Consider the following 69703-nt stretch of genomic DNA (forward strand, 5'->3'; position numbering starts at 1 on the left):
AAACTTTACCACACACTTTCGACAACTCGGACACAGCTCCTCCTTTCTCATCCTGTTGTTCCAGACCTCTATCTTGGATACAACTTCGGGTACAGGCGGGGGAAACATATCCTCAACCGCTATCTCAGGATCACACTCCAAGACGCTAGCTAGGCGGAGAATGTGTTCTTGAGGTACTATTGGAATAAGGGGTCCTGGAGCACTTCGTCTGGAGCTTGAACCCTGCGATAGGGAGGGCTTTGCTCCACGCTCTAGCTCGAAGGCTGAGGAGGGTCTTCTGAATGAAGATTCTGGTGGTGGGGATACAAATCGCCCAGTTGGGGTCTGACTCCTTACCGTTCTCGAAGCTCGAAGAATTGGAGTTGGGGTACTTCCCCTACTGCCTGGGGAGATCACAGACTTTGAACACGACTGTGTCGATCGCGGGGTTGTTTGCCGTTTCTTCTCAGGGGTGGTTGGACGTGGCGGTCGTCGAGTCACCCACTTGAGTTTGGAAGCGATTGTCGGAGTTCTAGGGCCGTCAGAGAGTTCACGAACCCGAACCTTTGGTGCCTGGACGCGCGCCGGGAGCTCGCTCTGCTTCTTCATCAGAAAGGGCTTTCTTTCCGTTGTCGGGCTTTGGTAAATATTTTTCCGCGGTTTGTAATCTGAGATTTGCTCTAACTTCGATCTCATCTTCTCCACCGCATTCTCTTCCACCCTTCGCACCTCCACCTCGGCGCTATCTTCTGTTGGCTCCCCTGGTCTTTTTGGCTTCTGTGCCTCCTTTTGTTCCTCTTGATCTTTCGGCCCCTGTTCACCCTCTGGCTCTTCCGCATCCTTTGGGTGCTCCAAATCGCATGCCTCGCCCAACTTCTGGGTATCTTTCTCAGCCAACAGCACCCCCTTTCGAGTCTTTGTTTCGATCGATGCATCTGACAGCTCCTTCCTCATAGGTAGCTCAGCGGTTATCTTGAGCTCTCCCGAACCAAACCCGCTTTCACTGCCTTCCTCCCCATCACTCTCTTCACCATCACCCCTTGGCCCGAAACAAGGCACTCCAAACCTCATAATCTCAATCTCCTTCGGCGCCTCGAGCTTCAAAGTCATAACCTGAGACGGCAGAAGTGGCTCTGGGGTCGGCTTCCAAGCGCCTCTTCCGCGCACAGGGACCTTCGGACTCTCGCTTCTCTGATCCTCGTCGGCGCTTTCCGAATCATCGTAGTTTCTTTTAGCATCTTGTGAAGTGTTGTTAAGTGCCATCTTTTTCTTTTTGACGTTTGGTGTGGGGGGGTAGGTAATATGTGTGAAGTTGGAAATTGGTTGGTAGGCTGCGGGAAAATAGCTTGGTTTTATGGACCTTCTTCCGGGCTGTAAGGTATTCAAGAGGGACCCTATCAAATTTTTAAACTTGGCCCGAACCCTGGTTTTCAACCCTAGAATATTGGAACCTCTAAGGCTAGGTATTTGCCCTTCGAGTGATTCTCTATGGTATTTTCCTATCAAAAAGAGTGTTTCACAGGCTATAGGGCGTGGAGAGGTTTTGGAGCTGGATTTGAAGATTTGGGTGCTATCGTACCATAGTCTAAGCTTTAGTTTCGTGGGGTCTCAGGTGCCCTCTGTAGATCTAGATCTTGAAAATGGCCGGCATGACAATCCCGGTGAAACCTGATAGGGACTTAGGCCTAGGCGCACGGTAAGCTTGAGATGCTGTAGCAGAACTCACAAAAGAATTATTCCGAGAGCAAACAGGGGGTAATGAAGATCCGGATTGTCGTGGGCTCATACTAGTGAACCGGAGTTTGTGCACGCGATATTGTAGAGGCGACCTCGGGATCAAGTGAGAGAATGTTTAACGTGGCGCACTCTGACCAAGGCTTTTGGGATAAAGTATTGACAGCGGGCTTGTTGTCTCAGCCTTAAATCTCTGTGTAAATATCAGCGCTGAAGCGTCCACTGCAAGAGTTCTGATTCAAGACGTCCATAGTACGCACCAGGGCAATTTCGACATGGGACCCCCCGGCACCAAATGTGGGAGAACCTATTCCCATTTCCTAATTGCACAATACAAGTATGATAGTTTCCATAATAATTACCGAACCACAGTTTTATGGCAAGGTATAGTATGATATGGGAAAGAACAAAAACGACAAAGCAGTAGTGTACTATGTAGATCATGGGTTGTCTCGTTCTTCTGCAATTGTTCTATGTTATCAGTAGTCTGCTTTCATCTTTTATTCTGAAGAATAATCATGAGATAAATTGGCTCCGACCATTTTGCACTATCAAGTGTGACTTGAGAATGATGAAAAAAGCCATGCACAGTTGTGGGAATTGGACATAGACTTTTTTTTTCTTCGGAATTTGTAACTGAATGCCGAGTGTCCCCCACCACAATCCCCTTGGAGCACACTATAGGCGTCTTGAACCGTATCATACTTGAATATTTTTGGGTGGGAAGTGTTGTCATAGATTCTCACTCGGTTCAATATTTAGTTTGCGCTTTGGACTTTTTAGCACTGGCATGGGGTTTCTGGAGGCTTGGGCCCTAAGGGCTTGATGAGTATGATTTGGCATATATCGTACATATGCAGTGCGCGATTGAAAGCTAGGTGTGGCGAACGAGGAGATCTAATCAGATCTGTTGTAATCCTTTCATTCTTCTGCAATATACCCTCCTACCAATAAGGAAGCATATCATATCATATCATACCTGGAAGGCTGGGCACGGGATGGGCGGAAGTGAGAGGGAAAAAACGAAGAGAGCGGAACCGGATACCTCTGACTTGGTGGGGAAGTCCTGGAGAAAGGATTCTACGGGGTCTCCAAATCTCCTGGATATGGATGATACTGGGCCAGTTACAAATGGAGCAAATAGTTTCCAACCCCCCCGAGGTCTCGAGGAACCTCAGGTAATGTTACCGTACTGCACATTGGCTTCGCTGCTGCTGCTGCTGGACAGCGCTCGCGAGATAAGGACGCACGCTCCTCCCGTACCTCGCGAGACACCTAACCAGGAGCCCCAATGCTGCTAATCTCACATTACTATAGCCTGGCCAGCAGCAGTATCACTACAAGCCATCTATTATGCAAGACCGGGCACCACCGAAAAACGCATAGCGCATCAAGCAGCCCTCCGCAAGTCGAGATCCTTCGAGAGACTCTTAGGGAGGATCACTTGGTACGGTAGAGGATGGTGTGATCGGGCCAGGTTCTGTGTCGCTGTAATCGCCTCCTATGGTAAGGTTTGGTGCTCTCTTGCTTTTCTATGACTCTCAGAGGGCTAAGCAGCTCCAGAGTAGGGAATTTTCGAGCACACATGAACAAGTTTTATCCATGGGTACACCCGTGCAGGAGCGAGCGATTCGAGTGGATAAACCCACGGATAGGCTATCCTGTGTAGTGCCAAGTGTCCCAGCATATATGGAGTGCCCTTATCCGGCAAATTTAAAAATCTGGTGACGAAATAATACCTCTCCTCTACTCGAGCAGTATTGGCTTAGTACTAATATTCCTGGCAGTGATGCAGGGAATTCGGCACCTATCACCACCATTGGAGATAAGTTGTTGGCCTCTTATTCAAATTGGTGTTAAATGGTATATCTTGTCACGAGAAATCGATTTAATACATGCAAAAATAAGTTGAAAGCACAATAGAGAGGAGAAATAAGGGAGAAAAGCAAAACAAATCCTCCCACTTAGCAGTAACCTACGTAGTTTATCTACCCGGATATCTATGGAATGCGGTCCTGGGATGTGGTTCAGTTTGGATTATGTAAACAGGCTTGGGGACTCGCTATTGGCCAATTTTCCGGCCGTGGTCGCAGTTCCAAACGACATTTAAAAGTTACCGTACGTATAGACGACTTCGTCGCGCCAAACAACCGCCCCTGTTCTCCCAACTTTCAACACAATGACACCATTACCAAAATGCTATATATCTGTGCACAAACCACCAGAGAAGACCACCTTACCACATCCTTTCAATCACCTTGTTGACCTCTTACTTCCTACCGATCTTTACCAACTTATATCTAACGACTTGGAATCGTCACCCACGCTATCTAAACCGCTACTATGTCATCGAATGTCGATACCTCTATCGGCGATAGTAGAGGCTGAATTTCTTACGAAGTATATAAAGACAGGTTTGTGCTTTGCTAGCAAAACACCCTCCTTTGCTGATAGAATGATAGGCAATGTTATAATGCTCTCTAGAGGCCGAATCGACATTGACAATGTCTTCTCGCTTAACGACGGGATACTTCGCCTTTCACTCACGAAAGAAGCATACGAAAAAACGGGCTTAACTGGGCAGCCCACACGCTTCGGGAATACAGGCCCTAGAAAAAAGCATAACCGACATCGTGAGACACCCCGGTCCATCTGTTACCCACCGTGTGCTAACATGTCTAGTGGTTGAAATAAACCTCCGTGACCCAGCTATGCTCCATGGAAAGAAAGGCTTTGACCGCGTAGTCTGGAGTTTCCAGAATAAACTCAATATGAAAGTCGATTTCTTGTTTTGCGATTTAGACCAACAGAAAAATCCTATAGATTGCCCAATACTCGCAGCGTTGGGAGCTGCTCCCCGACAGGTTCAAGTCCCGGAGGTAACTTCGTCAAGCCCGGTTAAAGTGCCTTCTTTCGATCCTCCGCCCGGGTCGGTGCCACAGGGCGGGGGGACAAGTCTCGGGGCGGAATATAATCGGGAGGTATGGAGGGATTGGGCGATGCATGTCTATGAGTGGCTAGCGCTGGCGAATTGGGGTCCTGCCGATCGGGTCATTGAAGGCGATAATATTGACTCCTATCTATCCACTTATGCCGTCGATCAGGGCGAGTTTGAAGGAGAGGCAGGTGCAGGTCTAACCAGGGTACGGTTTCGGGGGATGATCCCGGCGGGTTGGATTCTGGGCGTTTGGAAGGCTGTTGAGTGAGTTGTATCCGAGTCTCTCGTCTTCTATGTTTGTTTGAGTTCTGATGGGCCTTGGATAGGAAACTGGCATCGTCTGTTTCTGTTGGGAATAGGAAGGGATGGTTTTCATTGACTGTTCATGGGCTTGAGAATTCATCGATAAGTTGGGGTAAATCTGCCCATGGCTCAATGGTGGGTGGCGAGAATGGATACACCCTTCTTAGCATACCACAGAAAAACGAGAGTAGTGCAGAATATGTGGAAGTATTAACTTTTGAAGTCGTTGGGAGTCAAGATGAGCATTCATGATCTAAGCACAATATTTTAGCTTTAAAAAACTCTATATGTTGATTGATTTTGCGGTATTCTCTCTGCGTGAACTCCGAATTTATTATGGCTTGCATTCCTGGTCTTGGCCAGGGGAGGATCGGCGCGACAGCGTTTATTGGAAAAAAATCATTTAAGCGCGAAGAAGCGGATCAGTTATCGCCTATGCGGCTCTATTCATGACACGCGGCTTCAGTCAGACCAAGCTTGAAACCAAACCTCAAAAGTTTCCCACTCTCCATCCATACACTTACCGTTAACTTACCTCAGAGACGACCAGCCGACCGTTTAATAACCAGCCACAAACCTCACCCAACTGCATTCCCCTAGCACATCGCGATGGCTAACAACGGATACGACGTCGTGGTGGATGTTGACGATGAGGGCGATCTCGGACACACAGACCTTGCGGACCTAGAGTTCCACCCTTCCAGTAAGAAACCCCAATAGCTCTGGGAGCTTCAGCGTAGCTAAATTTCTAGACTACAATCAGGATCAAGCCAGCGGGAAGATACCTACCAGCGCTTCGAGTTCGTTCCCTTTATCCAGCACTCATTCTGCCATTAGCTAACTCTGATAGATACGGGCGGTTTCTTCGGTGGCTCCTCCGGTTCTCGCGGGAATGACCCGAACAGCAAGAGGTTCCTCTGGAGCATGGACTTTTATGCCCAGTTCTTTGACGTCGATACGAACGAGGTTCTGAAGAGGTGCTGGGCAGCATTATTCCCCCGAGCGAACTTTTTAGATGTGTTGGACGATAATCCGGATCTTTACGGTATGGCCACAAAGTATCTAGCGGTGGTGGACAGTTAGCTAATGGTTGGGTTGGAGGATAGGCCCGTTCTGGATTACCACTACGGTGGTTTTGATCTTGTTCCTCAGCTCAACGATTGCGCAGTACTTTGCTAGGGCGAAAGATGAGCCTTATGTGTACGACTTTGGCTTGCTCTCTGGTATGTCTGGATTCAGCGATCTTGTTTGGAGGCTGTGCTGATGATTACTACAGGTGCTGCTGGACTTATGTATGGCTACACGGGTATGTCTAGAACCTGTTTTACTGAACTGGGCTCCGGAGATTGATGAACTTAGGCGTTATTCCTGTGGCACTATGGGGCGTTTTGAAATGGTATGGGAGCGAATCTGCGAACCTTTTAGAGTTTCTTGCACTCTACGGATACGCCAATCTGATTTGGGTTCCGGTCGCTATCGCTTCCGCGTCTCCGATTACTGGTAAGTCCTCAGAGCTTCAACGCAGTAGCTTGCCTCACTTAGTACTAATATATATGTAGTCTTGAACTACTTGTTTGTGGGCATCGGATTCGGAGTTTCGGCCTCATTCTTGTTCCGCAACATGTGGGTTCTCTCGTTTTGCTTGCTTCCTGGCATAAGTACTAAATATTGGAAAATAGGCGCCCAGTGGTTAGCGCAACTGATGCGAACTCCAGGATCCTTCTTCTTGCTATGATTATTGCACTGCATGCAGGGTTGGCATTGGCAATTAAGATCTTGTTCTTCGCGTATGCTCCCCACGGTTCTTCCGAAAGCATCATACTTAATAGCTAACGATTAAACAGCCACGGTAGCCCTGTTGCCAAGAAGCCAGAAGCACAAACAGGTGATGCGGGCAGATCAAGGTCTTTCTAAGGATGAGAAAAAGAGTGAGTGCCTTTGGGGGAGAGAAGTATGTATATCAGGTAGCGGCACTATGAACAGGATTTCATTTCTCTCCCCTTTCATTGCCTTTTTATCCATGGGTTTTATGTATATGTAAATTTCAAAATGCGGAACGAATAATCATGATTGCCCCCCAAGTGCAGAGGGTAAAAACCTCGTCTGCTAGTCTAATGTTTATCATATCATACGATGTGGTTTGGATGGACCCGACAATCCCGAACGCACCGTTCTGGGATCCATATGCACAGTGACATTAGCCAAGAACCTTTCTTCTTCGGCTGCGCGACCGAATGTATGATACTATGGTAGGGGTGGGGGAAATAAAGACGGTCCCTGTGCCCGAAACTCAGATCCCCCTTTGGGGGTTTTGGACGTGTTCTGTCCCAAAGAAGGCGAACCCTTTGACCTCACCTACGCTCTAAAAGTAGGCAGTTTTCTCAAGACACTTTATAGTCACAATTCAGTCGAGAAAAATCACACAAAAATTGCAGAAAACTCTCAGAAATTAATATCAAGTGAGGCTTTTTTTTTTTACTATCATACAGTCTTAAGCCTCTTTTTCTAGTAATCGGGTAGAGGGTATGCGGTCTAACACCTGAGGGGCATCAGCCGAGACATCTCTTGGACAGAAAACATCAAAACGCCCGATGGGGGGGTCTGGGTTTCGGGTAAAGGGGACCGTCTTTATTTTCTCCGCGCTTAGCTAGTCTACTGATGGTATTATATGCCATGGTATGATACTCGTACTTGTATAATATTAAATAAATGCCCCTGTAATCCGTGGTATTCTGAACCCTTTCTCATGTGCCGGTACTCGAGTACCTTTACTCGAATACCGTACGCATTACAGTCGCACCTCGCTATAATGGACCTCTTTGTATGAGAAACCTCGCCATTACGAATGAATCGTACGGGAATCAAGACCCCTGCTCCCATACAAACAGTACTCGCTATAAGGAATTCACCCTAAAACCTCGTTATAACGAACAAACCTCCCCCCAACTCTTGGCGTTCTTTATAATGAGGTGCGACTGTACAACCACCGCCCGGAAGATCTTGGCACTCCACTCGAAGTTGAGGTGACAACGTTAGGGACCTTGATGATTCAGTAGACCACAAATCACCATGTCATCATCACGTCTTCCAAAAAAGTACCTAGATCCGGAGAGGAGGTTCCATATTATTTGCTTATGGTTACAACAAAAGTCTTGGACCCAGATTGCTACTGAGACGGGCAAAAACAAAAGTACTATTCGAAATGTGGTGAGCCACTTTCTGCAGCATAGAACCTATTACGATCTACCAAAGCCGGGCTTTAGGCAAAAATTGGACGAGCATGGACTACAGCAATTGGGACGAGCTGTGCTCAAGAATCCTGCAGCCTCAATTCAAGATCTTGCACAGGAGGCAACCCTAGACACAGGAAAAAGAGCGGTGGAAAGAGCTCTTGAGGACTTGAAGTTTGCTGTTTTTCGTGTGAAGCGGAAGTTTTGGTTAAGCAAGGAGGCGATAGAGAGGAGGAGAAGGTGGTGCCTGAAAAGAAAAGAGTGGGGACTGGAAGAATGGAGAAAGATTATTTGGTGTGATGAGGTATAGGTGGAGGTAGGACTGAAGTATGGGCTACTAAGAGTATGTCGGCAATGGGGAACAGCCCTTTGGCCACAATATCTCGTATCAACCTTTCACTCCGGACATTTTGAAGTGAGCTTCTGGGCTGCCTACATACATGGAAGTCGTACAGAACTGATATTCCTTTGCTGTCGAACTCCAGATGAGTACAAAAGAAAAAATAACCACAGTGGTCTAAATGCATAGCAATATCGTGATGAGGTTCTACATCCTCATCTCATTCCCTTTTAGGAGCATTTATAAGGTGGACTACAGGGTTTGCATTTCATGCAAGATAGTTCTGGGCCACACAGGGCTCAGAAAATACAGTACTTTCTTGCAGAAAGTAATATCCAGATTCTTTCTTGGCCAGCTGCATCTCCCGACCTCAACCCTATTGAGAATGCATGGCATGCTCTGAAACAAAAACTACAAAAGCACTTCCATCAATGGGCTGCTCATCCTCAGACCGAAGCAGAACTCATGCACGTGGCTCAAGAGGAGTGGAACCAAATTCTTCAGAAGGTTCTTGATCGTTGGGTGGACTTGATGCCTGATCGCATTACAGAGGTTTTAAAGGCCAAAAGGGTGCATACGAAGTGGTGATGGAATTACTGCTTTTCCAGTTTCTATTTATGTATTTCTTAAAGTTTCATCTTCTTTGCAGCATTCTATTTTGATTGTTTTTCATACTTGTACCCTTGGTCTCAGTGGAGGGGGTGCCAAGACCTTCTGGGCGGTGGTTGTACAGTCGTGTCCATTTAATAATAATACTCCTGCAAGGTAATCACAACCACAACACTTAATGAATTCAATCATACAAAAAATCAAGATACAAAGCCAATTAAGGAATAGATAAAAGTACATGACCTAAGCTTTAAAGAAATCCAATTACTATTTTGTATGACCTCCATCTGCATCCAAAACAGCCTGAATTCTGTCAGGCACTCTTTCTATCCAAGCATCCAATGTCTCTTAGGGAATCAAATTCTACTCCTCCTTTGCTGCCTAAAATAATTCAGCAGCACTATGGGGCCTTCTTCCCAATCTGGAGAATCGCTTTCTGAGGGCTCTTTTGAGTAGTGCCCAGGTATTCTCAATAGGATTGAGTTCTAGAGAACTGTGTGGCCAAGAGAGTTTTTTGTAACTACAGTCTGCCTGTAATTTTCGATTGTCCTCACCACTATACCAGGAAGCATTGTCTGCAGCTAGGTAGATGTTGTCAGATGGTCTATCCAGATCTTCTATAAAAGGGATAAGGTATGGCTGGTGGATCTCAGTTGCATATTGGTAGGAATTAAGGCCAAGTCTGTCTCTTTTACTAGTCCTTTCCTCCTCCCTCCTCTTTCTCATAAGAATTAACTTAGTTCTCCCACCCTTCATTATTACAGTATAGACACCAATGCTAGTTCTTCCTAATATAAAGGTAGGCTTCAAGTTTTTTTCTTCCAGCTCTTCACCAACTCTTATCCTGATCTTTCTTCCAACACGATTTGGATCATAGATGATAGTGGCTTCATCAACAAAAACCACCCAATTCTATACTCCTCTCCAGTTTTTCCTTCTCCTAGAAAACTCCTTTCTCTTCTCCATCTGTCCTTTCCTCTAAAAAGACTTTTTTCTTGGTATTAGAAGCTTAAAACCAGCTTCTGAATTAATTTTATCAAAAGTGGTCTTGCCAAGATCAATATTTGCCTTCTGAGTAATTTCGCGTAGTGCTAAATGAGGCTCAGCATCAATAATAGCCTCTACTGCTCTTCTTCTGGCATTGGTAATCTTGGTGGGTTGGCCTTGCTTAGAAGCAAAATGGGTATCTCCACCTCTTGTCTTGGTTCTAGTGACTACTTTTTGAACAGTAGCCTTGCAGATTCCAATAGCCTTTTGTTAGGAATACCGAGATCTGATACCTAGGAACCACCCTAGGTAGGGTAACCTCTCCCGAAATCGAAATATCAGGTCTCCAACACCCCCCTCCGGTCCCCTTACGGGGCCCGCGCGTCATCATACATATCGATCTAAGTTGCGTCCTGTGAGTATTATACCACAGAATCGAAGGTGTTAGAATAATACCATATACGTCACCTCCATCCGTCCGACCGGATCCTGTTCGCAGGATATATAAGAGGGGACCTTCGGCTAGGTCTGAGAAGTATAACGGAGTAAATCCGTCAACTACCTAGAAAGTTACTAGGCTTCAAGAACGAGATATCTTTGGCATAGGCCGCAAGTAACAGGACGTTTTCGCGCAAAGAGATGATGATGAATAGTAAAGGATCTTAATGAAAGACCAATACATTCACATCCACCCTACGATAACCAGAAGAGTCTAGAACTCCTGAGAATACTACTATCGAACCCAATGGAGTTCGAGGAGTGTTACAACTAGGTTCCGGTACATACTGCAACTGAGGGGGTGACTCCCAAACCGGTGACAGTAACCAGAATCCTATTACCCACGGCAACCATGGGTTACCGACCGAGGGGTTATCTACCAACCCTATGGAAAGGCTTCCTGCAGGTAAGTAGGAAGTCCTCCGGAAAAGATCTATCGGTTGGGTATGGAGTTATGAAGAGTTGAAGTTAGATGACCTAGAAAGTTGGTAATAACAACTATCTTCGCAGATGCAACCCGCAGACAAAACTGATCATTTCGTCGACAAGGGAGACGATTGGAGCCAACACAGTTCGACTTGAGAATTGGGCCATTTGTCTAAAAAGACTCTCACCATCGGATAATTGCTATTGGAAACAGCATGACTTCCAAATAGTCATATTATAATTATCAAAGAGGGTGTGATGATTTTCAGGGTCTCCAGGTGTTCGCACCTTGGAAGAAAACCCGACGTTGCGAGTTATATTTGAAAAAGGTACATGGTTGTATGTTAGTTAGATGTAGTCCGCGAACACTCAGACGTGGAATATAAATATTGAAGTGCCTCCCAAGCTTTAGACATTATCAAGCAACGGAGAAGAGACCTTAACAATATAATATTGTTCTTACGATTTTACTTTACCTTACCCTACTTTACTTCGCTCTTAGTAGTCATAAATGAAACGAGTGAAGTCCGAGCCTTCCTAGACAATCTCCATCTATAAAAACGAATCTCGATCGGCCTAGACAACTCTGAAGTCTATCAGGTTGTCTCCGCCTAACACCTTTACTATTTTATTATACCCTATATCTGTATACTTATACAGAACAAAAAGTTCCTTATTCCAATCTTCTTTTACTCGGGTAGAGTAAGGATGAGCTATAGTTACCAGTAGGAAGAGGTATGATAGTGTTGTATAGTTGCCGGGTAGGGGTTCAATTATTAAACAGATACGACTGGACCTGGAATGAGAGCACATTATTATACCAGTAAATTATGGCATTGCATCAGTTTCACCCAACTGCAATCCCAACAAGAGTGATTCCAAGATGCTTGTGAATTGGCCACTGGGTGAGCTCTTGAAAGGGAAGAGTTTAAGAAGCAGGGAGTTTGTAGAAAATTTGATCCCTTCATTTGTATCGACGTAACCACAGTTGAGGCTGCCTTCAGTCTCCCATTGAAGCAATTACCCTACAGATTCTCGGGTCAGAGGAGTTCATTGGCTGTGTCAGTATCAGAAGATCTTATCTATACCCCTCTATTGGAAATTATGTTATTTCTTTCCTATCCGGTGATGGGACTGTATTGGTCATGTGATACAGCCACATGACTGAGTATATATGCTATTATATTCTAGCATCTTCTAGAAATTTCCTTGGTATGGGGCAGTGCTCATGTAATCATAAAGGAGTATAAAAAGGGCAGGTTTAGCCCAGTTCTTAGAGAGAGAGTACAAGCTTGGAGTAAACTTTAAGTCTTCAGATTTTCATTGTGGTTATCATTGTTACTTTGTTATCACAACAGTTAGTTCAATAGATATAAATATTTTCAGGTTATGAGCTCAAGTTTGTAAGATACTTCTGTATTCATACCATAAACCAGAAGACCTTTGAAGTACTCTCAGCGAACGCATTACCGTCTCACACCCTCAACCAATTATCAATTACATTATGGCGAAAGATTTCTTTTACGATGTACATGAGTACCTACTTACTCTCTCTAAATACAACCTTTACCATTTCAAAGGCTGCAATCACATCCGACTACTAAACTTTGATAATTTGTTTCCTGTGTGCTGTGAACGTTATTATGAAAATATCCAAGGTTACATACTAGATTATCTCAAGAATATCAATTAATACAAATGACTTCCTGACACAAGATCAAAGAACTAAATGGTCTACATTACGATGTCATTTGAAAGCGATACAAAATCTGGTTTTAGCATTTCTGTCAAGGACTACTCCAAACTCCATGGTCAAGAAAATTATCAAATCTGGGTTGATGCCTGGGAGATAGCTTTTAAGGTCCTGGATTTGTGGGATGTAGTATCAAGCCAATCTGTGAAACCAGAACTTCCTTCTGAAGGTAGCGCAATAACTTATACTATGTGAGTCAAGAAATAAACAAGGAAAGATAAAAGAGCAAAGTTCTTCCTATACCAAGCCATTAACGCTACCTTCTATGTCAACATCTCTGCTAATACAACCCCAAAGGTATTTGGCAAGCCTTCAAAGAAAGATTCTACAAAGAAACCCCTGCAACCAATATGATCTTACTGGAATCTATTTAGAAGATCAAACTCACCTCTGGATAATCAACCCCTGACTATACAAACAAGTTTGAAACCACTTAGAATTGATTAGCCTAACAATGTATCAATAATAGAGATAGTAAAGGCAATATTGATGAATTCCATACCGTAATGAGAACGTAGACCCAATCTGAGTCAGTAAAAGAAACAGTGTTCATGCTCTCTATAAACGACCTACATCCTAACATATAGGACATGTTTTCAGCATGGAAAACTATTTACTATGTGGATGTCAGAAACTACTTTATTAGAAGAGCTACCGAGAAGTCAGAAGGAAAAGAAGAAGAAAAGGTACTGAGTGTACTTAGAGGTAAGAAAAAAAAAGCTGCAGTTATTGTACAAAGAGAGAGAAAACAAGTGACAACTACATGATCACTAAACATCGAAGTCTACAAGGAAAAAAAAGAGAAAAGAAAAAGAAAAACAAACTCAAACAGCCATGACAATAGATGTGAATGTTACGGTATTAATGGCTGGAAATATGCCATTAAATTCGGAGATGGTAGAAGGTAAACACTCTACGAATTAGTTATATGACTCAGGTACTACAAATCACTTTTCGCCAAACTCAGGTAATTTCCTCAATCTCACCGCTTCCTCCAAAACTCTAGTAACTACCGATGGAAGAATTCATCAAGTAACTGCATCTGGAAATGCAAGAATCAATGTGCACCTATTGGATAGACGTCAATATAGAGTCATCCTTAAACAGACACTGTATGTTCTTTTTTTTCGATACTCATTGGTATTAGAATCTCAAATGAATGATATTGGAATAAGAATAGTAATGGAAAAGAAGAAGAAATTGTTTGAGAAGGAAGGGAAAATATTTATTCTAGTTTATAAGAAAGAAGGACTATGGTATATAAGAATGAAAAAAGAAAGCATTATGATTTACTCCTACGAAGAAAGGTATCAGACTCTTGGGCATTCAAAAGTGATTAAAGATTGTTTCAAGGATACTTCCCCATCAACACACCTTAATACTTTGATTGCGATACCTACAATAAGTATTAATCAACTTATAACGTACCAAAAACTATCGAAATAAGCACGAAATTACTATTCGAAAAAGTGCATTCCGGTTTTAGTGGACATATGTCAGTACCTACTTTTAGCAAGAACGAGTACTACATGAAATTTGTTAACAATTACACTAGGTACTGTTTGATATACTTATTGAAGTCTAAGGATGGGGCAGCTACAGCAATACAGATCTTTTAGGAACTGATAAATACACAATTTAGTTAAAGAATTAAATGGCTACAGTGACCAGAGCACCGAATATGTCAACCAAAATGTTACACAATTCTTCGAATCAAAAGGAATCATTTATACTACCTCTTCTACTTATAACCCTGAATGGAACGGAGTCACAGAAAGGATAAACTGAACTCTTATAACAATGGTACAGTTTATAATACCAGGAGATTAAAAGTCTTTATAGGGGGAAGCCTACTTCACTGCTGCCTACCTATACAACAGACGCTAATATTCAAAAATAAAAACAATACTTTTTAAGCGACTATATGGAATGAAACTCACGATTAGTCACTTATATCTATAGTTCACGAATATTTTGGTATACATTCCAGCTGAGAAACACAGAAAATTTGACCAATCATCTGAAGAAGATTACCTAGTTGTATACACTTTTAATCTAATAATATACTGCATCTACATACTAAAATTGCATACAGTAATTGAAGGAAGAGACATAAAATTCACTAAAATGAAAGAGGTATTATTCGAATATTATCAACTACCAGCGAATAAAACAACAGAATCAGAGGATAAATATATATCCGGAAACACTCCTCAGAACCCAGAATCTCTCTCACTAACCACGACCTTGCCTGACGAGTTTCAGTAATCACCTGAACAAGAAAAATCATCAAAAACACTTCAGCAACTATCAAGGTCAAGACAATCATCAAGAGTTCGCAAACTTACTGAAAAAGCTAAAGCCAATACACAGTAAAGACTGCAAAAGCTAAGCAATAGAAGTGACAAGTTTAAGAAAGCAATTCTAGAAGTTGAAGAAGAACTTGAACTTAGCGATGTTGACGATGACAAACTACAAATTGTCCAAGATCAACACAAAAGACTGATAGAAGAATGAGAACATCTTAAAAGAGAATAGCAAGCAAATGAGTTCGTGAGAGTGATGTACTACATACTAAATCCTAATACATACAGACTAGGAATAAGTTCACCAGAAAAAGAAGAATGGAAAAAGGCAATGAATGAGGAGATGGAAGTTCTGAAGAAACGAGGAGTCTGAGAAGTAGTAGAGAAACCTAGTGGAAGACGAGTGATATCGAGATGATGGGTCTATAAGACTAAGGTAAAAAAATGACAGAACTATTAAAAGACAGAAAGCAAGATACTGTACAAGAGGATTCAACTAGGTATCAGGAGAAGATTTCAAAGAAGTCTACACTCTAGTAGCTCGCCTTAAATCACTCCGAATACTTCTAAGTATATCAGTACAATATGGATACAAACCCCATCAACTAGATATAAAAAGTACATTCCTTTACAGCGATATTGACTATGAAAACTACCTGGAACTTCTGGAAGGATATTAAACACCAGGGAAAGTATAGAAGCTGAAAAAGGCCATATACAGTTTGAAACAATTACCTTGCCTATAGTACTAATTCCTGATGAATGTCCTCGAAACCCTAAATCTTAAAGTTACAGATTTTGACTCCTGTATACTCATGTCAAAATACTTATTCTGCTATAAATCTGTTGATAATATTCTGATAACCGGAAAGCCTAAGCTACTGAAAGAATGTATTTACAAGCTCCAATCCTAGTTCCTGTGTACCGACTCGGGATAAGTATCACTAGTACTTGGCATGCAAATTGAAACAACAACTGATTGTATTAAGATCTACCAAGAATGATATATGAGTGAGTTACTAGAACGTTTCAACATGACCGAAGCTAAACCATATACAATACTGATCGAACCACACACAACACTGATGAAGGCCTCCGATAACGATGAATTGTGTGAACAGCGGACATACCAATCCATAATAGGATCCTTGATGTACACCACTGTTGCAACACAATTAGACATCGTACATGTCACCACCTTCCTAAATCAGTTCTCTTCAAAACCTACCTCAAAGTTGCCAAAAGAGTACTACAATATCTTAAGGGAACAAAAACCAAAGGTCTACAATATGTCCATGATACAAGCAATATACCACTTCAGCCATATAGCAATGCGTCATTTGCCTCAAACCTCGAAGACAGAAAATTATTTACTAGATTAATTATTCAAATGTATAGTCATACAGTAATCTGGTGTTCAAACAAAAAACTATTGCCACCTCAACTACAAATGCCAAATATGTTGCACTCGTCTTTGCAGTAAGATAAAGGGTATGGTTAAGAAGAGGGATGTCACATATGGGAATCAACACTATACCAACTATCCATTACGACAATACAGCCACTATAAAGTTAACTGAAAATGGTAGTGTATCTGATCAAACAAAACATATTGATATACAATATCACTATATGAGGGAGTTGAGGGAAAAGGGAGAAACTGAGGTAAAAACAGTTGATACAGAGAACAACTTGGTGGATATATGTACGAAAGAATTGGTTAGGGTATTATTCAAAAGTTTTCTGATTAGGTTAGGAATAGAAACATAGGAGAAGTGTTGGAAATTACATTATTCCTTTCCTATCCGGTAATGGGGCTGTATTGGTCATGTGACACAGCCACATGACTGAGTATATATGCTATTATACTCTAGCATCTTCTAGAAATTTCCTTGGTATAGGGCAGTGCTCGTGTAATAATAAAGGGGTATATAAAGGGCAGGTTCAGCCCTGTTCTTAGAGAGAGAGCACAAGCTTGGATTAAACTTTAAGTCTTCAGATTTTCATTGTGGTTATCATTGTTACTTCGTTATCATAACAGTTAGTACAATAGATACAAATATTTTCACCCTTCAAGCCAAGTATCCCTCCCGCTTTCGGGTGAAATTCGGTGACACACGAACGAAGGGATGGGCCTGGAGCCCTTGATGTGAGTGACAACCTCTGGCAACACTTATCGGTAGCTCCCACCAGGGTTAGACTGCGCAAGCCCTTCTTCCAACTGACCGTATTGCCGTGAGAACTCGGGTGTAGTATCATAGTTGGGGTCCCGCATTTCCGTAAGTAGGAGGTTGGAGTGCCCTTGCTGGTAAGGTCTAGCACTTTTTATTCTTGTCTTAAGCTCGAGGGGGAGATCAGTTTTCGCTGTGTTATGGCCCCCCATCCGAGAGGGGGTCGTTCAGCCCCTCTGAAAGAGGTAGAAAACATGAGAATATCAGGCCTTGCTAGGGGAACGATGTAGACTACCGGTACTCAAGTGCAGCATATGGTTCAATCGTCTGGGATTCCATAGTAACTTAGACTACCACAAACACGTTCAGATATATCGTACCGGTAGACAATCCATTATTAGAATAGGCACAACTGGGAAAGTTGACAAAATTACGAACACCAGATATTAAGGAGGTCCGGGTAGCTCAGCTCGTTCAACCCATACTGGTGGGTCAGGTGAACTACAAGTACTATCCCCTTCTCGAGGGTGTTTTGTCTTTGGCTGCAGAGATTAGAGGCTTGCAGGAGATGGAGGATTTTCTGAGTTTCTATGGTACGAGTACTTGTACCAGTAGTCTATCGTCCTTGGCTGCACCGAGGGCTTGGCGAGTTTTTGGGGTGCCGGTGGATTTATTCCGTTGGCTTAAGATACTCGAGTATGGTGGAGTGGACTCTCGGCGAATGCCGTTAACGGGATGGTAAACGGTGGTGAAGCTGGGGTTTCCTCTCTACAGTACTCGAGTAGACTACTCAAGTACTGTACTCGTACCGGTTTCTCCTCCATGGACACCCATGCCAAGTGGCTACAATGCTGTGTCACCATACCGCATCTGAGTATTGTTCGTTGGGGAATTCTCGATGAGACAAACGTTCCAACGTGCAGACAATTGGGTGCTATTTTGGGCCCCGAAAAGCGCTGATGCCGGGATTGCAGTTATCTACCGTATCGAGTTCCTACTTGTTTCCGGGTCGCAGAGCCAGCTTCCTCAAATGCCTACTCTTCCTACTTGATGGGATACCGGTACCGCGTACCGGTGGTCCCTCTGTAAATTAAATTTACCTAGATGGGAGAAGAAGGGTTGATCGCCTTCCCTTGCCAAGCTCGCTTACAAAAAAGAGGCATAACCGGTGGTACAGTAATCGAGTTACCGGTATCTTGTACGAGTAAATCGATAACGGTGAACATGAGTGCGTCATGTCTCAACTGCAACCTGGCATAGCGCAACAAAACTGATGAAAAGCATGGCACTGGCACTCTCGGCATCGAACTCAGCCAATAGCATGGTTTGGGGCTTGTTGTATGAGTGCAAGGATTGAACTGGCCTATGATATGAAGCTGTTTGTCCTGGCCGGGTGAAAAAGCCCCCACCACAATTACTGTACCCTACCTATCTCAGCTGGTCCCTCTTTCACTCGTCCTGCGATACTCCTACTCAATTTTGCTTTCTTCCCTCCTCTCCCTCCTCTCCCTTCTCCCCCTTCTCATATCCCCCCCCCTTCTTCCTTGCTCACCATCTGTTGTTTCTTTCACCAAAAGTCCAATTGCTCCCGGATTGGGCCATCATGGTGAATTTCCGTTCATTGCTGGGCACCGGTAATGGTGCTGGGCGGGGTGCCACTGAGGATTTGAGGGAGCATTTATTGCCTACGCATCGGGGGGACCATTTTCACGCATTGGTACCGGCAAAAAGGTTGGCTGTCCAGCTTTGTTTTTGTTTTGCTCCCCCCCCCTGAGAGTGAACAAACTAACTGGAAGTTCCAACCCAGGGTTACCAAAGCTGCATTGAGACTTAAATTCCTGTTTGTTTCCCCTCTCAGCACAGCAATCCTAAAAAAAAAAAGCTTGTTCTAATCATCTCTCAGCATCGAAGCCGCGGTTCCTTGTGAACTAAAAGAAACGCACATCACGCGCCCTCACTCGCAGATCATAACCAAGCAAGTGGTTCTTCTTGCTCAGGAGGCTGCTGGCGATGAGGACAGAGCATGTATTGTTTACTGTCTCCTTGTCTGTCTCCGCTGGTTCAAGCGACAAGCTCGGTTGGAGATGTACGATGCGGGCTTGTACTTGCTGAGAGCCGAGGCTTGTCAGGTCATTGCCAAGCGTATTATCGAGGACATTTCGGAGAATGAGTACTTGTTCCAGGAGGTGCTGCTTAAGAGGTACAGCATTTTGAGAAACGGGCAGGAGAGTACGCCTGCTAACGGTCTGTGGAACCTTTCGTTCGTGGTGGGGATTGCGCTAATTTATTGCATGTAGCTGTTGAGCGAGCGGTGGACCTCCATGCTACGAGAGTGATTGGGTCTTCAGGTTACCAGAAGGTAGGTATATCCTAGTTGCGGGTGATCCAGCTTGACTGACAGTTACAGTGCATCAACTATCTTTGGAGAGGTTGGGTTGCCCAGGATCTAAACGATCCAACTCAATTCTGTGCCTACAAAAACATTGCTGAAAGGGGTTTTTGGATCCATTTCGACCATGACCGTCTCCGAACTCCTAAATACCAAAATGCCTTTCAAGTGCTCATCTCGGTGATTTACTTGATCTTATACACTGTTGCTATCAATACCGTTAACCCCACTGGCGACATCGATGTCGAAGAAGCTTGTCTTTACCTTTTTACTGCGGCCTTCATAGCAGACGAAATGACCAAGTTCTGGAAGGTTGGAAGGTTTTACCTTACCTTCTGGAATACCTTCAATTTAACTCTCTACTCGGCCCTCATCGTATCCTTTGCGCTCAGGATGGTTGCTATGTCTAAGCCTGTGGGCAGTGATGAACGAGGGCATTGGGATCTCATGTCCTACAATTGGCTGGCCTTTGTGGCACCGATGTTTTGGGCACGGATGCTACTATTCTTGGATACAATCAAGTTCTTTGGAGCTATGCTGGTCGTCTTAAAGGTCATGATGATGGAAAGTTTGATGTAAGTTTTCTCGTCATGGGTTTCTGGGAGGGTGGGCTAACATTATAGCTTCTTTGCACTTCTCGTGGTCATTATTACTGGGTTCCTCCAGGGGTTCATTGGCCTGGATAACGCGGATAATAAGAAGGATGCTTCCTTTTTTATTCTCAAGTCTATGACAAAGGCCATCTTGCAGAGCCCCGAGTTTGAAGGGTTTGACAACTTTGCGCGTAAGTAAATTGGGTTTTCTGTGTTTTTGTGCCTGAATTAACCTGGGACCCCTCTAGACCCATTTGGAATTGTTCTCTATTATCTATTCACTTTCGTGGTGATGGTCATTCTCCTAAACGTCCTTATCGCGTTGTACAACCAAGCGTACACAGACATCACCGAGAATGCCGTTGATGAATACTTGGCGCTGGTAGGTCTCTTCTACTACCACCTAAGTGCGAGATTCCTAACTATTGCGATAGTTTGCGGGCAAAACTCTACAATTCGTTCGTGCACCGGATGAGAACGTGTTCCTTCCTCGTAAGTTGCCTTTTGCTGTTTTCCTCTTTGGATTTGCGGTCTGACGATTACATGGCACAGCGTTCAATTTGATCGAGATATTCTTCCTGGTTATACCTTTTGAGTGGTGGATGGAAAGGAGAAAGTACCAAAAACTCAATGACTACGTTATGACGGTCTTGTACAGTCCTTTTATGCTCCTTATTGCATTCCTTGAATCAAGAGAAGCTCGCCGTGTTTCCAGGAACAGGGCAAGAGGGGAGCAAGACGATGACGCTATCGAAGAATGGGAAGAGATGCTGGAGGATGATATCCTGGGTGGAGGATGGTCCGAAAAGGTTGAAAAAACGGTTCCTAACATCGAGGAAAATCCAACTATTCTCGAGATTAAGGACTTGAGGTCTCATCTCGATGAAGTGACTTCTGGTCTGGGGACACGCGATGTTAGTGGTAGCGCTGATGAATCTCCCTGATATATAGTAGAGGCGGGGCATGAGAAAGCTTGATATAGTATGGGTCATATGTTCACAACTTTCCTTATCCTTTCTTGAGCAAAGCAATGTCTGGGATTTTCATATTCTCTTATTTCTTTAAATTTCCTCATGGAGATGTAACAATGTGTCACTGTGTCCTCCATGAAGGTTGGTGGAAACGATCACTCTCCTACTTTAAGAAGCGAAAATACAGGTAGGAACAAGGCCAGCGATTCCGCGTGATATTCTAAATTGATGTGCGTAGTTTAAAATCCAATTCTCGGAAACCAACAAACCAAGACGTCGATCCCCTCCCCCCACCGTTGCCCCATCCCTGCTTGCTTCCCCCCAATAATCAGTCGGGTCCAAGCTCCGATCCAGGGCCCGCCGATCCCCAGCCCAGACGTAAATCCCACGTGCACGGTACGCTGCGCCCACATCTCATGCCGCAACGCGGTAGCAGTACAGTACATCCACCGTTTGATATTTTTTTGAATAAATGAAAGAAAAAAAACTAAAAAAAACTTAGCCCTCATCGATTAAACCACTGTACCAAATTCGGCGCTGTTGTCAATCGATCGATCATTCTAACCCCACGCTTTTCAAGATTTAAGCGGAGTGGAAAGGGGGAGTATATCATAGTTGATAGCGAGGAAAGGGTCGGTAAAAGAGTAGCGAAGAGGAAGAGAAGAAAAAGAAATATGGATGGAACACGGGAAATGGAAATACGGTAAGGGACTCGGGACACGGATTTATGTACAAGTAAAGTAATGTAGGATCGTAAGATAGAAATATCCGCTTTTGGTGTATTCCCGGTTCGTGAACGCGTGAGGGTGGGTGAAGGTTAGGTAGGTATCGTAGGTAGGTAGGAGGGTAGGTAGGAAGGTATGTATGTGAGTTTACCGGGTGGGTAATGTAGATGATGAGCCAGAGCAAGTAGTAGAACCCTCCCCTCTCGGAGAGCAAGTCGGAGTACCCTCCTAAAAGAAAAAAGGTGAAAGTGACATCCTCTCCGATCAACCAACTAACCAGCAAACATATCCTACACAACCTGAGCTAAACAAAACAAACTTTTGCCTCCCCCCACCCGCAAACGGCTTATGCACTGACCCCCTCCTTAAGCTTATAAGTTCTCTTATCCGTCGACACACTAAGTCTGCGGAGACTGGAGACAAGCCCCTTCTTAACTTCCTCGTTCCGGACGCGGTTCTTAAACTTGTCGGCGATGAATTTTAGTGTTACACCTTCGGGATTGGAGGATAGGACTGTGCGGATTTCGGCGTCTGTTATGAAGTCTGTTTGTCCCGTGTCAACTATTTGTTATTCTTCCTGTAACAGGGGGGAAGGGATGGAGGTAAGGGTGTACCTGGAGGCCCAGGGGTGCCCCTCGCCGCCGGAGCACTAGTATTGCCAGCGCCGGCAGCAGCAGCGGGGGAGCCTGCGCGTGATGCCCCGGGAGTGCCCTGTCTTGAAGCTGCTGCCGCTGCAGCAGGTGAGAGTGACCGCCCGCCAGTGGTGATCTTGATCCTTTGCTTCTTACTCCCTGGCCCGTCTGACATCTCGCCGGAGCGCTCGTCACCACTACGTGCTCCGGCGCTCACATCTGCTTTGCGCTTCTTGTTGCCAGCTCCAACGCCTGGCGGTGGCGGGGAAGGAGATGGAGTTGAAGAAGCGATCTGGGAAAGACTCTCGCTGGCAACTTTTAACTTGACGATGTTCTTCTTATCCGTGCCGCCGAGGATGGGGAGAGTTGTTGATTTCCCAGTGGTGCTGTTGGTGGCGGCGTTGTTCTTTTTTGGCTTCTTGCGCGACTCGGTGCCCGACTCTGGGTGCGGTGGTGTGCCTGCACGTTTGAGCTGTGGTTTTTTATCACTGAGTGGGAGAGGCGTACCGGCTGGGTGTTTGTCTTTCTTGTTGGCTGCATTGGGGTGTGGCGCTCCGGTTGTGCCTCCTGTGGCCTTAGATTTTGGCTGTGAGGGGGCGGGGGCGGCGACGGCGGAGGGAGTTGAAGTGGAAGCGGGAGTAGCAACGGGGGGAGTTTTGGACTTGCGGGGATCGGCCTTTTCCTTCTCGGCTGCTGCTTCAGCTTTCTTACGCTCCTCTTCCTTTTTCTTTTCCTCTTCTTTGCGCGCGGTTTCTTCTTCGTCTTCGGAATCCTCGTCGCCCTGGTGTTTTTGATAATGTTTAGTTTGGGGAAAGAAGTGAAACAGTGGAATGGAGGGTAGCTCACACTTGTCCCGTACGGATTGGCGTCCGAGTCGGACTCATATGTGAAGTTACCCTCGCGGTTCATCAACGCTTTCTTCACCCTCTTACCGTGCTTCCGGCGGACCTCTTCGAGCTTTTTCCTCTCGAGTTCCTCCTTCTCCCAGTCACGTTCATCACGGGCGTCGAAGAAGTTGGCGGAGAGTTGCTCCTTTTTGATACGTTTCTATAGAGCGCCACATTAGTAATGCGTAGAAGCGTGTAGAGTTCATCAAGTAACCTCGATCTCCTTGTTTTCCTGCTCCTCCCCTTCCATGATGGGGGCCTCCTCGTCATCAGCAAATTGATCGTCTTCGAAATCCAAGTCATCGTTGTCCGCCTCTCCCTTCAACCTATCCCCTTTCCTAGTGAAGAGGGTTTTGTTGGCTCGGGCATTCTCCTCCAACTCCCTCTGTTTGCTCTCCTTCTCCTCAGTGCGCTTCATCAACCACCTTGGCGGTCGGGCATTCTTCTTCATCTCGAGTTCGGCCTCTTCAGACGTCATGGTGGGAAACCTGTTCTTTTCCTGAAACTTGTACCATTTCTCGATCGGAACCATCCTGAAAGCACCTTCCTCCAACACGAACATAGCGAAGACACCCTTACTCAACGAGCTCTCGAGCTGCCCCTGCCAAGTGTTCTTGTTGTCAAAGTCCTCAATGAACCAAGGGAAAAACTCCTCATACCGCAGCTTCTTCTCAGCGTCATTGCTCTTGAAAACCTGCTGAGTCTTCTTATGGAAGACTTTCTGCTTCTGCTTTTGTGCGCCGCCAAACGGCGCAATCTTGTCCAGATTCGCTTGCTTCTCCGCGTCCTTCTTCGCCTGCTCAACTTCATCCTTCGCTTTCTCCCCGGCCTCCGCAGCCTTGTTCGCCGCAGCCAACTGATTCGCCGCTGCTTCCTCCTTTGCACCTTGAAGCGGCGCTCTAGGATCTCGACGGTGAAGCCTAACCGGACGGGTAAACTGGGTAGGATCGGTAGGGTCGATTTCGCGCTTCGATTGCATCCTCATAACGTGGTGTCTCAGCCCCTTTAACAGTGAAGCTTTAGTAGTCGTGAGCTTGAATTCGTGCCACTCTCCTTCGTCGTCAACAGCGATTGCGCTACCAGTTCCCGAGACCGACGAAGCGGTGCTTGACACAGTTTTAGCGGGGGCTGCCGCTATTGGAGGAGGGGGTGGTGGTGCCGCTAGTTTTTGTCGATTCACTACTGGAGCACGAGGTCGCTTCTGTCGTTGGACTAGCGGGTTGGAATTCGCTTCCCTTCTGCGTGCGACCATGCGGGGGACGGGGCTACCGGTGGTAGGAGCGGAACTAGGAGCGGGAGAAGCCATGGTTGATGAGATGGTGATGGTGGTAAGTGCTGGGCGGGTAGAGACTGTGTTGGTAGGAGTGGTTTAAGGCCACGGAGGCTCAAGAAAACGAGCCAAGTGTCAATCTGCGTTTAAAGGCGACGAGCGGCCTCTCGCACGGTTTGCTTGGTCCCGATTGTGCCTTTGATTTTCTGTTGGGGGGTTTTGGTCCTTAAATGGCAAGTTGTAGGTGTTGTTATGATTGAGAGAGGTGTGTTGAAAGAGGTTGTGGTAGTGGTTGATGGTACGAAGGTGAGCGGTTGATGAGAGAACAAGGGAGAGGGGAGGACGCGGTTCAACTAGGCTCGTTCGGGCCCAATGCCAAGATCACGTGATGGATGACTTGCGTGAAGGTCTTGCAAGGCTGAGGAGCCTCCAACGACGACCCTGAAACGGCTCATATCATATCATACAAGTGTCATAGAGTGGCGGTAGGGCACGGGCAGCGGATTTCATCAATAGAATGTTCACTCTTTAGCATACTGCTATGATAAGGCAGGCAGGGCTCAATGGCACAAAGGCATTCAAGCAAAATGGGCCGTGTGGTGACTGGAGTGGGAAAAAGTGACGGCCTTGTGAGAAGTGCTTCTGGGGCCCGGGTGGGAGGTTATGGGTTCTTTCTTCAAGCCTTGCAGTGCAGTGTCTGGGCTACCGGGGGTTTCTCGAATGCAAAGCTATTGCAAGTTGGCAAGGTCGAATGCTAAGGTTTACCCGCAATTAAGTCAGTCCTAGCAGGTGCCTCTACGGGTTTAAGCATCTACAGGTTAACTCATATTAACTTTCTGATGGACATATATATACAGTATACATTCCTTTAAGCATGATGATTATGATACCAAACGGCGCGGATCTATAAGCTACTGTGAACAAGGGTATTTTGCGGAAGCTGTCCTGTCTGGCTCTCGATGTCTCAACTTATGACCCATTCTCAGCTGTCAGATCCCTGACCCGCTTATCACGGACGGCTTCAGGATGCCAACGTAGTGGCAGAGCCTCAACGACAACCACCGCTTTCGACTCCTCACCCAACAGCAAACCATTACACAGTCACATCCAACACTAAATGGCTCCCCACTCGACCACCATCGACACTGCCCACATCAAAGCCACCGCTCAAAGAGACCTTCTAGACCTTCTTGTTGCTGTAAGTTCGAGGTCAATCTTGGTCTCTATGAAACCTCGCTAACTATCTATTCAGGTACGCGGGAAGAAGACACTCATCCTAGATAAATCGTTAAGCGGGCCTGTTGGCTTGTTTTGCAAGTTTTCTGCTTTGCAAGTACGTTGCTTCATCGCTTGCGTTGGGGGCGAGGGTACTGATTTGGTCGAACAGGATCATGGTGTCGACAAGATATTTTGGTTAGACGAGAATGTTGTTGCCGATCTCACGCAGAAGAATATCGTATTCCTCGTACGGTGCACGGTCAAAAATGCCCTCAAGATAGCTGGTACGTTACCGGGACTACATGGAGAAGTCTCATTTTTTTACCCCGCCCTTATCACCTCGGATGGGACATAAAGTAGGTTGTACAACGCTCTCTCACATTGTACTGCCAGTCTTGCTCCCAAGATTTATTATGTCTTGATATGTTAGCAATATATCATTCCTGCTTGAACGTTACCATTTACGTTACAGGTAGAGAACGATCGACTGACAAGTTCACAGCACATGTCAAGAATAACGCGAAAATTCCGGGCCAGCAATTCGAATATAATGTCATGTTTGTTCCTCGGCGGACACTCGTTTGCGAGAAGATCTTGGAAGACGAAGGTGTTCTAGGGGACTTGACGATCGGGGAGTTTCCGCTTCACTTTATACCCCTTGAGTCAGACCTCCTCTCCTTGGAGCTTGAAGATGCCTTCGAAGAACTATACCTCGTACGTCTCCCGCGAGCCTCTATTAAGACCCCTGCCTGACCAATTTTTATTGAGGCACCACTAGCGCAAGGATCACACATCCATCTTCTACTCTGCTCGCGCACTTATGAACATACAACGTCGGTATGGGCTTTTTCCGCGAATAATTGGCAAGGGGGACTGTGCAAGACGCCTTGCAGATGCTCTGATACGAATGCGCGGCGAGGAGGACGCTTTAGATTCTAGTTCTAGCCCGTTCGCTTTAGCGCCAAGCAGTGTTCTTGGTGAATTGATTGTGGTGGATAGGGAATCAGACTTTATGACCCCCCTACTGACACAGCTGACTTACGAGGGGTTGATTGATGAAACAATTGGGATTCACAACTGTAATTATTCTGGGGGCTAATAGCGTCACTGTGATTATGCTAACTGAGGCTCGGGGTACAGCAAAGATAGAAGTGGACTCTTCGCTCGTTGGAGGCCCTCAGCAGTCAGGCGTTACCGCAGCATCTTCTTCATCTGCCAGTCCTGCCGCTACCTCATCGCAACAAAAGAAAAAACCAATATCCCTCAACTCGGAAGATAAGCTCTTTGAGAATCTTAGAGATACAAACTTTGCGATTGTAGGAAACTTATTAAACAAAGTTGCTAGGAGGTTGAATGATGATTACGAGGGGAGGCATCAGGCGAAGACGGTTTCCGAAATAAGAGAGTTTGTGGGCAAACTGGGGAGCTTGCAGCAAGAGCATCAGTCGTTGAGACTGCATACAGGCCTAGCAGAGGAGATCATGAAACATACTAGATCAGATATTTTTAATAGGATATTGGAAGTTCAGCAGAGTAAGTCTTTTAGCTATTATCTCCCCATACCTTACTAACAATTCAATAGATCTCGCGGCAGGAGTAGATCCATCTAGCCAACACGATGCGATAGAGGAATTGATCGCCCGCAACGCCCCTCTTGAATCGGTCCTCCGCTTGCTCTGCGTTGAATCCCTTGTTGGCCAGGGGCTAAAACCCAAGGACCTGGATAACTTCAAGCGGGAGATTCTTCAGGGCTATGGCTACCAACATGTCCTTACTCTTGCCGCCCTTGAGAAACTCCAACTCCTCCAATCTCGGACATCAATAACATCCTCCACCTCAACCCGAACCAACTATGCAACCCTGCGAAAATCTCTCAAGTTAATAGTCGACGAGGTAAATGAACAAAATCCCGATGACATCGCATATGTCTACTCAGGATATGCTCCTCTCAGCGTCCGTCTCGTCCAGTGCGTTATCCAGAAGCCCCTCATGACTCGTGGCCGACGGGGCGAAGACCCTTCGACACCTGCTGTGGTTGGCACTGCTGTGAACTGGGCTGCTACCGGTTGGCGTGGATTCGAAGACGTGCTTAAGAATGTGAAGGGAAAGACCTTCGACGAGTTACAAAGGGGCGAAGAGAAGGCTGTTAGAGCTAGGAACCTACTTAATGGGGCGAACGAGAAGAAAGTTACGGTTGTATTCTTCGTAGGAGGGTGCACATTTACGGAAATTGCAGCGTTGAGATTTGTTGGACGGAGAGAGGAGGAGAAGAGGGAGATTGTTATTTGCACTACAGGAATTATTAGCGGTGATAGGATGATGAGAGCTGCTATGGAGAAATAATGAAGTAGTTCTATGGCGACAATGATGATTTACGGGGAATTGGATCTGTATATGGTTGAACCGCGGTTAATGACGTATCTTAGTGGACGAAATTTAATATCATAAATAGCTTGACTGCGCAATTCGTCTATAAGGGCGTTAGCAGCAGTGCTGCGAGGTGGGAGTCAACTTTTAGGTTGGTTAAGAACCCAGCGATGCAGTTTCTTCGAGAGACTGCAGGAATCCTGTCTTTCTATGATGGAGATTCTTAACGGAGCGTTGGAAGATCAAAACACACCCTTTTTTTCACTTAAGTGTGGAGTTGGGGTCTCAGAGACAGAAGGCGTATGCTCTATCCACTCGTGGAATATGGGGTAGGCGCAAGAGAACCCTCTGTACATTTCTAATATTATGATAGGATTACTACAACATCGGTCCAAATTCTAGTGGTTGTTTGAAGTAATAGAATAGTTAAAATTCTGGCCTAGTAGTGGTTAGAGGTAATTATGAAGTTGAAAGACCCTTATTTATGTTTTCCATTCTGCTATCATAGTTTTACCAGGCTTTTTTCCGCCAGGTGTTAGTAGCATCAACTTTCAATATTTGTTAAAGCCATTTTTGTATTTTCAAACCCACTAGACCCCCCCCCAAATCGGACTGTTTCTTGGTCTTTTCCTCCCTTCTTTTTTCTTCTAGTAGGTTAGCCTTCCTCCTAATATCTACCGAAACTCCCCTGGCCTCCCGAATGCCTCGCAGCCCATTCAATATCTCTAAATAGATCTAAAGTGTTTACAACATTAACTGTTCCATTCGAATGCTTGTTAAATCTGGTGGTATCTGGCAGGAGAAACATGTGCCAAGAATGATTGACACTAAAAGTATCATAGACCTCATCCTAACCGTGCTTGCTACGAGTTGGAGATGGAAGTTATCACACTCCATCCTAGCGAGAATAGAACTTCGCAAGTTGTTGTCGTTGTCCATATTCCGGGTTTCGAAGCAAGAATACCACCGTGTTTACTATGGCTGTTCGCTGGCCATAATAATTGTAGGAAACTGGGTAAGATATGGCACAAACTATTAAAAAGCAAACCTAAATTCCACCCACATAAATCCTCAATTCTAATTTGCCGGTGGAAAGCTAGTAGTATAAAAGGAGCATTACCAATCCTTCCTTCCTCACCAGACAACACAAAACTCCAACACCCTTAATAGCCACTCTCAAGAACAGCCCCCCAAACCCTCTCACCATGACTAGAAAGACCGAAAATGCGCACAACCAGTACCATTACCCCCCGGAGCAGCCCGCCGTTCAGGTTCCGGCATCTTCAGTCCCGATCCTTCCTCCCCATACAGGCCAGCAAGGCTACTGGATGGTGCCACCCCCTCCCATTCCTGGCGCACTCCCAGGGCAACCCACCGAATGGGCACCCGTAATCGCATATGGGCGGATAAGCCACTCCCAGGAAGTCACCGCCCCCCCTCCTTCCCCCACAAGCCCCGAGTGGACCGCACTGGACGGGGGGGAACCCATCCCTATCGATGAGCCGGTTGAGCGGCGGGAGATGGAAGGTAGTCTTAATCAAGGAAAGAAGTATGCCTTGCTTCCTCCCCCCGATGCAAATGCTCCCGATTCTGCGGCGGGAGATAAAGGACAGGTTCTACCAGGCCTTGGTCAAGGAGTGGATTGGTTTGTTGTTCCGATCCCTGCTCTTCCTGGGAAAGGAGTGAATGGACCGTCTGATGGGCCGAATGCCCCCCCCTCAGAGAGTGACGATGGAGAGCCTAGCTCTAAGGTAAATTGGTTATTTTTTTCGGATTTCATTGGACATGCTAACTATATTTTAGTTGTAAAGTCTTTGCCTCGGATTTCTGGAGAGGGACTACTGGAGTTTCTTTGTGGCGGCGAAAAGCGCGGGGTTACCGGATGGGTAGAGATTTATGGACGAATCCTGGGTATTCCTTTTTCTTGAATGTTTTCTGCCTTGGGTGTGCCCGTACTCTTTTCTACAAACTTCATGATATCATAATATTACAATATCATAATTAGTTTTTTTTTAAAAAAGCGGTTATCTTGAAAAATACTCCTGTGGGGGGACCACTTTCACACGATGCAACGCGCAAAAATAAATTTCTCTACAGAATACCCTTTTAGAATTTTTCTTTTCTTTTCTCCTGTTATCCAGCATGGAAACTTGTATCCAAAACGGGCCAACTTCAAAGAGAAGATTCATGTGAGGGTTGGAAAGCAAGTGCTCTTCTGCTCATTTTATGGCACGGAAAAAGAAACTAGAGGTGTAAAGTTTGAAGAAGAAAAAGAGCGATATTGTGAAATGCTGCAAGCAAACAGGCGAAATATTACACAATTTTCCTGACCTTTTAACATTCAGCCCCCCCATTGCCTGCTTCCTCCGACGTAAGGGGTGAAAGTGCATCTGGTATCTAGCAACGATAGAGAATTTCTCCTTGAAGTTGGCATACTTTGGGTGTTGGGAAAATCTGCTATTTTTTCTCTATGGTGGTGCGCCGAGAAGAGCTTTCATAGAGGGTTTTTTTTTCTTTTTTTTCTTTTTTTTCTTTTTTCAAAAATCATTGCACAAGTTTAGGTATGATACTATACAGGGTGATAGGACAGAAGAAGGTGAAACTCTAGAAGGGTATTTGTAAAGGAAATTTTCTTTGATAGCATCCCACGTAAGTGGTGGACCCCCGATAGGGGTATCCTGCGAAATATCCGTTTCCTTAACAGTTTGTTAAACCGCACAGAAATCAAGCCATAGCATCTAAATCGAGTCGACCTAAGAGTGGAGACCGTCCCCATGAGTTATCTCACCATTCTCCTTAGTGCCCGCCATCCAGAGATTAGCTCGCCGCGACACATCAGTTGACCCGAAGAAGAAAGATATTAACTCTTTGGACATTGTTACGGGCATAGTATCCGGATAGGTGTGGAGGCGCCGTAATTGATGTGGTTAGTTCGAAAGTAGAGAAACATCCCCATACATCTTCTAACGAACCTCCGCCGCGGGGCGGACCCAGAGATACCCGACGGGGGACACAGCTAGTCACTCGGAGTGCAACACATTAGGGACCGCTCTTGTGTGATAGTTGGCTAAGGCTCCGAGATACGCGCCTCCGCGACGCTTCACTTGGGTTTAAAGCATATGTCGCTGTGAGCGAGCAGGAAAGTGTCCCTATGCATCTTCTAGCCAATCCCCGCAGTGCGGGGGATTTAGAGATTGTTTTGCGGCGTCATTTCCGATCACTCGAAATATAAAAACGGATATTTGTGTTCTCGCGATGCAGTAAGTCAGGAGGACCGCTCCCAATAGCATACCTCTTGTGCGTGTGGTGCCTTGCTGGTTGATAGGGCACCGGAGAGCTTAAGAGGCGGCTCAATAATCCCTCTCTGCCACTGCCCCACTCCCGTTCTTGGAGATTGATGGAGGGGTTGGGCCCGAGTCAGTACCGAATTCAAATCAAGCAGCAGCTTGCCATGCCTCTCCTCTTCTTCTTCCCTCTCTCTTCCCTCTCTCTTCCACTTTCATCATCAACACACTTCCTTCTCCCGCAACCTAGTCCATCCACCTTCCTTGGTATTTGATGTTTCAGTCCTTGTTAGAGCTCTTGCTAATCCATATCACGCCCCAGTGATTCCACGCGTCAGAAATATGTCGACCAATAACTATCAACCCAACTTTCCCTATGGCGCTGTTGCTCAACCTGCCGCAGGGGAGTTCAACACTGGTGCCAACCAGGCAACCTCTCCACAGTTCTTTATTATGAGGGCACCTGCGGGAGGCAATTCCACCACGGCCGTCGGGGACCCGAAGAACAAGGGCGCGGCGAAGGATTATACCTGGGTCTTTGCCCAGGAATCCCCGTACTATGTGGCCCAAAAATCCACTAATTCCGCCCCTGCCCCCGTCCCCGCCCCCGCCCAAACCGGGCAGTCGGCCGCGACCAAAGGCCAAGGTTGGGCAGCAGTAGTCCCGGTCTCTGCTAAACCCGCGGTCAAGGAACCTGGGAAGCTTAACATTGCTGGATTTTGCGTATGTTGTTTCCATCCCCTGCTTCCTTCCAGACATGTCATGGCTGATGAGAATGATAGTTGTAGAATCCTGGCGCTCGAGGGAGGATGTATTGGGGCATTTGTTTGGGAATTTTTTGGGTTATTCTGTTCGGGGCTTTGAGTTTATTTTTCGTTTTTTTCCTGTTGGCCAGAGGGTAACCGAGATTTGTTCCTTATTCTGTCTTGATCAATTGATTTCTTCTCCCCTTTATAAAATGCCAATTTCACAGTGGGGCGCGATTTCCTGCATGGCTGCTGTTTACAGCACTTGCTAGGAAGAACAGTCTGCCCTAATCTCTCTCCTTAGGATCAGTTGTGGAGTCTCTGGTCTGGTTCCATATATCATAATCAGCAACCAGGGCGCATTATATCTTCCCCCCTGTCTGAGGATAGAGCTCTGGTATCTAGCGATTAGGTCTCTCATAATACTCGAACCCTTCCTTACTCAAATTTCAATCCTGGCACATCGGCGTCACAGATTATGACGCGGACAATGCCAACATGCCTTGTCACTCGATCATGCAGAACCCGCTGCGGGTGCAACCCCAGTCCTAACCGGGACCCAGAAGGCGTTGTCACAAAGAAAGGATGATCAAAGGAATGCGGTTATGTGAGAAACATGGGTATGTCAGCATCACCTCAATCCCTTCTTTGCCGTTCTTGCATGAAGCTATTAGAGCGGGATAGAATTGCGCCCGGCGAATAAAATCCTGGGGATTATAGCGATGGCCAGCGATCTTAGCATGATCGCTAGAAAGGAAAACTTAATACTATCGAACCAACCGCTCCTATTTTATTCACGTAAAATTTATGGACGCGAAAGCATCTAAGGCTGTCGTTGGGCAATTCTACGAAACCCCCCAGAGCCTATCATCAGACAATTCTAAGAAACCCCTTATGGCCCATAAAAGCGTATCCAGGACCTTCTCGTCCCCCATTCTTCGTACATTGCGCCCATCGCTTCTCCGCCCCCCAACACACCAACCAAAGATCCACTATTAACACTGGTATAAAATGGCTGACAATCAACATTATCATCTTGGAGCCGGTTGGGCTCCACCAGCTCCACCCCCGGACCTCTTCGTCCCCGCGTGGGTGTTTGGGGCACCCGCACCCCAGGCCCCCCCAGCCGGGCTACCCATTCAAGCCCCAGGGGCCGCGGACCCACCTCCACAGTGGTTCGCCATCGCCGGAAGCGAAAACCCCCCTCCTGTCCCCGCCCCGGCTCCTGCTGCCCAGCAGAACAACGCCCCGCCCGCCCCCCCTCCACCCCCGGCCCCGGCCCCGGCCCCGGCTGCTGCTCCAGTAGGTGGGCCAGACTGGTTCATCTCACCAGTCCTGGCTCCGGGCCCGATGGGACCCCCTCAGAATCCGGCAGGCTTCTTTGTAAATCCCTCTTGAGCTGAATCAATTATGGAATTTTGCTAATGGTTGGTAGGGGTAAACGTCCATGGGTATCCCATATTATTCATTGATGTGGGAAATGGTGAAGGGATATATAGGGGAAAGGGTTGTATTTGTTGATGGTTTTTCGTTGCCCCATTCGGGTTATCTCTTTTAGCTTCTGGGAGAAGGTGCGGTATGGGCCAGCTACTCGAATATGTTCGTTTTGAGGTTCATGTAAGGTAGCCTATATATGGCCTTCATAAGTTTCAAATATATCGATATTCAAAAAGCAAAAACCACCTTACCGTGAGCCCTGAATTCAAGAGGTCATAATGGACAGATTTCTTCTTCTCCTATCCCAAATCCCGCGCAACAATTGAATTGGTTTGATAGCATGGGACCTACTGCATGTCTCCCAAAATTCTTTCGTCCAAACTTCATAAACCCTGGACACGCTACTCGCCTAGGACTGAGCGCCCAGCCCAGAAATATATGATAGCAAAGCATTCTGTTTAGGCAAGTATCATAGTATTGGAAATTTCTGATGATAGTCATCATACCTCTCGTCGAAAACCACAGTCTCTAACAGTGCCAAGATCTAATATCCGGTAATTAATGATCATCGTCAGGCGATTATAAATAAGTATAACCCCCCCCCACCCCCCTCCAACCGAGTCCCGTCACCGTAATCTATTCATTGTGCTCGAGTGGTAGGTAAATTTCGGGATATATTATTCCTTTTGCTAGGCACGGTATCATAGGAAACCGCACTGTGATCATCATTCCTCTTGGGAATCTGACAGTAATGAGAGCATGACATCCCCAACCCCCCCCGAGCACTACCGAGTGTGATAGTCGTAGGAAGCATGCTAGATATGACTTGTCCATAGAGCAAAAATTAACTCTGGCAGCACCTCGGGGGAACAAATCTAAATTTGTTTTTTTCCTGAGCCCGCAATTCTGGTGCGGGCAGAAGCTCCCCGCGGGCCATGTTACTACTGTGGATAAAGAAGAAGAATGAAATTTTCGGATAATGAATTAGCGCGGCGATGACAAAACGAGATATGCACCAGACACGATCTCTTCGGAACGCGAGTGACAATCCATGACAAGATTCAGCTAAGAAAAAGGTGGGGTTACAGTAAGTTAGGCCTCTCCTTTTCATAATATTCCCCTTGCATAAAAGCTGCAGCAAAGTTACACGGTTGGCTTGGTGGATGCGCAGTGCCACAGTGGCAACAGTGGCGTCGCTGGGGAAAACCAACAACTCCACCCCGGCGCTTACTCTAACGCTTGAATCTTCACCACTCGAGCGAGTTGTGATACGCCACTGCATTGTTCTATGGTATCACAATATTTTGATACATACCGTAGCTCGTACCAGTACTGTACGAGTACTATAGGGTACCGGTATTATTATTTATCGATAGCGATGGATATCCTTATTGTATGTGTGCCATGCTTACTCGAGTAGGTGATTTAATCTACCGGTATGTACCCCGGGCTGGGTCTTGGACGAACCCGTCCCAATAAATTATGCACTCCCTGGTTGTGCTACGATCACCGGCAGTTGTTGCCGCTGCGTGTGTCACGGTGGACTTTCCGTAGAAAGGGTGAAGTGGTCTCTCTCTCCGCCAGGTTTGAGAAACTTGGATACTGTGTCATAACCCTTTTTCAACCCTCGGGCTGGGTGTCTCCTCTGTTTAATTCTCTTTTTCAACGTGTATGTACGAGTAAAGATGATGTAAAGATATGATATGGGATTTCTCTTTTGTGCGAGTGCCGGTTTATATATAGATTAACTCTCTCCATTTGGTTAAGGGTTTTTTACCCCTCTTGTGGGAAAGTCCTTGGCTCCCCCCGCAAAGTCTTGGCTTCGTTGTACTCGAGTACTTATTCGTACTCGGCCTAGCTCCATTTCTACCAAACTTGCTGCCTCTCTCACTCTGCCTACTACGCCCCTCGTGGTAATCTGACGAATCTTTCTCGTCCTCCTCCCTTCCCTTTTATTCCGCTTTCTCTCTCCTCCTTTCCTCTCCTCCCCCATCTCCCCCCTCCAACCCTTCATTTCCTTCGCCAAGATCACCTAACCTACCGCTATTGCTGACTCGACTTCTCTTGACAACGAGTGGCCACTGATTGCTGGTGTTCCACACTTCTCGCGGCGTACCTAGCCCGTCCTTCACCCAGCCGGGCAACGACGCTCTAGTAAACGCTCTTCCATTTACGCCCCCAAACCCTTCACCGCTGCCACCGAACAGGATGCCGGCCCGTGCAGTTTTCATCGCCGTGTCGGCAGCTATAGCTGCTGGCATCGTGGTTTACCATGAACGCGAGAGACTCCTGGAACTTCTCGACCGCACTAGTCGGAAAGTTGCCTTATCGCTCTCACAGATTGCGGAAGACTTCAACCCACGACCACGACAAACGGAGCATCCCATGACCAGTAGGGCACCCCCTCGACCGCGAACTCCGAGCGAGGAACAGTGGACAGAGGAGGAGAAAGCTTTCATCTTTGACGAGAAGCCTACCGATACCGAGGCACGCAAGCGAGACGAGGACACTTTCGGCGCTGCCTCTGGCTGGGAGGGACGAGATGGCGCGGCTAGAGACGTAAGACGCCGTGGTTCTCCACTCGCCGCTCCGGCAGACGGTTCCGTCCTTTTCGACACTGCACCGGCTTCGCCTGCCGGGTCCTCCACCCCAACGGGAACTGCCGTAAAGGTGCCCGGCTCTGTTACGTGTACTTCCTTCTCTCGCCGCAGTTCGAGTGCCACACTTAGTGGCGACAGGGCTCTACCGAATCTTCCTCCTCCCCTACCACCGAAGCCTCAAGCTCTCGCCCAGGAAGCCATTCCGACGGCCGCAGCAGTGGCGGCAGAAATTGTTTCCCCCCTGCAAACACCCGATGTTCTTGTCACCACCGCAAACGCAGACTCCTCGCGAACCGCTTCGTCAAGCAGTGATCACGAGGGACGCCAGACTGAAAACCCCTTTGGGAACTCGCAGCCGTACTGGAGCATTCACGAGTGGGCCGAGAATACCACACTAGGTAGCGGCAGTAGGTCACCGAGCATTGCTGGCAGTGCAGCCGAGGAAATTCCACAGCCCGCCGATGAGATCTTGAGTGAATTCGGATCCGAAGATGAGAGCGTGGGTTCGTGGACTGAAGTTGGTAGCTCCATTCACAGCGACGACGATAATTAAGCACGTTTTTCAGTTGCTTCATTCAACGCATCTGTTTTGTTCACAAATGGTTTCGGATAAACAGTTCTGGCGCGCGCGTGAATTCCTTTTCTGTGTGTATCTATAAATTGTACGGATGGGGCTCATGGGAGAGACGAGATTAAGGGGGAAAGAGACGAAAACAAGAGAGGAAGGAAGGAGAAATTGTCAGATTCTTACACCGCTGGATAGGGGGTTAACATCAGGTTTTTCGTGATTTTTTCCCCTCTACTCGTTTCTTTGCTCTGATCTTACCTTCTCATCATTTACTCTCCCCCATTTCCTTTTCTTTTTTTTCTTTTCCCTCTCTCTCTCTCTTGTGGAGTGGTCTGGTTTACATTTTCGCGCACTTCTCCCTGTGCTTTCCACTTTCTTTTTCTCCCCGCCTAACGTTGCGAGGGAAAACAGACGGGCTGGTAAAATTATTCCTTTTTAATGTCTTCTTTCCTTCTCTCTCTTAGCTTTGCCTGCTTGCTTGCTTCATCACACCCTGTCCTATCTGTATTGGGTTTCTTTTCTTTTTTTTTTTTTCTTCTTCCCAATTTTATCCATATATACAAGTGAATGTCTAGGGTTGAGCGCTATGGCGAGAATTATCATGTGCTTTTTGCGAGATGGTGATTGTCCTGAGTGAGCGTAAAGGGTGCATGCAGGACATGTAACGAGTGAGAACACATGATGGGGACTAGGACGTAAGCTTTCAGGGATGTATTGTGGGGACGGGGAGTAGTTCTTCCGTGCTGAGATTGGGGTAACTATGATATATGGGTGGTGTTGTGGGGTATGCCATTGATTTATGGAGTTATTCATGTGCGTGCCAGGTGAGGTATCATCTTGCTTTGCTTTCCTGTACTCGTAGAGTATTCGAGGTGTATGCTGTGGAGTAAATGGGGTTAATACCGGCCATTTCTCAATGAACATTGTTATTTCCAACATTTCCAACCCACGATCCCCAAACTGGCTCGGTCTGGACCTCGTAAATATCACCTCTGCCTGCCTGCCCGTGAGGTCTAGGTATGATGGTACAGCATGTTATCATCTCCTTGAGTCCATATTATTTTGCGAAATGAGTACAAAAGTGGGAGTGAAGGAAAGTCTAGGCCAAGATACTGTATTACATAATCATTAGAATAATTGTTAGCACAACCCGGCTACCGTATCTCCAGACTTCCGCCACGGTATTCGCGAAGACCGCCCTCCCCGCTAAATTTAGGTATCATGGACGCGAAGGGAGAGGAAATCTTGAAAACGGAAGGTGATAGTTTTTTTTGTATTTTTGCTGGTTGTGCTGGTTACTATAGTGCATTCATAGCGTGGCTAGATGGCATCTCCGCCGAGATCTTTGAAGGTCTGAGCTATCATAAAGTACTGCAATCGCTTGGATTCCTCTTATGATACCGGTAGTATAAACCAAGCTTCCAATCCGCTCCAACCGGCCGCCTCAAGGCCCCACCCACACACATATATATATATAATGCGGGCCGACTACGGACTGTGTACTGTACCAATCCCCACAAGGAAGCCGCGAAAACCAACCGGATTGAAAAAGCCACAGCGGAAGATGAGCAGGGGGAACGGAAGAAACAGGGAGGGAGGGAGGGAGGGGAAAGGAATTGGTAAAAAGGTGATGTCTGTTCATTAAATCTTGTGGGCATTCACAGGTACAGTACAGTACAGTACAGCACAACTCCCCACACGTGGGATATTTTTTTTTTCTGGTGATTACATATTATTATTCCGGTATCGTTGTGGGGTCTTTGGGGTTGAGGTTTGAAGAGATATGATACTGCACAGCACTCTATCATGGATCGGGGTGCATGGCCCCCAACATTTAATTAAAATAATAAGCTTATTCGGTCCCCCCGCAATTCCCCTGTGCTTCTGGAAGATCCTGATTAGTCAACGGTTGGTTAACGTGGAGGCGCTCTTGGAGTTATGATCTGAACTCCTGGTGTGCGGTATGATACTCTCTAGCTTCACTGCGCGGTACAGTACACAGGGGTGTCATTAAGAATTCGGGGGGGCTACTTACTCCTCTAGAGGGTGGGGTACATGGGCATTATTTAGCCGGAGGGTCATGAAGTCCCGGGGAGAATACAATGCTACGATTTGAAGTCGCACCCGACTGAACGAGTGAGGATATGTGATGTTTAGGAAGAATTTTTTATCCCGATGAATTGTTAGGAAATTCGGCTGGTTCCAATTCCGATTTACGCCCCCCCCCCCCATCTACTTGTACCATGTTGCTCTTGGAATACCGGTACCATACTCGGTGGCTACTCTCAGATTTCTATCGTTTCCGAAAGACCCCATGGTTGTATTGCCATCCAGGAGAGAAACCGGACGATCACTTTTTTTCCGACTCTCTATAACCCCGAGTACGAGGTTCTGCGTAAGCTATGATACCATCGGAAATGGGGGGTAGAGTACCCTATTTCGAGACCGAACGCAGAGAAGAACGCGGCAAGGGTGAGAGCAAGTAAATTTCGCCTCGGTGATTTCTGAGGATTTTAATGTGCCTTGACTGAAGATATTTTTTGTCTGTAGTATATAGGTATGATATACCCGTATGTGATGGAGGGAAGGTGTTATACTGGGACTCCAAATTGCCGACATGAAAAAAATAAAAATAAAAATGAAAAAAAAAAAAAACTAGTCAAGTTGTTTGGTACTGTACAGCCTGAGCTGACAACAACAGCGATTGGGACAACCCATTTTGATCTATGATATGATACCCCCCTTTTCGTTCTATAATATAGTAATCCTCATGCCAGGCTGAATGATACTCTACCCGAGTATGATACAATAGCGTTAAATTTCGCACTCCAACTTGTTGAAGCTTCCAGATCGATGTTGGTCGATTGAGATAGATTGTGGAGGTTTCGGGAGTCTGGTGAAGATTTCAGAAGTCTAATGGATTAGTGTGGAGGTTGAGAGATTGACAGGAGATTCTCCGGACATGTTCTTTCCTTTTGTTATCACGGGAGTGTATGGAGGAAAGGGTAACATGCTCGCAGAGATACGGATAGGTGTGGTGATTCATGGAATGATGGGGATACGTTGTTTATGTTTTACTTATACACCTGTCTTTACCGTTTTTTTGAGCGAAGCTGTTTTTACCTTACCTTACCCTTTTGTGCACGTCCTACCACAGCCCCCACATAGTCCTTTAGTGTTTTTCTCTACCGCTGCGCAAGTCAGTATACTCCTCCGTTACAAGACAACTTAATTCCTAAAACCGCCACCATATCAGAGAACCCACTAAGCAGGATAACGCCCGAGCTATTAAAAAAAATAATACTTTTTTCCACACAGCCAATCAAGATATTAATGAGTAAGTTAATATCCATCAGCCGGTTATGATACCGCCATTAACGTGGAGAAAAACTCGGCAGAATGGGACGGAATTACCCCTTCCATACCGCAGTGATCCATATTGAACCCAAAGGTGAAATAGCTAACAAGTGCTGTTGATTTCAAGATTCATTCATACCTCTGTATTTGAGGTTGGTGATACCGTAATTGTACCGTACTGTACAAATAAATTCACATACCACCCTATATAATACATAGCTCATGAACTTTGGTCAAAAAAAAAAAAAAAAAAAAAAGTAACTTTACTTGATTGCTGACAGGATCCATCATTTGGGACAACACCCTGGTGGTGCTGACGAAATTGGGTTTTTACAGCTAATTGTCCCTTGTGGTCGTGTGACTACACTATATGTAGGATTTACGAATAATCACATCATATTCCATTATAGGCCACCACATCATGAGATAAAATGTCAGTATTTTCATACATTGGGCTAGCGCCAATGATAATTTGTGCGGGAGCTGGGGTGATTGCACCCCTTACCGAGTGATATTAAAACTATTATAAAAAAGACCATGTCCACAATAGAAAATAAAAACCAAAAGAGTAGAAACTAACACCACACGCTAAATATCCCTAGGAATGGACATGAATCCTGACTTAAAAAAGGAGGAGGAAGAAAAAAAAAAAAAGGAAATTCAAACACAGCTCGAGGATTGAAACACGGCTACCACATCAAGAGATGTCCCACAAATTAATTTACTTCGCTGATAGCTCCAATCGACTTGTTCCAAGAATCTTGGAATATGCATCTTCAACCTCTCTCGCAATTTCCAGGAGCGAGACGATGACAATCTATGAGGATGTTAGCACTCGCAAAACATGATCGGGTCGAAATCCCATTATCCTTTTACTTACTTGATGAGTTAAATTGGGCAAACGATCTCGGTGTAGCCCAATCCATTCAAGCGGTGGAGTAGCCTCCCCCATATCCCTCAATTGTGGAGTTTCAATAATCGGTGACTCAAGAGCGTTGTACTCATATCGAGACTGGGGAACGTTGACAACCGCAGTTATTTTGCCCTTTTCTTTCTTCTCAGACTCCCCACCTTCGCCCGATAATTCAGATGGGGATGACGAAGCGTCTGTATTTATAGTGATATGCGGGCTCGATACTGATTTTCCTTGTCGCTGTGCTATGGATTTGACATGTGTTGCCCACATCCTATTATTTCGGGGTTAGCTTAGCACAAACACGACGAAGATCAAATAATACATACCCTTTGATGAAGCTAACTCTAGAATAGTTCCACCCCACGTCTACCTTGCCTTCGAACGCGCTCTTAAAAATATAGTCGATATCCATCGACCCTGCTTTGTTCCAAGTGTGCATAAACGCTGTAACCTGAGGAACCTTCAATATTGTCCCACCCTTTGTGGCTCCGGAGTTCCGCACGATGTCTTCCACAGTAAAATCTTGACTCAGAACCTCAGCTCTTCGGATCTGAGATAACGCAATCCTGAGTTCCCCCAAAGTCATCTCTAGTTTGCTATGTAGCCTTTCGTCCTCCATCTCCACAGCAAATCTGGCAGTAGCGTTCAATGCCTCCATTTTGAAAACCTGGTTGTCGTAGAAAGTGCTGGGGAAAGTGCCAATATTGACCTCCTTGAGGCTCACCACAACATCGGTGTGAAGCGATAAGAAAGTTGGTGGATGTGCTTCCTTGTGGATCGAAATAGAAGGGGCTGAGGGGGGCGCGGGGAAGTTGTGGTTCGATTGCAAAGGCCTGTTCAAGTACCTCTCTACGTCCTTTAGAGAGGTTTGATACGATGCTATTTTCTCTTGAGCAAGCCGGAGAAGCGCTTGGTAGAGTGCAAGACCTTGGGATGCGCTCTGCGCCGTACAGTAAACATGTACTCTGTCTCCATCCAGCACTCCCACCAACCGATCTCCCGCATTCCCATTATCCTTCTGAACGTTGTACATGAGGAAGGAAAAGCGAGTAATATCTGCAACTAAGAAGGCTTGGTAATCAAAGGACGTTTTGGCCTGGAGCTGCTCAAGGCTTAACGAAGCCTGAATAAGGGGAGCTCGAATGGCGTCATCAGCAGCAGCAGAGCGCCAATGTATCGCAGTCCGCGCTTTCAAGTTTTTCAGGTCAACAAATCCGCTAGCACGCCCAGTAGCAGACGCCCTTATAGTGTCAAACCCAAGGCACATTGTTTGCTCCCAATCAGAAGTCTTACGAGAGTCGACCCAAAAGTTCGAAATAAGCAAAGCAGTCCTTCCTAGCGCTTGCCCAAGGTCCAATTGTAGATCAATCTCTGAGATCGCCACCGTCGTGTTCCACGGAAACGCCTTGGTAGCTGCAACTTTGTGGTATCTTTGAACTAACATTGGAGAAGGCTCCGATGATGTAACAACCGGAGCAGGTGTACTTGAGCGAATTTCTTCGGGAAGCCAGATCTCTCGGAAAAGTAGAAAGTCTTGGAATTGCTTGACATTGAGTAAAGCTTTCATTGGGCTGAGCTTCATGATGCATGAGAGGCCTTCGGATCCGTTAAGGTGTTTGTTATTCATTAATGAAACAACCACCGACTCAACCTCAAGGTAGCCGGTAGGTTCTCTTGAATAGACATGGCGCACTGAAGTCCGCAATCCGGCTACAGTGGCTGAAATGGCATAGAAGCGCCCGCTTTCCGGATCCTCACAGGTGCTAACAGTGACATAAATCTCTTTATACTCAGTAGAAGCTGCTACTCGCGCAATTGGCTGACAACTGAGAGTAAACTCTTGCTTACATATCCTCAAGCCGATGTTGAGTCTACAGCGTCCAAGAATCACTGCTGGATCAGGGGGAGACTCCTTCTCGCCCTGAGACGCTTTCGCATGCTTATCCTCTGGCCTAGCTTCCTTGGGGTCTCGCATCACCTCCTTCACATTGGAGGTCATCTCCAGTATCAGAGGCACTACGGAAGGGTAGAGAGTATTGCTTGAAGCGCTGACCTTAATCTCTGCATTTAGTGATGGGTCCTCATTCGGAGGCGCAACATATTCAGCCTTGAAAGCCAGTCCGGGGGACCGAAGGATTGTTGTGCCGTTTGATTCTCCATGGGCAAATTGCCCGTAACGGCCCTGTGGAGTCCCCACCCCTCCTCGGGTGGACGACAGCCCGGGAAGTGTAGGTGAATCCGACACATTGCTAATACGGACAACAGCTCCAGCAAAATCTGCATCTACTAGAACCGAGCCTAGTCTTTTGGTTCCGAACATATTTTCCCTCTCGGCACCACTTTCAGTTGGAGTCGACTTCCATGTTGCTGAGGCGTGGCGTAACTTCTCACTCGCTGTAGCGATGGAACTTTCGAGATCACTAGCTGCGAGGACAACTGAAGAGGTGGCTCTTAGGTCTAATGAAGTACCTTTAGCTTGGATCGCCAATCGCCGGTCCGATTGATTGACGAAACAAGCAACGTTGAAGATCACCTCTGGCATGAGCGCTGAGTTCTCAGACCTGGCCGATTGTTTCCGTTCAGTATTCGAATCCACCACCTCCAGCAGAAATTCTTCAATCGTAAGACACGCTTCGTTCTCCTTCCTTGTAGCTGTAGCGAAATCAATCCGCTTGAACGACAAAACGAGATTCTGCCTTGAATCGTCGCTCGAATGAGAGGAGCCAGAATTCCCCACGATCCACGACACCTGGATTCCCATCATTTCAACAGCGATCATAGAACTAAAAAGCTCAATCCCACTCTGACCAGCTTCGGCATAGTCCACCGCGATGAGTGGCTTCGATTTGCGTAGCTTCCTGAGATATTTGACTTCTCTTGAGAGATCCAGGTCCTTCAACCTGTCCTGTAAATGTCCAGCGACATCGACGATTGTTGAGGCAGTCTCCGCAAAAAGATCAACCCGGAGCGAGCGACTCTTAATAAAGAAGGCCCTAACAGATTTGCCCCGCGGAGTCTTCTTAGTTGAGAAAAGAAGAGAAGCATGAAGCTCAACATATCCACATGAATCCAGAGCCCCATGTATGCCAACCCGATCAAGCTCAACCGTGATCTTGCGGAACTCCAGATGGACCTCAGGAATTGAAAGTATATCTAAATCGGGTTTAGGTCTATTGGAGGCATGTACTTGAATAGAGCCGAGATCAATCTCCAAACTCGCGGAAGGGGCAGACGTTTGTATTTTCAAGCCGGAAATGCCTGCATGTGCACGATACACTAAAGGGGCATCGGATTTGGCTGAGGATGCGTGAGCATCCTTAGAATTCCTGAATATCTCGCCAAGTCTCGCTTGGGTGCCAATCCATTCAGCCCTGGCTTCATCAATAACATTTGTAACCTCTGGTTTGTTGAGCGCATTGAATAAGCTCTGGAGTGATGATGCGTCAAGCTGAATAGCTTCCACTGAGAGAAAAACCTCCAACAACCGTTCTTCAGCGGAAATACAATCCCTAACTCGGCCATTGATGGCCGGTATCTGCAATGCCGATATTCTTCTCGTCTGTTGCCTATCATAACCTGTTCGTATCTCGTGTTCGTGATGAAGAACATCAAAATCAATAACCATTTCCTCGGTAGCATTTATGGGTCGAGTGGAGAGCCTGACACCATTTCCATGCATCAGATAAGCTAAAGACGGTAGAAGAGTGGCCTCAATGCTGAAACTCTCCAACGAGAGTGTCAGGTGAACGACGTGAATAGTCCTCTTTAAGTATGAAGGGCTTTTTGGTAACGAGTTTGTGACCGAATTTATATGTTTCATCCCCTGAACAAGCTTCCATATCTGCGAGAGCTCATCGTTAACTATGACATCGATGACTTCCATAAGCCCTAAAACCTCCTCTTTGATATTGAAAGATATGCTCCCGCAAGAACCCGCGATCTTCCAGATATTAAACCGAGTTACAGCCAAGCAATGTTCATCAAAGTGGCCGTAAAGGCTTGGCTTGTGTGCTCTTGCCAAGCTCAAAACTTTACCAGTATAACTTAGCTCTGAAGTCACTAGGTCTGCCCTTAACAGAGCACTGCCAACTAATGAATCTTGTAGCTCTATGTTTTGTTCCGAGATAAATAGTGAGGCTTGCATCCCGTAAGCTATCGACAAGCTCTTAAGATTCACCGTGTCCAGAGAGACCGATCCAGTATCCATAGTCCAAAGGAGATGGAAGCTTGGTTTCTTTTTTCTAATCGTGCCCGCAGCCCTTAGAGAAGACTCGCCTGATGAATGAGGTTTTGTATCTCCCTCACGACTCACCAGAGCATTCGCTAGTCCCTCTGCGATATCCAAAATTTCCCAAGTCAGAGACAACTCAATGCTGCGGCAATGGACTTGCACTATTACCGACGCTGATATGCTCGAGCCTAATTCCGCTGCCAAGAGTCCGCCTGAGTTGCTCTCTCCGGGGCTGCCTACTGAAACGGCAGTAGAAATGTTGCGAATAGAGAACTCGCACTGCATCGGGCCTGGATCAACGAGTAACCTTAAGCTTGCTAGCATAATTCGAGCCTTTGTGGTACGTGGAATAACTATAGTACCACCCTCTTTAAGATCACTCCCGAATATAGCTCGAACCACGAAGCTATGTTCTAGATTTACCAATTCCCAACTCCGCCATCTCTCGAATGCCCCTACTACCTGCCGCCTTGCATCAAGAGGACAGTTTCCCATATTTCCAATGCATTGTCTGTCCACATCTTGCTTGTGTGCTGCCGAAAGGGATTGATAAATATGGCGCATTCTAGACATAACCTTCCAAGAATCGTGGACGCGGACGTGATCCAACGATGAACGAAGTACGTATGACGGGCGAGTTAGTGAGGGCGGATCACCCACTACCCCCGACTCAGGTCTAGCACCTGCGACGGCGAGCCCATAGGCAAGATCCCGCATCCGGTTACGCTCGCCAGAAAGAACCCCGAATGCCTGTTCAATATCTCCAATAAGAGGAGCAGTCCGACCAATAGCGTCGTATAAGAACAGTGCTTGCTTGCTTTGTAGTGAGGATACAACGTTTTCGATCTGCAGAGATGCATTGGAGGTCTCGTGTGTGGAAGCCCAGAAAAGTAAATCTTCTACCAGAATACCCAATGCTGGCTTTGTAAACGGGTCAGATGACTCAGCCAATAGCTGCTTCAATGTCAACTCCAATCCATCCAAAAGAAGGTGAATCGAAAAAATCCGTTTTACTGGATCAACCTCCAGAGGGTTCGGACTCCGTTCGGGGAATATTGTCTTCGACCTAGCCGCAATTAAGAAGCCTCTCAGCTCAAGGTTAAAAGAGTCCTCATCTGGTTTCTCGTCACCAAAGTTCTGGACACTGTTGGAAATCTGTTGTGGTACCGGATTGGTGAAGCAGAACTTGAGTTGGGAGAATTTCAAGCAGACTTCGATTATCCTCGAGTCGCTGGATGGGCGGGCAAGGCCGGCAAGCTTCTCAACAACATCTTCTTGGATATTGTCCAGAATATCCTCAGGGGTCTATTGTATATAACGTTAGTTAATGAGCAAACCCGAACACACGTACGGCCTACCTTTGCTTGCACGCAATCCAAAAGCCGTGCCACAGCCTTGATGGCAACCGCCGTGCAATGACCCCTGATTCCAGGCGTAAACTCAACCAGGATACTTTCGTGAGCTGTTTTTTCATCGATAAATGTCCCAGCGGAAGTGGATGATGAACCCCTTGCCTCGCCATCTCTCAAGCTATGCTCATCCCTAGCAGAAAATATTGGGACATTCTTTAAGTTGAGTTCTATAGCTTCCAGCGGAAAACTCGGCCGAGCAAACGGGCTTGATAATCGAACTTTAGATGAAGGTTTTCGAATACTTCTACTAGAATATGTTCGAGGGGTAGATGAGGGTTTAGGTGTTTGCGATCCCAATGTAGTTAATGTTGGCGTCCGAATGAAACCTCGCGTATCCGGCGTAAAAGAAAGTGCGTCTGAAAAGGATTCTACTGCTGAGTGGAATGATGGTGCATGTGAGCTCGCTGCCCTACGACTGCTTGCTGCTCGGCCTGCAGACCTACGGAAAAAGTTAGGTGGATGTAATTTCCTAAAGGAATATACGAGGGAGTCACGTACCCTGTGGCGAGAAACAAGTTTTTGCTTCTCGAGCTCGTTGTAATTTGAGATGATTTTCCGCAATCAATCGAGCTCCCCCCAAATATTCTATATCTCTCATCATCTAATACTTTTCTAGGTAAGCATTTGTTATAAGGAGCCACCGCAGAGTACATACCATGGATAGGCGTAGGCAGCCCAGGCAATGGAAGAGTAGGTTCTGTTTGGTCCATATCTTCATTATAGAGACTGCTCCTCCGACTCCCAATGCCCTCGAAATCATCCCTTGAAAGAAAATTCGCCCTCCCCGTTCTATAATCACTCTCTCTGACATGTTTCATTTGAGAACTGCGGTGCTTCGAGAACTCTTTTTTCCTTCCGAATGCAGTCATTTTTAAGGAAGTCTCAAGATACCCCCTTGTCTCTGCTTCACCTGCATCTTGCCTAATATCAACACAGGCCATCGTCAAATCAGGAAGTGACAATGATATCCGTTCAGAATTTTTTTCGTCCGCGAGATCATTCAAAATGAGAGATATTTCACCGCTAGTGATTCGGAATGCTAATGGGTCATCGTCCAGATGAAGCCAGATTTGCATGGCTTTGACGTTCAGTCTAACGAAGGAAACATCGTGGATAATAACAATGTTCCTTAGTGGTATAGGCAGAGCATTCTCGATATCCTCGAATGCAAATATGAAAGCTTTAAGCGCAGATAAAGTTGTATGGAGGAATTCGGTGGTGCATTCCCCTGCGACTGAGCCAACGCCAATATCCCAGTTACAGATATAAGTGGGCTCAGTTGGCGGGAGTCCAAACAATCGATGACCATATATCGTAAGTCCATCGACAAACAACTGCGAGGTATGGGAGGAGCTCGTAAGAGATGCGGATATTGGACTAAGGTCCAGTTGAAGATCTGTATACATGAAAGTAGTTAGTTCATCCGTAACGATAGATAAAGACGAGATACAGACCCATATAGTAATTAGTGAACCTCATGTCCATCCCCACAACCGCCACACCTAACTTAATCCCTTCTTCAGCGCCATAAATCTTTTTCGGTAACACAACAGAACAATCCTTGGCATCCAAATTGAGAATCACGTCCAGATCGTTACTCTTTATAGCTCCGCCATCCGCAAGGGCAAGTGTTCCACCCTCCTCCCGTTGCTTCTGCCATTCTTCGAGCGTCTTGAAGTGTAAATTCTCTCCAAAATAATTCTCCCTGACAATCAGGAAGTATCGAATCAGAAACCCGAATAACTTCAACTCCAAGCCTACGCCTATCATATCCAAGAGGAGTGTATCAACTAGACCCGGCTCAACAGCTGAGTAGAAATTATAGCTTCCCTTAAGCCTAAGTTCTTCAGCACTCCCTAACTTCATCCCCGCCTCTGGCCCCAAGAAGCTATTCCAGGTATTCCAAACCGGCTGCCTCACTCCCAATTCCAACCTATTTCTTCGTCCGCCAGAATCATCGAGCCAAACATCAAATACCACTGTATTATCATCCGGCCTGAACCTAGTCATATCCAACACTACACTACCTCGTAACCCTCCGGCTCCCCTGAGTATTATGAATGTATTATCCTCAAAGTCGCTCGGGTTATTAATGATGTTCTGATCGTTGACATTTATGCAAACTTCAAAAGTATCCTCGAACCTCAACCCAATCTCATAGACAAATGGTGTGAAGGCCAAATATTCTGTGGGTGGCCCAGAGGACCAATCACCAATGAGATCAGTCAGCAATGTGACATGCTCCCGAAGAATAAATAATTTGAGTCCCCGAGATAGAATATCAAATCTCCATATGTGTTTTGCATTCCACTCCAAGGGACCGCTAAGATCACACTCGAGAGACTGATTGTCCGCTTTCCAAAAAAGACCGTGGTTAACACTAGACCTAACCTCTGGTGTTTTCAAGTCTAGGTTTAGTTTATTGGTCCATCCATCCTTCCCGGGCACCATAGACATATCATAGCTTATGGTACTTTCCGGGCCAACCTTTACTTCAATCCAACCAAATGGCCTCACTTCACCATCGTTCTTTCGGCCGTGGTATTTCCTATCTTTGCTTTCTTCCCTAGTCGGAACCCTCAAGATCGTTGAGCTCGACAGCTCCACAAACAACTTAAACTTTGTAGGGATACGGTCTTGCCCCGGCGTCAATCTCTTTGCCGGAGTGGAAGTTTTAAAAACCCTAGGGAAAAACATGTTTTGCAGGAAAACCCTTTGCCGATCTGCCCAAGGGCCATAGTGAATTGTACCTCCGTCAAATGCCAAATCGATACCCCATGCTGGAGGTGAGTACTGAGAACCATTGATATCTTCCCCTAGCCCATTTTCCGACGAACTTATAGCACCCGAAGTAGATGCTGTAGATGGAGGCGGGACAGACCCCGGTGCATCCCAATACAGGCTCAACCTCCCCGAGGGGCAGTCCACCAGGGTCGTTACCTTCGCATATTCGGCAGGTTCAAACTTCCACCTTTCTTCTTGTTGCGACTCGTCCAGATACCTGCTCAGACCCATCCACTTATCCTGCACAGCTCCAGTACCTCCACCTTGTTTCTTCTTTGTTTCAGATTCATGCTTTACCGAAGATGTGAGCGATTCGGCAGAGTCGCTAAACACCGGCAACAGGTCATGGAGCTTCTGCCGACGGTTACGCTGTGCATGCGGTGCCTTGTTCAGACTCTGACTGTCATTGGAAAGAAGCTTGGAGCCACGTGAACTCAGCGGTTCTTTGTAATCTCTGTTGGTTTTCATCTCAACTATTGGGTGCGTGAACGAGAAGTTAAATAGTTGCTTATATTTATCGATAGGTTGCGACTGTGTGATTGCATATTATTAGCAAGGAAATTACTCTTTATGCGTAGAATCGAAGGTTGGAGGGTTAAAGGGAGTTAAATGAAAGGAATATATAGCGCTATAATACTCTCTACAAAATATTGATACCACTGAAACCCCGCCGAAACCATCACAAAAAAGACCTTTTTACATACCCTAGTAGCGTCAATGTATGCATCAGCCTTTTCGAAATGAGCAACCAGAATGCTTGGCACGTTGTTATTTCCCATGACGATAGCTCCACGATTAATCTCAACTTTGATCGGTAGCATACGTAGCATTACGGTTAGCTTCTCCTCTTCCATGCTTGTGTCCTGCGCCGACTTTTCCCCTGTATGGCCGTTATTTCCCATTAGCGATCCTACGGAGGTACGTCTAGCTGATATGGACTCCGTTTGAGCTTTGGACCTTGACCCCTTTAGAGTCGAAGTATCCTCGCCATGAGATTCCGCTGTGTCAAATTGCCCCCCAACATTCCTGCCACGATCCCCCCGAGAAGGATTTCCACCGCCTGGCTCCGCCCCCGCCTGTGCCATCTGCTCCATCACGTAGTCATACGCCGGACTATGGTTGTAGATGAACCATTCAAGCCCCTTCAACTCAACCAGAATTCTACACGGATGCCCCCCGCTTTTCGAATTCCCTCCCACCCCACTTTCAGCAACATCCCGTCCCCTATTACCAGCTCCAATGTTAACATGACGCACCCTCCGCAACCAGTAGCGCCAAGTAAGCTGTCCGCCGACAATTACGATAGTTTCGTTCGGGCCATGATACGTGACTCTCCCGAAAAAAACCCTTCCAGCGAGAAGTGAAATCTGTAGCGACTGTATGTCAATATAGTGTGGTAGACCCTTCCACCTGAGGTAGATCCGGACAAGGAGCGAAAGTATCTTGGAAAACGTGCGGTTGAAGTAGAAGAGAAAGAAAAGAGTGCTAGTAGCCCGTTAGCCGCCACTCCTGACAAGAAAGGATGACCCCAGAGCACCTACACAACGCCGCAAACCAAGAGCTCAACTAGAAAGACCCTACAAGCTAATCAGTAAAGCTGACATTGAACAGACACGTAGAAAATGCGGATAGGGGGGGAACAAACCAGTTGAACCTGGGGATCGGGGCTTCCATACCTGCAGCACCTGGTGGCTATACCAAAAGGAAGCTGTAGAGAATAGAGTACAATACAAGTTGGGGCTCTGAGGTTTTTAATCCAGCGAAGATCCCCGCTGCATTGCACGGCGATGTGACAACCTTTGAGTTAACACATGTAAACTTAGAAGCGTTGCCTCGCGTGGCCCGTGCGTCAAGAAATGGCTTGATCACGTGGAACAGAATCCCGCCTCAGCGTTGAGTAGGGTTGCAATGGTTCTGTTGTTCCCTAAATTTTGGCCGCCGCGAGAAACAATGGTCGAGGGAAAAAAGGATTTTCAGAAGCACGACCATCCCTAATTACAGCAACACCGTCATCTGTATTGATTCTACAGTAATTCTCTGTGGATTCTCTGAAGGAACAGCCAAACGAAGAAGTTCCAGACCGGGAACATTCGTTTGAAAATGTTGAGACTCCACATGGCTGCCAGTCCTGTCATAAGGAAACGCAAGCATGAGTGATGTTTCATGAGTTCTGCTGTGGAAGGGTGTCAGAACTTGCCAAAACCCGGGCATTTTATAGAAACTCTCCGATAAAAAGATGGGCGCAAAAGGGTACCTACTGAAAATTTGAATTTTGTTAGGGATTGGTAGGCAAATCTACGAGATACACAGAGCAACTGAGAGTATTCGGTCCTGCCATGCTGCTCCTCCTACGGTATGATACAAGTACTCCTCAGTCCCAGCGCGGCCAGGCTCATATGTTCTATCTATCATACATCTTGTTTTTAAGCACAGGAGGTATTACTTATAATTCAAGAGTCGGCTCTTCATATTCAATAAGTTATGGACGAGGGTCCACTTTTTCTGAAAATAGATACGAGCTCTTTTACCCCATGCTTAATCTATCTTATCACAAGTTCTCGCGGAGCTAGTATTACCGGTATTTTATCATCTCTGGATAAGTGTACTGGGTTGTGATGTTTTTTTGTTTACTTATTACAACACCTACCGCACTTGAGCACAGTAGACTACAGTACAGTACGAGTACCGTACCGTATGCACACGGTCGGCGGCGAGAGAAATGGGAACGCGAAAAAAGTAGATTAGTCATCGCTTGAAGATGCTCAAAGGGGGGTTCCAGCATCCAGAGTCACACGGCATCAAGAACTTATGATAGAAGTAGAAATAATCTAGAGGTTAACTTGCTCAAGTGCCGGCACTGTAGGGCGCAACACCGGCACTCTGCTGCGCTTTTTGGTGGCTCTTCTGTCTCTCTTTCAAGGCTTAGACTGTTATCATACAGGGCTGGTGTTTTATCATGCGACTTCCACAGAGCACCCTATTTCTAAGACTAGTCTATCAACTACCGCCTGCTGTCCAAGCCACGTTGCGATCATCAGTCATCAAATGCGTAAAATCTTGGGGGAATGGACAATACCAATCACTGTTCCTCCAATAGACCCTAAGCCATGTTAGAAATCTATTGGATCGAGCTTCGCAAATCTTTCGAGTCGACTCGAATCACCTTCAACCGATGGTTATCAAGGAAATCTCTTTAGGGCTGAGGGTCAGGGCTAAATGGCCTCGTGGTCCGTGTTATTCAATCCCTAGAAACAAAAAACGGGAATGACGTTTGACTCGTGAGTAGTACCCAAATTACCCTGTATACAGTGTAATTCATCACCGGTTCTAAGCACCCGAAAACGCGCCTCGTAATGCCCCCAAGGGCCCCCCCACCCACACAAACCTTGGATTCTGGACGCACGAGACCTTCTCACCATGGTCATCCCCACTTCTAGATAACGGAATAACTTCTTTAAGGCTCTACCCCCCCTTGTATCGACACCCGATACTCCTTGGAAGTTACCTTCAGGAGCTATCATCAACCTCAAATCACTATCGGCATGCATGCTAGAACAGAAGGCCTCGATCCCGGGGGAAGTGGAACCTCAAAACTAAGTATCGTAGCCTTATCTTCATAGCAGGACAGGCTACTCAGCAGATAGGCTAACAATGGCTCCCGGTAAATAGGTCGAGCCGCGATTACTGTTGCTGGCGTGGCTTCTCTTGTAGCTACATTGCTATCTTGCTTGTAACTCCTTCAAGACCCTCAAAATCGCTATAAACAAGACTAATTATCATGCCCACAATTTACCTTGGATAGCTCAATATGGCTTCAACTGTACAGTAGTCATTCTTCTACTGTTCCTGCTCTCTAGCTGACCACCATTTATAGGAAGAACTACCGGAAGCCCCTCCTACAGCGTTACGTCGTGCGCATTCTTCTCATGGTTCCAATTTACGCTATATCCTCCTGGGTATCACTTATTTCACTCAGGGTCGCTTTCTTTGTTGACCCAATCCGCGACGTATACGAAGCTTTTACGATCTACACCTTCTTCCAGCTACTCATCAATTTCTTGGGCGGGGAGAGATCTTTGATCATCATGATGCATGGGCGAGCACCAAAAGAACATCTTTGGCCAATGAACTATATATTGCCTAAGGTCGATATTAGTGATCCGCATACCTTTCTAGCAGTGAAACGAGGTATTTTACAGTATGCCTGGATGAAACCTGTTCTTGCACTCGCCTCCATCGTCATGAAAGCTACAGGGACATATCAGGAGGGCTACGTAGGCCTCAGAAGCGGTTACTTTTGGAGCGGAATTATTTACAATCTGTCCGTTACTCTCAGTCTTTACTCGTTGGGTATGTTCTGGGCATGTATGTCTCGGGATTTACAGCCATTTAGGCCGGTTCCTAAGGTAAAAATTTCCTTGGCCCATTGACTATAATACTCGCCAGTTGCTTACACTTCTACGCCAATTAGTTCCTTTGTATAAAGCTCATTATCTTTGCGTCTTATTGGCAAGGGTTCTTTTTATCGATACTCGTATGGTTAAGGGTGATTCATGATGTTGGATATTACACTCCTGACAATATTGCCCGTGCAATCCAAGATGTCTTGATATGTTTTGAACTCCCAGGGTTTGCTATAGCTCACTGGTATGCGTTTTCGTGGAGAGACTACGCGGATCATACAATCTCGGCTGCCAGGCTCACTGTTTACTTTGCTTTCCGTGATGCGTTTGGCATTCGCGATCTCATTGAAGACTCGAAAGCCACTTTTGGGGGTGAAGGATATGAATACCGCCTTTTTGATCCTGGTGAAAACGTATTGGCGCATCCAGAATCCGGTGCACGAGTGGCAAGAATGATGGATGGTCTCAGATACGAAAGAGGCGGCAAGGGCAAGTATTGGATCCCCAAACCCACAGCCAGGACTGGTTTGCTTGGTGCGCCTGGCCCGAGTGATCGTTCGAGGAGTATCAGTGTTGGAGAGGCAGAGCGAGGCGATAACAGGAAGTGGAGAGGAGGGGACTATGGCGCGCTCCGTGAAGCAGAGATTGACGAAGATGATGAGGCACTCTACGATGCTGCAAGGAAACTGGAATATGGTGACTATAACGTACATATTAATCCCTACCCTTGTGCCCCACGCCTACGTCACTAAAACCCCCAGCTCGTCTAGTATCCGGTAATTACTGCGCATGAGCCGTGGAGAAACCATCGGTGCCGTTATATGCCTTCCTCTTCTGGCCCAGCTGTTACGACGACTGCAACGAACCAAGCTCTGCTGCGGCCGAAATTGAACACCAGAAACTCGAACCACCGCTCTGGGAAAGGGAAAGGGATCGACTCTCCATCAAAAGCCCCTTTGCTGGGTCGTAATAAATCGGCATCGTCCTCTTCCACAAACTTTTCCGATAGAAGCGGACTAGTAGATTTGGTAGTAGAAGACACGGAGGCTGAAGAAATTGAAAGGGTAAGAGCAAGGAAAGAAGGAGGTCCAGGCTGGAACGAAACCGAACAAAAGAGATATGTCAGAGTCTACCCGGACGAGCATATGGGTGAGGAGGTAAGAGAGGGCTTCGACCCCCATAATACGTCAATGACTGGCCTAGTAGAAGGCGATAACAAGAGGGACAAGTTTGAAATTGGGGGCGAAGGTGAAGAGGAGGAAACCGATTCGAGGGGGGACAGAGACTTCAGAGCCGGATTGCTGGATGAAGGGCAGGGTATATGGAAAGATAGTAATAGAGGTGAAGATGCCGCGCCCCTGAGTTACGGGAGTATGCGAGAGGAGATAAATATATGGGGACGACCTGACTGAGACTAAATTTGGATGGGTATTTATTTTCGCTTAGTCTACTAGACAAGCTTCCTTTTTCTTTTCTTTCTCTCTTCCTTTCCTCCCTTTCTTCTTTCCATTCCCAGTTGCTTCTTCAGGAGTTCAGTTTCCTGTTTTTTATTCTTGTTAGTTTCTCAGAAATATCTCGCGTCACCATTTTTTCTATTTCGTTTCTCTTTCCTTGGTGGATCGGTTGGGGTTCGAGCGTTGGTTTGGTCCGGATTGGTGATGGTTTGGACACTGTAGGTGGTTCTGAGTCGAGGGGTTTTCGTTTTTGTAGGTGTGCATCATGGTTTTTAGCATCAGTCTCGTTATGGATGGTCACACCAGTATACGTCTTCTGGAAGCTGTCATGTAAATTAATGCCAGCTATGTAGACAATGGGTGGGTCAAGCTGGTGCGAACAGTAGCCTCGCGGCAGCCTTGTCCTCGTATATTGCTAAATAGTCAATACCGAGTGATACTTTGTGATTAGTTGGGCTTTCCTGCAATCGAACTCCTCGAGAGCCTTATCCACCGAATATAGACTATTATTAATACATGCCACTCCATCACAACAAAAGCATACAGATGACCGCCGTCAAATCTTTGTTCTAAAACGACGATGAACAGTAACTAAACCAAGAGGTATCTTAAAAAACAGGCTAGAGTATGCAAATAATGACTACCTTCAAGTAATGTATGAATGAAGGAAGAGAGGAGGGAAGGAACGAGGAAGAATGAAAAGAACGGGGGAGTCGGCCAAAAACGAAGAAATACAAAATTTAATAAGGGAAACCAAAGCATACCATGCCCATTTGACAGTCTTTAAGCCATTTTTTTAAATATATTTTTTTAAGGAAATAAAAAGATCCAAAAGTTGGAAGAAGAAAAAGAAATCGCTGGCATAAACAAAATGAATATGTATTGTATTCGAAAGACTTAGGTCATCTCCATGTCCCCTTCATTAGCATCTACATCCCCATCCGAGAAGGGTGCATGGCATTGGGCTTTATGCGAACTTGTGTCTTCGTGCTCTTCGCAATCCTCCAACCTTCTCTTGTTCGCACCCCTAGACAGGTTGATACCACGAATATCCACATACTGCCCAGTACTACTGGTATCAGCACCAACATACTCCATTCCGTTCTGACGTGCGGCCTGCCTCCTGGCCATCCATATCGGCTCGTAGCTGCTAAGCAACCACTTCATGGGATCATCAAAGCAAACACAAAATCTGCGACTCTGCACCATCTGTATCGCCTGAACCGCCGAGCCGCCAAGGTGCTGCATGACGTACGCCGCAGCAACAGAAGCCGACCTCTCATTGCCGCTCTCGCAGAATAGCAGCGTCCTGCCCCCCTGCGGCAAGGGCTGTCCAGGGTGCTCAGTGGAGTATCGTTTCTGGAAAGCGTATAAGTCCTTTCCGCTGAGCGGGAGCGGGAGCACCTGTCTAATGTGCGATGGTAGTCCCTGTAGATAGTGTTCATCGATGATGTCCGTCGCGTGCTGGAATTGTGCGATGAGTTCTTGGTTACCGGAGACGTCGATGGACTCGTAGCGGATTCCGGGGAGCTGGTTTGCCAAGAGCTTAGCTTTGGCCGTCATTGATGAGCGGACGGCGAGGAGGAGGGTGATGTTCTGCGCTTCGATGAAGGTCGTGTTTCTCGCGGCTGAGAGCGGGCCCAGCCAGAGGTGTGGTAGGATCTGCTGGGCTTCGCGACGCGACTCATATCTCCAGTCTTGAAGTGTTGTTTGTGTCATCAGGGACCCTGGTGGGGTAATCATGTGATCGCTATCGCCATTGTTGTTGTTGAGCTGGGGTCCATTGGGAGTTCCACCGTTGCTGTTGTGGGGTCTCAGGTGTTCGAAATTCCGGACCTCCGGGTGCAAAGTTGGTGGGGGGATCAGGATGCGGGGGGGTGCGGGGAGACCGGCAGTGTAGACGTTCGTAGGTTGGGCTGTGGAACCGGAGGACGGGTATTGCTGTTGCGAGGAAGACATTATCGCTACCATGGCTTTCCTCTGATCCCCTTCTTAAACTCCGGCGGTAGGCTCAAGGAGAGGAATTGAGCAATGTGGGGGGTAGACTCGAACGTTGGCTTGAGAATTATGCTTCTGATCCAAGGCGAGCCACCAGATTGACCTGTGGGAAGAGAGGGGGGGAAAGAGGTATAGTTGACCGGGGGAAAAAAAGACCGAAGGAAGGAGACAGAAGCGGAATCCGCCGAAATGAAGGAAATGCGCACAAGAAATAAAAATAAATATTTACGGATTTATAGATAAGTGTTTGTTTTCTCTTCTTCCCTATCGATCAGGGTGACGGATGTTTGTGGGGTGAATAGAAGGTCCTCGTACCATGTGAACAGGGGAGGGGGGGTAGGTGAGATTCCTCGAAGATTTCCTCGTTGAGGTGGTGGCACTGGTGGGGGGGGTTTGAGAGAAGTTGGATTTTACCGGTATTATTCACTTGTTGTTGAGTCGCATAGTATGATGGATGGGTCTTGGCGTTTTTTTTAGGAACGCAGGGGTTGTTTGGCGCGGCTTAAACATGCACAGACAGGGGGCCTTTGCACTTTACCTCAACTTCAGATGCCCTTAGACCCCAGTTTTTTTTTTTTGCGGGGGTTCTCTTCGGCGAGGTAATTGTGTGATGGCTTTCGCTGCAAGGCTCGGGTCAGTCGTTGGCGAGGGGGTGAATCCTCCTTTCAGTGGGAATGAGCACCCTCAAGACATCTCACGATATCAGCGCTTGGGAAAATTTCTTCGCCCAGACGGGGGGGGTCTCGAGAGTTCGTCTTCCAGAGTTTACCCAGGTCTCATCGGATATGTTGGTATTGGTATTATATGGTAGTTGGAATGTGGGTATGATAATTATTATTATATTATGGGAATTGCGGCTTGGTCATATAAACTACTTTAGAGAGTCTTTCCCTGGTGTCAGTTATGTTACAAATCGGGCCAATCGAGTTCTTGGGCGTCCGACCATTGGTCGATACAAGTATATATGTGGGTGGGTGTAGCTCTCTTTAGATCATTTGATGTGTGCTCGAGTACTGTACGAGTACAGTATTTGTACTGCAGATTGTCATTGCGGCATTGATAGGTAGAGTGCAGTGAGCTCACAGAAAGGCTACATGGTAAATAAAATAAGTTATGAGGTTCGAAGTCTTTACGCATATCCCGCAATACATTCTAGACCTGCCGTGAAAGCCAAGCTTCTTTTAACCCTTGGAGATTAGAGCATTAGCCTTTCAGTAGCTACGACATTAATTCTGTGGCTGTCCAGACGTGAGATTAGGAGAGATCACATGAGGAGGAAGGCGGAATGTCGTGTGCAGACATGAAGGACCCAATCGCCAACGGGTACCTGCGTGAGCAGATACTGAAACCCATATACAGTGAAACCTCCGCTAACTCCACCCTCCGACATATCCAGGACTCCAATATTTCTATCCCTTGTAGGGAGAGAGGTTTTGTTCTATGAGCCTTCCCCCTCTAACTTCTAGGGCTCTATTAATTCCTCTTTCTAGGCTGTAAATCTTCCTAAATTCTAGGATTTGTTAATGTATCATAAATCATTTTTTTTCTTCATATAATTTCTCAGAGGAGAGGGTATCCGACAGGTTTTTAGGGGATAAATTGCCCAAGGAGGGCAGAAATGAAAACAATTCAACCTTTCTACCTCTACCAGACTCTTACTCTGAACAAAAAAAAAACACCCTATCATACCTCGATCAACACCTCAATCAACATGATAGGGTATTGGTTTCAAGTGTGTATGATATTCTTAGGATAGATTTGGGTCCATAAACTGGGTAAAAGACATCGTTCTTCCATATGAGCAGGTTGGAAAATAATGTCTGCACCTATCATGAATTATCACTCATTTTCTTTTCTGGCACCTGCTCTTCTGCCAAGAGTATTCCCTACTTTACACCCCCCTGTTATGATACTTCCATGAGATCAAGTCTCCCGGGGAGCTGGAGATAACGGAGGTTTCACTGTACTCGAGTATCTCATATCACCTTGATATCCCAGCATAGCTAGCCTTCATTGGGCGGGGAGGTTGTTTTGGGCGGGGCGGTGAATCATCTAAGCGCCGGAAAGAATGGATATATCATACGAATACCATACTCTAGAGCTGAGGTGAGTAGGGACACTCCAGATTGTTGACACCAAGAGAAGAGAAAGAAAAAAAAGAGGGTAAAATGATTATAAAAAAAATGATTATAGGTTGTCTCTGCACCCCTATGCAGATACAAAAAGGTTTTTAGGACAAAATATATAATATACAGAGTATTTTATTTTTATTTTTTGGAGTATCTAGTATTCTAAAAGTAGCGGTATTTCGCCAATTTTCTCACTTCGAAAATTTCCCACAGTATCATACTAGTAATGGCTAGAGAGCATAAAAAATCATTCTACACGATCCGGGTAACTTTGTGACACGCTGACATGTTCACAAAATTGGGACACATAACCAAGCCTGACGCTGGCAGAAAGCCGTTTTCGGTGGGATAGGACTCTCCGTGCTGACCGCTGACCGCTGACCGTCCCTAATGACCCGAGTTCTGGAGTGCTGTAGTCTATCATACTAGCATAGGAACCTCAATCGACGTTTAGCTCTACGGTAAGAGAAGGTTCAGAAAAGTACTGTACTGTACTGTACCTGTAGACTTAGTAGTTCTTGATAAGTAGCACAGTATAATTTGCTCGTATTCGATTCCTTCTTTGAGCCCGGTGCGTGAGTTTGATTACCTGTATGATGTCATACTTCTGCCGGTAGGATTTGAACAGTTCTGCGTCCCCACCGGCCTTCGGTCCAATACGACGCACTTTGAGAAGATTATGTGTTCTCAGCCATCCTTGGGCTCTGGCGGGGCTAATATTTCGCCCCCTATTGTCCTCAAGTTGTGGAGGATGTTAGACCATCAGAAAATCGGAGAGCCACCGCATAACTTATTCTCTTCGCACCCGTTCAAGTTAACTGAAACATGACTGCCATAATTTTATCCAAAATGTTACTATACCCACACAATTATCCTACCTACTCGCTCCAAGCACGCGCATTAGAAAAAAGTACACTCAACCACCAGCATTGCACCCAACCACGCACATCATCCCAATACCTCCCGCCATTGCCGGTCCCAACCGCTCGACTCGAACCCGGAGCGAGCAAACCTGCAAGAGCAGAACATATCCGACTACCCTCTACTTCACCCCAACTACCTCGAGTTTGCGTGAACTTCTGCTGCGAACTTTCGCACGTTGGCCATGAAGGGGGAGGGTGTCCGTATCATCGCTTTTTCATTTGTGGGTAAAGGTGAACATGGACCACATCAAGAGTTCTGTTAGGGTGTCTTGAGATTCAATGCCGCGTCTTCTGCCATATTGTGTCCCCAGTGCGGGTTGGAGTGATGGCCAAGACTGCGAAGCAGAGGGTAGAGAGTTAGTAGCTACAATAGCTTTCTGGAGTTTGATACGCATACCTAAAAGGGAGTCGAACATTTTCTATCTAGGTGCCATCAAGGGCCCATAATGCGTAATAGGCGCTCCAAAACAGGGTTGCACTCCTGCTGTTGTTTCATTGCTGCGCCCCTTTCAGTATCGGTTTTAACGGTTTTGGAAATATTTGCTACAATGTTTCTTTGAAACTATTAGAGGCGATTCTTTATTATCTGTGGAGACTCACTTTTGTTCTTCGGTGATTAGCTTCTTTGGCTCCTCCATACCCTTCGCTTCCTCATCTTTGGCACCCTCGTCGTTACTCTCATCCACCCCATCCTCATTATTACAGGGGAAGTTGCTCTCTTCATCGGAGGTAACATCTTTGTTGCTGTCCTTTTTCTTCTTTGATAAAGCGGTAGTAGCCACCCCCTCCTTCGTAGTTGAGTTGCTGAGGAATTCTCATCCTGAAAATCTATTCTCGTTATTTCCTAGAGTATCATCACGGTAGATGTCATCGTCCCCACATGTTTGGGTTTCGTCGTTCTCTTGGTTCCCCGCTTTCTTTTTGCCTACATTGTCCTTGCTTCCGTCGCCCTCGCTGTCATTATGTGCCATTGGACCCATCCATTTGGCCGTCTTCGCCTTTTCCTTGGTAGAGCTTTTCACGACTTGTTAGAGCGCTGTTTTATTTGGGGTCTAAATGGACTAGGTTTCCATTGCACAACTTTCTCTTTCTATCCGATTGTTAGAGTGCAGCGATAGTGATTTGGGGACTCATGACATACGCAACACTTCTATAGTGCGATATTCCCACTGACTCAAGGTTGCACACCTTTCCCTTGGACCAGCTGAAACTCCTCACTTTTACTAACCTGTTTTCACCAAAAAGGGAGCTCCGGGATACGTTGAAGAGGTTATAGTTGACACCCTCCACGTCCGTGGAAGCTATCCTCAAGCCGTTGAAATCTACTCTATCAATTCCTCTGACAAACATATCGCCAGCGATGCCAGTGGATTGGAACTTTTCGTCCCTCTTGGTACCCCTTCACCTTATAGCAGTAAAATGGGAGGGACCCTCTGAATGGACAGTTTCCTCTACGAGTGCTTAATAGACCCGCTTTTCCCACTGATTTATTTTTCCGCTATAATACATTGGTGTCCTGAAAAGCCGCTTTATAGCCAAGTTTCCGTTAATACCCCGTGCCAAGGATTGGTCCATCACCCCGGAATAGCTACAGCAAGCCTATAGAAAAGGTAAACGGGTCCCAATTCTCAACTCGGGAACACGCGTAGGACAGAAAATGTGAGACTAGGCAATTTCTCTGGCCCAGTGAAACAATAAAGAAAAACCAATCAGCCTAAATAAGCGTGGGGCTAAACAGGCTAGATCTCAGATAAAAATACAGACCAGGAAAACCGTTCTCCAGAGTGATCCCGTATGAGCACAGACATTCCCACCACTGTGCTCTAATCTCCCACTGAAAACCATAACTAGTGCCCAATCTCTATAACGCCCCCAAAAAGAAAGAAATTATCTATGGCCCCCTCGCTCACTTAATCATCTTCGAAAAGCCCCTCGATCGCTTTATAATTGATCTTCTTGGAATAACTCCTGCGCACGAGCATGTTCTTCGCCCTGTCGGTAGGGGTAACCGCTATTTCCTTGCTGTGGCTATCGCGGGGTTTATCCCTCTTGCGCTTTTTGGAAGTGTTGATGATACGGTTGCGGAAGTCAGTTCCCTTCTTCAGGCATTTCACTATAATATCCATGTTGGCCATACCGTGACACTCATTGGGATGGGAGGGGAGATTAAAAGAAAAAAGAAAAAAAGGCAGGATCTTGCATTATTGTTCACGCAAGTAGTCCTTGTTAAGCTCCACCAAGATCTTCTCCTTCAAGTCGCATTCCTCTTCGGTGAGCAGGGCGTTCTGGACTTAAAAGTCGTCATCGATGTTGTCGAGGTTGTCCGGGTCGTTGATATAGTAGAGGCGGGGCATTCTTCGCGCATTTGGCTCTCTGCCTCTGGGCGCTATTCCATGATCGATGTGGCAGAGCCATCTAGTAAAGAGGGGATCTCGGATTCGATTTTGTTGGAATACGTGTCCCCTCGTTCTTCATTTCCTTGTGCGCTATTCTCTTTTAGAGTTGTCTGATCGTTATAGAGAAACGCACTACTGTACTTACTGTGTTGGATAAGTCATGCGGCAAGAGAGAAATCATGGTAACGAAGAATACTGTAATAGAGTACGTATATCAGAAGTCATGTTTATAGCGCATTTGGTTTCTATAAGTAGTGGCGGATTTTCCCCTATTGTCAGGGAATTAAGGAATATACTTTGCTCAATTTCAACTGATTTCTTCCTCTGCGATGGCGGAGTGTTGGTCATCTTGGGCCTTTTCGGCACATTGCGGTGTGAGGGAGTCTGTGATGTCGATTGGTGTTCCGGGGAGTGAGGAGATCGGGAGTGGTGAAGGGGCGGGGAGTTCTGGAATTATGAAGCCATCTGCGTCTAGTCTGAGGGGTTTATCGAGCAGTGTAGGCAGTGTTGGGCCGCTGGGAGGAGTACTAGGAGGAGGACCAGGGAGGGGGCGCTGGGAGCTGCACTTAGATCTACAGGAGTAGCGACAATAGTGATATTCTGGGGATCCTCGATGACCTCTCCATCATTAACGTCCCTGACCCCCTTGCGCCTCTTTGAGTCTTTCGGCCCATAACCGGGTGGGTCGCGCGCTTGCCCCAACCAAATATTTCTAAATTCTTCAACGGTCAAGTCTTCACACTTAGTATCCTCGAATCCATCCAGCCGCTTCTGGATAGTCAAGTCTACTACTTTAACAACGTAAACAACCTCCCTAACAGAACGGCGGAAATTGTTCATGCGGCCATCAAATCGCAAGACATATGTTCAATGATACGGAGGACTTCTTTAGCGACCTTAGTCCATTTCCTGCTGGAGTCGAGGGGCTTTGCAAAGCGGTAGACGTAGACTGTAGGATCTATGTGTGGTGACCGGACTTCAAGGATATGGACGAGTTGAAACTAGGTGTGGCCGGGTTTGAAGACATTCACCTGGAGCGCCGTTAACAGAAAGAAACCCCTCGACTTTGAGCGGAAAACTCATACTTAGTATGTTTGAGGAGTCAATGAGCATGCGGGAACTCTTTTCGGGACGACAGACAATGTATAGACAACAGGCGACGACGAATTGTGTTTTGCGACATCTGTTGAAGTTGTGCGTAAGGGATAAAGTGAAGGATCGATTAGCATTTCGATAAAATATTGCGTTTGAGGCTCAAAGACCTCTCTCCAGGATGCTATTGTGAAATATTTGGAAAGTAAAAGCTTTCTCCCACCCCACTGTATGGTATCATGGGTTTCTTAGAGTTAATTCCCTTGTAGACAGCCAAAGTATTTCGTACATTCTCACCCCGTGTCATGGTTGTTCTGAACAGCCGAAAATAAACGTTCGTTAATCCGAGTGATATATTGTGCAATAACAAATTGCACATCTATCCAAGAATCCAACACTCTAGATACTGTCTGGCATGTGGATGGTCATATGGTAGATTACGAATGGAGGATGTTATCTATATACTGGAGACATGGAGGGCTCCGCGTCATGTATTTATACCTCTTGCTTTCTTGTACTACTTACGAAGAACAACACCCCCTCCCAGACCTTACACGAGAGAACCTCCCACAATACGAGTACTCGTACTTGCATTTTTTCTTTCAAATATACCTTACACTAATAGTTATCTTTGCTACTAATGCATGGCAGAATTCTGATATATTTGTAAAACATGGTGCACCTAATGGCAATCCTGAACTACGTAAGAAACAGGTGACGCGGATCCGCAGGGGCCCAAACCAAGGTTGCATTGTCATTAACACTCGCGGCCCCCCAGTTGTAATCTCTAAGGACTCGTAATCGCGAGGGAAATTTATGCTGGAGGGCATCTAGATAAAGCCTCTCTTCTCCCGCATTTCCCTCTCCTCCCTCCAAACCATCAATCCCTCCACGAAACCTGAACCACCAGAAATCCGTCCACAGAGTTTTAATTATCATAAATCTATCCACCAAACCTAAACTGTCATCAAGCTGCTACCAACCTCAGCGAACCCAAGCGTCCAGTCCGTCCGTCCTTGGGTGTGGACCGGGCCGACGGCAGTGCATGGGTGGATTCCCGGGACGGACCGGCGGGCCCTGCAGGTTTCCCAGGGGGCGGGATGTGCCAGATTTCTGCAGGTGACGGCGGATGACGGCAGGGCCCTGCAGGTAATGACCGGGCCCTGCAGATATAACCGCCGGAAGATACCACTTGTTCTAAGACTGAGGGACCCTGCCGTCAACCCTTTGGACGGCCGTCTTTATAAAAGGCAGATGCCATGCCCTGCCGTCCTCACCCACCCTGCCCGGGGCACCCAGGACTACCGCCAGGGCCCTGTAGGGTGCCCCGGGCGGTTGGGAACACTAACAAACCTTTTCTCTCTTTCGCCATGTTTTCCAAAATCATGTGTTTGTTAAGCCAATTTCAGCGTTTTTTCTTTTCACATCAAGGTTACTAACAGACTTTATTCTTCGTTCAACCACCATTTCTGCGCACCCTATGGCCTTCGCCACCATCTTTGCAGGGTCGGGCACGACCAAAATTGGAATCGCTAATGATCAAATAACCAAATATCAAGCGAAGTAGGAGGAGAGAGCAGAGTGGAAGGAGGTGGTTGTGGGGGGGTCTGCTGGAGGGTCTGGGGGGAGAGTTGGGGGGCTGTAGGGGGTGAAGTATGCCCACCAGCGAAGGGGAATTAGATGGGGGGATACACCAATGGGTGGAAGGGAGGAATATCATAAGTAGGTTTATGCGAGCACTTAACCGGGCTTTGTATGATGTCGAAAATGTAGTAATGATTTGCCCGGAGATTGTACAGAATCACCAGAGAAAGAGCTCAAGGAGCAAAAGGATGTCCATGTTAGGAAAGGAGGAGGTTTCTCGATTGTCCAGCACTGTGAGAGGGATAAAAAGGGTTGATTACACTACAAGAAGCAGAAGAAAGGAAAGTATGAGAGATGTTTTTTTCTTCGGCAGTTGAGCATTTAGCTGAGACATGGCAGTATTTACGCACTCTTGCGGATATTTCCAATATAACATTATGTGTTGGATATTGTCATCAAGCCTACTACGGGTTGTGTCAAAGTGATGTCTATGTCGTGGTATGACATTTAGGAGAGAGTTTTTCATGTATTTAAGGGACCGGCTTATCCTGCCTGGCGAGAGTCACAACCGAGATTTGTGTCCGATATACTTCTGTTCTTCGATTTTCCCATTATTATAATATTATCATTATGAGGCTACTTCACCCGAGTGATCATTCATGATGGAGGATACAACAGTCTTATGCGATTATAGTAGCACTCCTGTGAATAGATAAGGTCTAATACGAAAAGGCGAGGCATATCACTCAAAAGGAGTGACTTGTCAGCTGGCATGCCTCAACAAAAAGGCAAGTAAAGCTAAAACTCTAAATCTAAACATCCCTGCCTCACCGCTTGCACTCACAGTGTAGGATAATCATCTATCCCCGCTCAAAGATTTATGACGGTTCGGCATCTGGGCTGCTCTCATGCTCTGCCTCTGCCTTCTCATTGCTCCCACCTCCGACCCTCCCAACCCCCTTCCCCCGGAAAACCTGGGACCGCCCCTGCTCCTTCGCTAGCGTTCTCACCTCCCCATCGCACCCACCCGCTACTCTCCCCTGCCCCTCCCATTATGAATTAAAAGCTTCACAGCCCCTCCTGGGCCCGACCGGGGGACACGATGGACGGATAAATGCTCGACAGACCCCACATCACAGTTACCGAGCCTGCCTCCTCGACCATTCCAAGTCCTATAGGAAGCTCCCTCTGCGAGCTCTCACCAACAAATGGAATATTTGGCTACAGCAAGCTGGTGCAAGCTAGCGAGAATGCACTCCTTTGTCTTATTAGCCGGGTGTGAGGCGTTAGAATCGGCTTATGACTGCCTTGTGAATTAGCTATAGGCTCTGGCTGGTTTCGAAGGGCCGCTCCAGCGGATCTCCTGCTGCGCGTCCACTGGCAAGTGTCTATGTTCTTGGTGAGCTACCCGCCCGGCAAGCTCCTCTTTGCCATGATTGATATGGAAGTGTGTGCGACTCTTGGGATAAACTTGTCAGGGCGCAGGGACCCCACAAGGGTGTTGAAAGGTTGTGGGTTGGTGTGAAAGCGTATGATAACTCGAAGGCGGTTCCCAGGTGCGTGAGGTCTAGAGTTTGAAGATTGGAGTAGGGGCTTGTACCTGATTTGCGAGAGTTTGGGATGTCGGCGGAGTTGGAGATTCTAGCAACACACGAGGAGACATGTTACCCAGTGGTGGTGGAAGCGAAGGTGAGGCTTCACACAATTTGAAAACTCCGGGGTAGAGGTGACATGTTCGGGGAGGGCGTCGGATACTACGAGGAGTGCAGACACCCCAGCAAGACAGAAATGTAATGACAATTCCGGTTCGTCTGCCCCTGCTCCCACTTCGTAGCCTTCCTCCCCGGTTCCAGTCACCACCTCTTACCCCTGCCCCGGGTGGTCTAACCAAGGATTGGGGAGAAAAAAGCAAACAACGTGAATAAATAAATGAGAGACTCCCCCAGGTAATGTAAGGCTGACTGCCTCTCTAGCAACGTTCCTCCCAAGAAGTGGGTCCAGCATTGCCACCACAGGCTTTTCCAGGTCAGCTTTTGTGAGCACCTAACTCACCTCTAAATCCAGTTGCGCTAGTATAGTTCTAACTGGATTCCTTCTTGAGTATACCGGTAACCTCCGTACCCGGTTCCTTCAACACAAACTCCCACTTGGAGGTTTTGTTGCCCCATTCTTTCTGATCAACGTAATCAACCATTCTTGTACTATCACGCCCACGCTCTGCTGACTCGTCGATAGAATTTGGATTAGGAGCCAAATAGCCCAACACAGTTTCTGGATCCTCTTCGTCAGGGGTCTAGTCTTCACCCCACCGGTATCTTTTCTCTGTCTTCTTACTGGACTTTTCACGCTTCCCATTACGACGAGGGAATACCTCTTCGCCGCTCGATGGACATGTTTCGGACGCATGCCCTCGACGGCCACTGCTCCCGCGAATAGGACGCTTGCTAAGAGTCATCAGGTGCGATGTACTATCAGGCCCTGGTGAAATAGGAAGAGTAATTTCAGGAGTCACAGGTGCAACAAAATTTCCCAAGGGGATTGACTTCGTGGGCTTAGAATTGGCTGCTTCAATATTAGAAGTGAAAAAAAAAAGAAACCCCTCCGGTGGCAGAAGGAGAAAAGCACACTTCATGATATCCGGCATCGGCGGTTGTGGCGGAGGCACATGCGACTTCTCCTTAACAATCACAGGTGTGGTTGAGTGGCTGTCTACATTAGAAGTAATCGGGGGAGATCCAGCTGCTTGATTCTCGAGCTCTCTGATCCTGTCCTCACAATAGTCATCAAAATGGCACTCAATTGTCGAAGTGTGTGGTTTCATGAGCTGTTCCCCGCATAGGGTAGCCAAAAGCCTCTTCAAAGTATCCAAGAGCTTGCAATTATATGTGAGCTGTAGAAGGCTCTGATAAACAGCCTGGAGAAATATTAGCGCTTGCTTGATAGGGGACTTCATTGACATGGGAGTCTTACATATAGGCAGATTGGACAGTGGGGAATATGGGCATAAGGGATAACTGTTGCTTTAGATCTTTTAGATCTTTTTCATACACCTGACCCATCTCACGTGCTCATGGACATCTCCATTGTGGTTTGTGAAACTTGTAGTTGGTGCTTCGATTTCTGCTTACAAAACAACCATTACCACGCCATGCCTTATCCCGCCAAAGGGAACGCGACTTTAATCCGGCGATTTGAGTATGGTACCCGGGTATCAAGGGTAAGCCTATTGAACATTGTTGGAAATGATTTTCGACAAGGCCAGGGTTAGTGGCTGTAGGTCAGGGGTGTTTGGTGGGTCGACGAGGTTATACGCCCAAAGTACCGGATAGTATTATAGGTAGTCCTGTTGACTAGTAATAATCGAAAAGACCGTTAAAAAAACGGTAAAACTGTCTCATATGCCATTAATGTTTTCAAAAATCCCCACAAATGCCACAGTACCCTCAGATGCCATAGAATTTGATTATGTAAGTTTTTTTGATAATTAATTTTAAAATTTTGATTAAAAGAAATTTTTTGCATAGTAGAAAATTCAGAGAAAGAAAAGTATAAGTACATACATCAGAGAGAATTACACTATGAAAAAGAGATCCACTAGTCATGCAAGCAGTGACAAGTAGAAAGTAGTACAGAGAGTGGAGAGCAAGAAGCAAAGAGGTGAGGGAGATGAGTGGAGAGTACAGAGTGAGGAGCAAAGAGCCAAGTGAGGAGAGAATAGAGCAAAGAATGGAGAACGAGTAATTCTAGAGTACTGTAAAATCTCTAGAAATCTACTATCTCCAGTCTGTTACAAATATCCTCATAACTGGTAACTTTCACCTAAGATGTAACGTGTTCATAAGGTACTAATCACATTTCGGGGTAAGGTACCATAGTTTGCAGGTAGCCAGCTCTACCAGAGAGGAGGCGAGAGCTGAGAACTAAAGAAGGCTTCGAGGGTATCTAGAAAATACTAAAGAGTAACCGTTCAACCAAGTATATTAAAATACTGTCTGTCAAAGTCTGCCTTTTCTATTGTGGAATTAGGGGGTCTTTAAATACACAAATCTGTTCATGTCTAGCA

At 46.4% G+C, this 69703-nt stretch overlaps 8 protein-coding genes; 6 read left to right on the top strand and 2 right to left on the bottom strand.

Moving 5' to 3' along the window:
* Positions 1-3892: 3892 nt before the first annotated feature.
* Positions 3893-5206, top strand: GSTUM_00011242001 (uncharacterized protein; the record flags this gene model as incomplete). The annotated part of the gene is made up of 4 exons (XM_002841796.1): positions 3893-4127; positions 4176-4346; positions 4396-4915; positions 4978-5206. The coding sequence occupies 4 exons, from the start codon at positions 3893-3895 to the stop codon at positions 5204-5206; spliced, it is 1155 nt and encodes a 384-aa protein (XP_002841842.1).
* A 262-nt stretch (positions 5207-5468) lies between these two features.
* Positions 5469-6985, top strand: GSTUM_00011243001 (uncharacterized protein). XM_002841797.2 has 9 exons: positions 5469-5657; positions 5707-5754; positions 5805-5999; positions 6061-6177; positions 6231-6260; positions 6314-6454; positions 6514-6577; positions 6634-6741; positions 6799-6985. Exons 1-9 carry the CDS (start codon positions 5564-5566, stop codon positions 6866-6868), a joined length of 867 nt encoding a protein of 288 aa, XP_002841843.1. The 5' UTR covers positions 5469-5563; the 3' UTR covers positions 6869-6985.
* An 11735-nt stretch (positions 6986-18720) lies between these two features.
* On the top strand, positions 18721-21312 carry GSTUM_00011244001 (uncharacterized protein). XM_002841798.2 has 9 exons: positions 18721-19005; positions 19082-19114; positions 19178-19518; positions 19572-19633; positions 19682-20238; positions 20287-20447; positions 20505-20638; positions 20691-20748; positions 20809-21312. Exons 1-9 carry the CDS (start codon positions 18878-18880, stop codon positions 21198-21200), a joined length of 1866 nt encoding a protein of 621 aa, XP_002841844.1. The 5' UTR covers positions 18721-18877; the 3' UTR covers positions 21201-21312.
* Positions 21313-22098: 786 nt separating this feature from the next.
* Positions 22099-24777, bottom strand: GSTUM_00011245001 (uncharacterized protein; the record flags this gene model as incomplete). XM_002841799.2 has 4 exons in its annotated part: positions 22099-22495; positions 22567-23365; positions 23431-23631; positions 23686-24777. 4 exons carry the CDS (start codon positions 24775-24777, stop codon positions 22299-22301), a joined length of 2289 nt encoding a protein of 762 aa, XP_002841845.1. The 3' UTR covers positions 22099-22298.
* A 1005-nt stretch (positions 24778-25782) lies between these two features.
* Positions 25783-28352, top strand: GSTUM_00011246001 (uncharacterized protein). XM_002841800.2 has 7 exons: positions 25783-25939; positions 25994-26074; positions 26129-26243; positions 26462-26673; positions 26738-27038; positions 27100-27492; positions 27542-28352. Exons 1-7 carry the CDS (start codon positions 25859-25861, stop codon positions 28300-28302), a joined length of 1944 nt encoding a protein of 647 aa, XP_002841846.1. The 5' UTR covers positions 25783-25858; the 3' UTR covers positions 28303-28352.
* Positions 28353-35692: 7340 nt separating this feature from the next.
* Positions 35693-37557, top strand: GSTUM_00011247001 (uncharacterized protein). XM_002841801.2 has 1 exon: positions 35693-37557. The coding sequence occupies exon 1, from the start codon at positions 36002-36004 to the stop codon at positions 36944-36946; it is 945 nt and encodes a 314-aa protein (XP_002841847.1). The 5' UTR covers positions 35693-36001; the 3' UTR covers positions 36947-37557.
* A 3482-nt stretch (positions 37558-41039) lies between these two features.
* GSTUM_00011248001 (uncharacterized protein) lies at positions 41040-50755 on the bottom strand (the record flags this gene model as incomplete). Its single annotated transcript, XM_002841802.1, has 7 exons — positions 41040-41135; positions 41199-41505; positions 41561-46770; positions 46824-47346; positions 47529-48351; positions 48380-50192; positions 50366-50755. The coding sequence occupies 7 exons, from the start codon at positions 50753-50755 to the stop codon at positions 41040-41042; spliced, it is 9162 nt and encodes a 3053-aa protein (XP_002841848.1).
* A 2291-nt stretch (positions 50756-53046) lies between these two features.
* Positions 53047-55634, top strand: GSTUM_00011249001 (uncharacterized protein). XM_002841803.2 has 6 exons: positions 53047-53258; positions 53331-53391; positions 53464-53481; positions 53536-54067; positions 54133-54771; positions 54835-55634. The coding sequence occupies exons 1-6, from the start codon at positions 53204-53206 to the stop codon at positions 55474-55476; spliced, it is 1947 nt and encodes a 648-aa protein (XP_002841849.1). The 5' UTR covers positions 53047-53203; the 3' UTR covers positions 55477-55634.
* The last annotated feature ends 14069 nt before the right edge of the window (positions 55635-69703 follow it).

The sequence above is a fragment of the Tuber melanosporum genome, assembly GCF_000151645.1.
Source record: "Tuber melanosporum whole genome shotgun sequence assembly, scaffold_80, strain Mel28".
Classification (NCBI taxonomy): Eukaryota; Fungi; Ascomycota; class Pezizomycetes; order Pezizales; family Tuberaceae; genus Tuber; species Tuber melanosporum.

Excerpts from the sequence above, each read along its gene's own strand:
- GSTUM_00011243001 (XM_002841797.2), top strand. The coding sequence starts at position 5,564 with ATGGCTAACAACGGATACGACGTCGTGGTGGATGTTGACGATGAGGGC. Across the intron at positions 6,178-6,230 it reads CGACTTTGGCTTGCTCTCTG|GTGCTGCTGGACTTATGTAT; the intron begins GTATGTCTGGAT and ends TGATTACTACAG. Across the intron at positions 6,455-6,513 it reads TTCCGCGTCTCCGATTACTG|TCTTGAACTACTTGTTTGTG; the intron begins GTAAGTCCTCAG and ends ATATATATGTAG.
- GSTUM_00011247001 (XM_002841801.2), top strand. The coding sequence starts at position 36,002 with ATGCCGGCCCGTGCAGTTTTCATCGCCGTGTCGGCAGCTATAGCTGCT.
- GSTUM_00011246001 (XM_002841800.2), top strand. The coding sequence starts at position 25,859 with ATGGCTCCCCACTCGACCACCATCGACACTGCCCACATCAAAGCCACC. Across the intron at positions 26,244-26,461 it reads AAATGCCCTCAAGATAGCTG|CACATGTCAAGAATAACGCG; the intron begins GTACGTTACCGG and ends ACAAGTTCACAG. Across the intron at positions 26,674-26,737 it reads CCTTCGAAGAACTATACCTC|CGCAAGGATCACACATCCAT; the intron begins GTACGTCTCCCG and ends AGGCACCACTAG.
- GSTUM_00011249001 (XM_002841803.2), top strand. The coding sequence starts at position 53,204 with ATGCATGCTAGAACAGAAGGCCTCGATCCCGGGGGAAGTGGAACCTCA. Across the intron at positions 54,068-54,132 it reads CATTTAGGCCGGTTCCTAAG|TTCCTTTGTATAAAGCTCAT; the intron begins GTAAAAATTTCC and ends TACGCCAATTAG. Across the intron at positions 54,772-54,834 it reads TGGAATATGGTGACTATAAC|TATCCGGTAATTACTGCGCA; the intron begins GTACATATTAAT and ends CAGCTCGTCTAG.
- GSTUM_00011244001 (XM_002841798.2), top strand. The coding sequence starts at position 18,878 with ATGGTGAATTTCCGTTCATTGCTGGGCACCGGTAATGGTGCTGGGCGG. Across the intron at positions 19,006-19,081 it reads GCATTGGTACCGGCAAAAAG|GGTTACCAAAGCTGCATTGA; the intron begins GTTGGCTGTCCA and ends GTTCCAACCCAG. Across the intron at positions 19,115-19,177 it reads GCATTGAGACTTAAATTCCT|CATCGAAGCCGCGGTTCCTT; the intron begins GTTTGTTTCCCC and ends ATCATCTCTCAG.